At 52.7% G+C, this 69,462-nt stretch overlaps 8 long non-coding RNA genes across 8 annotated transcripts; 4 read left to right on the top strand and 4 right to left on the bottom strand.

Annotated features, from left to right (window-relative positions):
* Positions 1-16,621: 16,621 nt before the first annotated feature.
* Positions 16,622-17,771, bottom strand: LOC137456207 (uncharacterized). The gene is made up of 2 exons (XR_010990985.1): positions 17,687-17,771; positions 16,622-17,356 (listed from the first exon to the last, which is right to left on the bottom strand). It is a non-coding gene; the product is annotated as an uncharacterized lncRNA (long non-coding RNA).
* Positions 17,772-19,078: 1,307 nt separating this feature from the next.
* Positions 19,079-20,261, top strand: LOC137456203 (uncharacterized). Its single transcript, XR_010990982.1, has 2 exons — positions 19,079-19,190; positions 19,527-20,261. It is a non-coding gene; the product is annotated as an uncharacterized lncRNA (long non-coding RNA).
* Positions 20,262-26,093: 5,832 nt separating this feature from the next.
* On the bottom strand, positions 26,094-27,190 carry LOC137456217 (uncharacterized). Its single transcript, XR_010990991.1, has 2 exons — positions 27,152-27,190; positions 26,094-26,827 (listed from the first exon to the last, which is right to left on the bottom strand). It is a non-coding gene; the product is annotated as an uncharacterized lncRNA (long non-coding RNA).
* Positions 27,191-30,626: 3,436 nt separating this feature from the next.
* On the top strand, positions 30,627-31,822 carry LOC137456206 (uncharacterized). Its single transcript, XR_010990984.1, has 2 exons — positions 30,627-30,757; positions 31,088-31,822. It is a non-coding gene; the product is annotated as an uncharacterized lncRNA (long non-coding RNA).
* A 5,813-nt stretch (positions 31,823-37,635) lies between these two features.
* LOC137456215 (uncharacterized) lies at positions 37,636-38,756 on the bottom strand. The gene is made up of 2 exons (XR_010990989.1): positions 38,695-38,756; positions 37,636-38,370 (listed from the first exon to the last, which is right to left on the bottom strand). It is a non-coding gene; the product is annotated as an uncharacterized lncRNA (long non-coding RNA).
* Positions 38,757-42,158: 3,402 nt separating this feature from the next.
* On the top strand, positions 42,159-43,356 carry LOC137456213 (uncharacterized). Its single transcript, XR_010990988.1, has 2 exons — positions 42,159-42,285; positions 42,622-43,356. It is a non-coding gene; the product is annotated as an uncharacterized lncRNA (long non-coding RNA).
* Positions 43,357-60,671: 17,315 nt separating this feature from the next.
* LOC137456211 (uncharacterized) lies at positions 60,672-61,788 on the bottom strand. Its single transcript, XR_010990987.1, has 2 exons — positions 61,732-61,788; positions 60,672-61,407 (listed from the first exon to the last, which is right to left on the bottom strand). It is a non-coding gene; the product is annotated as an uncharacterized lncRNA (long non-coding RNA).
* A 3,416-nt stretch (positions 61,789-65,204) lies between these two features.
* On the top strand, positions 65,205-66,412 carry LOC137456202 (uncharacterized). Its single transcript, XR_010990981.1, has 2 exons — positions 65,205-65,335; positions 65,678-66,412. It is a non-coding gene; the product is annotated as an uncharacterized lncRNA (long non-coding RNA).
* The last annotated feature ends 3,050 nt before the right edge of the window (positions 66,413-69,462 follow it).

Below are 69,462 nucleotides of genomic sequence, written 5' to 3'. Positions count from 1 at the left end.
GGGACATGGACCCATTGACAGCCACTCTTTGGGTGCGGCCATCAAGCCAGTTCCTTATCCATCTAGTGGTCCACCCATCAAACCCATGTGTCACCAGTTTGGAGACCAGGATGTGGTGTGGGACAGTGTCAAAGGCTTTGCTCAGGTCCAGGTAGACGACATCAGTTGCTCGCCCCTCATCTATTAATTTTGTCACCTGCTCCCATCCCATTGGACTCCACCCATCTGTCCAGTCAGCCGAGGTTGCTCTGCAGAGTCCTTCCACCCTCTAACTGACTAACATCTGCTCCTAACTTGGTGTCATCTGCAAATTTTCTGGCACTGAGGTCAGGCTGACTGGCCTGTAGTGTCCACGTTCCTCCATCTGACCCTTCTTGTGGATGGGGACCACACTGGCCAGCTTCCAGTCATCTGGGACCTCACTGGTGAGCCAGGACTGGAGGAAAATGATGGAGAGAGACTTGGCCAGCTCATCTACCAGCACTCTCAGCACCCCAGGATGGATCCAAGTGGCTTAGCAGGTCCCGGACTAATTCCTCATGGATTTCCGGGGCATTACACTGCTCCCTGACCATGTCACCCAGCTCAGGAGGCCACTCATCCTGAATTCCTCCCTTGCTGTTAAAAATTGAGGCAAAGAAGGTGTTCAGGACCTCAGCCTTTTCCTCATCTTCAGTTACAGTGTTCCCCTCCAGGTCCAATAAGGAGTGCAGGCTCTTCTTGCCTTCTTTTTAGTGCTAATGTGTTTGCAAAAATGCTTTTTATTATCTTTCACAGAGGTGACCATCTTAAGTTCCAACTGGGCCTATGTCTCTCTATTTTTTTTCCTACATAATCTAACAGCTTCCTTGAACATACCTCAAGAAGCCTTCCCCTCCTTCCAAAGGTGATACAGCCACTTTTTTCCCCTTAAATCCTCCAGCAGCTGCTTGCTCATCCAGGCCAGTCGCCTTTCCCCGCTGGTGCGTCTTTCGGCACATGGAAACTGTCAGTTCGTGTGCCTTCGAGAGCTCCTCTTTGAAGTAGGTCCAACTCTCCTGGACCCCTTGGTTCTTGAGGGCTGGTACCCAGGGAATTTTACAACTAAGTTTCTTAAACAAGCTGAAGTTCACCCTCCTGCAGACCAAGGTGAAGGTTCTGTTGGTGCTTCTCCCTACCTCCCTGCATATTGAAAACTTCACTATCTCATGGTCACTGCACCCTAGGCAGCCTCCCATCATCACATCTCCCACCAGCCCTTCTCTACTGGAGAACAGCAGGTCAAGCAGAGCCTGTCCCCTGGTAGGCTCACTTAACAGCTGCAGCAGGAAGCAGTCCTCCATGCACTCCAGGAATCTTCTGGACTGCCTCCTCCCTGCTGAATGAAGTTCCCAGCAGATATCTGGGAGGTTGAAGTCACCAACAAGGACAAGATCTGATGATCTTGAGACGGCCTCCAGCTGCTTGTAGAATAATTCATCAGCCTCCTCATCCTGGTTGGGTGGTCTGTAACAGATTCCAACCAGGATGTCAGACTAGTTAGGCTGTCCTCTGATTTTGACCCACAGGCTCTCAACTACCTCATCTTCCACCTCAAGTTGTGTGGCAGAGAGTGACTCCTTGATATACAGAGCCACCCCTCTTCCTCTTCTCCCTCACCTGTCTCTCCTAAAGAGCCTGTAACCCCCCAGTGCAGCACTCCAATCGTGCGTGTTGTCCCGCCATGTTTCTGAGATGGCGACTACATCATAGTCATCCCAGTGAACCAGGACATCGACCTCCTCTTCCTTATTGCCCATGCTGCGTGCATTGGTGTATATGCACTTCAGCTGGGCTCCCGACTTCTCAGTTGCCCCTAATTTGTGCCCTACTCTTTCCTCTGCAGAGGGACCGATTTCCTCACCTACCCCCTTCAGACCTAGTTTAAAGCTCTCTTAATGAGCCCTGCCAACTCTAGTGCTAGGACTCTCTTACCCTTTCTAGATAAATGCACCCCATCAGGACCCAGCAGGTTGGGTGCAGTAAAAGTTGCCCCGTGATAAAAGAAACCAAAGTTTTGCTGCTGGCACCATCCCCTGAGCCAATTGTTGATGGTGTGGGTTCTCCCATTCCTCTCAATGTACACCCCTGCCACTGAGGGAACTGAGCAGAACACCACTTGAGCTCCTACCCCATCAATCAATTGTCCAAGGACCTTGAATTCTCCTTCAGGTCAGCCACTTCATCCTTCAGCTCTGCCACCAGACTGAGGAGAAAGTTCACCTGGTCACACCTGACACAGGTGTTCTCTCCTTCCCCCTCTATTCCAAATGCCAGGCTGAAGCACTCTCTGCAGCTGGCAGCCTGGACTCCAGCATGCTGATGAAGCAACTCTGTCTGGGTAGATGCTGTTTCTCTACCCTTGACCATTCTTGGAGTGGAGAAATTTTTCCTAATATCCGACCTACAGCTCACCTGGTGCAGCTTGAGGCAGAAGAGACCAGCCTCCACCTGACTCAGATCTCTGTTCAGGGAGTTGTAGAGAGCAATGAGGTGTCCCTTCAGCCTCCTCTTCTCCTGACTAATCAATCCCAGTTCCCTCAGCGACTCCTCATAAGGCTCCTCATATGCTTCCCTGCTTAGCGTCTCCTTCCTCACACATCACGTACCTTGGATCTCTCATTCTGGGCTGACAGGAAGCTTCTCATCCAATTCCATGCTCTAGTTTCCCCTGCTCTACTTCTCATTGTGGCAGTTTTAGGCCGTGCCTGTCGGAAAACATGCATGGACTCCCCTGTTGGTGAAGCAGGAATCGTTTATTATTACAGAACAAGCAGCTTATATAGGAAAAATCAAGCAGAGTAAGCAATTCCCTGACATTCTTGCACCAGTGCTGCTATATGAGTTTTCTCCTTTGATATGCAGCTGTCCATTGTTATCTTCATCCCATATTAGGTTGATCTTCTCCAGCATGGAGGCAATCATCCTCCTATCTTGCACTTCAGGTTGTTTACCACCTTCAGCTCTTCTTTATCCTCAAGCTATCCTTCCAATATCAGTGGCCTGTTGTTCTTTCTTGTCCTGAAACCTTCCATAGATACTTTCTGCTTTCCTACACGTGCCTAAGAAACTTTTCCACAGATTGAGAAGAAAAGTGGCAGAATGTAAATAAATTACCATTGTATGGAAAAGGGAAAATAATAATAAGGTCTAAACAATTCCATTGGTCCATTACCTTCTGACAATGCATCAAGGAATCTTCAACATTACAGTTTAAATGAGAAACACAACCTCAAAACATACAAAACTGGTACTGCCAGGTTTCACACACACACAGCGTTTTTTGCCTTTTTTTTTATATTTTTTTCTTTCTGTCCTTAATGATTTCACCTGGGTCCTTTTACAATTTTTTGGTGAGCTGCTGGATCACGCTTCACCCCCCCCCGGCTCACCACTTAGGGGAGAAGCCCTTAGCTGCTCTGGGAGGCACACCACTCCCCTCACCTAATGGTCCTACCAAGAGGGGAGCGGTGGGTTCAGCCCTCTCCTTGGGCTCAGGCCAGCAACTCACAATCACTTCTAATTGCCTTGTGGATAGTCCATCTATCGCTTCTGTTGGAATAACTTTCTTCTGACCCATCAGGAGACAAAGGGGGGGTTTCAAAATGATGTTTTGTTCCTGTTAAGATATCATATGACAGAGACTGATACATGGGAGCAGTCCCACCTCATGGTCTGTTTTCCACCGCTACTGGCATCGCATGCATTGGTAACATTTCTGTATTTATAAAACCCTTATCATCTTTATCCATCAAAACATCAGAAATTGAAATCTGCAATCGTGTAGCTACACTTGGAACATGTTCATTAATCAACAATCCATTAGACATTTTAACACCATCCTGCACATTGCCTCCTTGATAAAACATCTCGTTATCCCTCACCCCCATATTATTCACAGTAATACTCACAGCAGGAGGTACAGAAACTCCTCCATAAGGTGGTGGTGGGGTAGACAAAGCCTCCACCTGCTGGGGTATAGCAACCGAATGAGGCTCAGGGTAAAATCCTGCTGGAAAAGGAAAGGGATAGGGAACAGAGTTAACAACTTCAGTAGTGGTATTTAAAGGAAGAGAGGAAGATAAACTTGGTGCTGTGGGTTGGAAAAGTGGCTGGGTTGATTTGTCGAGCAATTCTTGAGTAACGGAGCTGTCAGAATCAAAAGAAATTAGTTTTTCATCAGTAACTTGAGTTGGTGGTTTTAACTTTGCATCTGGTTTTCTCTGTTTCTTCTGCTCCGCTTGAGGATTTGCTCCTTCTGTAGCTGCTATGGCTGCCTTAAGCGGAGGTACCTGTGGATATAAACCTGGCTCCTTTTCTGTATCAGTGGAGCCCTGATCCAAAGGATCATCTGGCTCTGGCTCTCTCAGAGCTGCGGTCCTTGTATTTTGCATTTGCATCAGGCAATGTCTTAGACTTCTTAAGGGGCAAGTCGAACTAGGAGCTTTTGTGACTGTGCTCTCATTAGTGGGTCATCAGTGTCTATTCTTTCCTCCCCCCGTGTGCCCTGTGGCCACACCGCTTGTTTCTGCCTGTGTTGTGTTGTTTGTAGGAAGCTCATCCTGCTTCTGAGGGCCCGCATGGGTAATGGGAGTGTTTAGGGTGCCCGAGGGTGAAGTGCTGTTGGATTTACTCATTAGCGTGGTCAGCGCTAGCCATAGTATGCGGCACGTTATTAAAATGTCCGGTGAAAAATCATCCCCAGATCTTTGTGCTTCTGAGAGGGTCTCTCCAACCCTGTTCCACTCTGTTAATTTGTATGTCCCTGATTCAGGATACCAGGGGCAATTGCGATTTATCCACAGCAAAAGAAGGGTAAGTTTTGGAGAACTCAGTCTGTACCCTTGCTCCTTGATAATTCGCATAAGCACATCATGGTGCAATTGCTCTGATCTCGTGGCTCCCGGGCCCATATTCTTCCCTGGCTGCAGTCCCCATACCTGACCTGCAAGTGTAGGGAATGGACACGTCGTTTGTTCACTTCTCCCTTTCGGCTCACTAGGGGTGAAATCTGAGGGTGAGTCCGGAGAGAGATCTCACTGAAGTTCCTGATACGGGTGCCATTTTGCCGGAAAACATGTATGGACTCCCTTGTTGGTGAAGCAGGAATCGTTTGTTATTACAGAACAGGTAGCTTATATACAAAAAAATCTAGCAGGGTAAGCAATTCCCTGACATTCTTGCACCAGTGCTGCTAAATGAGTTTTCTCCTTTGATATGCAGCTGTCCATCGTTATCTTCATCCCATATCAGGTTGATCTTCTCCAGCATGGAGGCAATCATCCTCCTGTCTTGCACTTCAGGTGGTTTACCACGGTCAGCTCTTCTTTATCATCAAGCCATCCTTCCAGTATCAGTGACGTGTTGTTCTTTCTTGTCCTGAAACCTTCCATAGATACTTTCAGCTTTCCTACACATGCCTATGAAACTTTTCCACAGATTGAGAAGAAAAGTGGCAGAATGTAAATAAATTACCATTGCATGAAAAAGGGAAAATAATAAAAAGGTCTAAACAATTCCATTGGTCTCATATCTAACATGAAGTCAGCTGTGTAAAGTACCTCTTCTTCTTTTCAGCTCATTCGCTCTAGCAGATACCAGCTGCTGCTCTTGCTTGGCTGTTGCTGACCTTGGCTGTGTTCTTCTAGTAGCTAAGTACTAATAAGCTACTCTCTGTTCTGCTCTCTCTCTCTTTTACATAGTATAGGGTGGGGGAAGGGAGCAAGAAGGGGGAAGCTGTGACTAACCACTTGGTTTTGTCCAGGGGGGTTCTTGTGTTGTTTCTAAATTGTAAATACATGTAAATCTTGTCTATTTGGGCCCATATTCTTCCCTGGCTGCAGTCCCCGTACCTGATCTGCAAGTGTAGGGAATGGACACGTTGTTTGCTCACTTCTCCCGTTCGGCTCACTAGGGGTGAAATCTGAGGGTTAGTCTGGAGAGAGATCTCACTGAAGTTCCTGATACGGGTGCCATTTTGCCGTAAAACATGCATGGACTCCCTTGTTGGTGAAGCAGGAATCGTTTGTTATTACAGAACAGGTAGCTTATATACAAAAAATCTAGCAGGGTTAGCAATTCCCTGACATTCTTGCACTAGTGCTGCTATATGGAATAGAATAGAATAGAATAGAATAGAATAGAATAGAATAGAATAGAATAGAATAGAATAGAATAGAATAGAATAGAATAAACCAGGTTGGAAGAGACCTTCAAGATCATCATGTCCAACCTATCACCCAACACCACCCAATCAACTAACCCATGTAACCAAGCACCCTGTCAAGTCTCCTCCTGAACACCTCCAGTGACGGCGACTCCACCACCTCCCCAGGCAGCCCATTCCAATGGGCAATCACTCTCTCCGTGTAAAACTTCCTCCTGACCTCCAGCCTGAACTTCCCCTGGTGCAGCCTCAGACTGTGTCCTCTTGTTCTGGTACTGGCTGCCTGGGAGAAGAGACCAACCTCTGCCTGTCTACAACCCCCCTTCAGGTAGTTGTAGAGAGCAATAAGGTCACCCCTGAGTCTCCTCCTCTCCAGGCTAAGCAGCCCCAGCTCCATCAGTCTCTCCTCATAGGGCTTGTATTCCAAGCCCCTCACTAACTTCGTTGCCCTTCTCTGGACTCGTTCCAGCAAGTCAACATCCTTCCTAAACTGAGGGGCCCAGAACTGGACACAGTACTCGAGGTGTGGCCTAACCAGTGCAGTGTACAGGGGCAGAATGACCTCCCTGCTCCTGCTAGCCACACTGTTCTTGATGCAGGCCAGGATGCCATTGGCCCTCTTGGCTTCCTGGGCACACTGCAGGCTCATGTTCATCCTACCATCAACCAGCACCCCCAGGTCCCTCTCTGCCTGGCTGCTCTCCAGCCACTCTGACCCCAGCCTGTAACACTGCATGGGGTTGTTGTGGCCAATGTGCAGAACCCGGCACTTGGATGCGTTAAATCTCATGCCGTTGGACTCTGCCCATCTGTCCAGCCTGTCGAGGTCTCTCTGCAAAGCCTCTCTACCCTCTAGCAGATCAACTCCTGTCCCCAGCTTGGTGTCATCAGCAAATTCACTGATGATGGACTCAATGCCCTCATCCAGATCATCAATAAAGATGTTAAAGAGGATGGGGCCCAGCACTGATCCCTGGGGGACTCCACTACTGACTGGCCGCCAGCTGGGTGTGACACCATTCACCACCACTCTCTGGGTTCGGCCCTCCAGCCAGTTCCTAACCCAGCTCAGAGTGCTGCTGTCCAAGCCATGGGCTGACAGCTTGGCCAGGAATTTGCTATGGGGGACGGTGTCAAAGGCCTTGCTGAGGTCCAGGTAAACTACATCCACAGGCCTCCCCACATCCACCAGGCGGGTCACCTGATCATAGAAGGAGATCAAGTTGGTCAGGCAGGACCTGCCCTTCCTAAATCCATGTTGGCTGGGCCTGATCCCTTGGCCATCCTCTAAGTGCTGTGTTAATGCACTCAGGATGACCTGTTCCATGATCTTGCCTGGCACTGAGGTCAGGCTGACAGGCCTGTAATTCCCTGGCTCATCCAACCGGCCCTTCTTATGGATGGGCACCACGTTGGCCAGCTTCCAGTCCTCTGGGACCTCGCCAGTGAGCCAGGACTGCTGAAAAATGATGGAGAGTGGCTTGGCCAGCTCCTCTGACAGCTGCCTCAGCACCCTAGGATGGATCCCATCTGGTCCCATGGACTTGTGGGGATCCAGGCGGCTGAGCAGATCACCAACTGCCCCATTTTGGAACAGTGGAAAACTATGCTGCTCCCTGGCTCCTTCTGCCAGCTCTGGAGGCCAGCTGTCTGGAAGACATTCTGTCCTGCTAGTAAAAATTGAGGCAAAGAAGGTGTTAAGTATCTCTGCCTTTTCCTCATCCCTTATCACAACGTTCCCCTCCGTGTCCACCAAGGAGTGGAGGTTGTCTCTGCCCTTCCTCTTGCTATTAATGTATTTATAGAAGGACTTTTTGTTGTCCTTCACAGCAGAGGCCAGACTAAGCTCCAAATGCGCTTTTGCCTCCCTAATTTTCTTCCTGCAATACCTAGCAACATCCTTAAATTTTTCACGGGTTGCCTCACCTTTCTTCCAAAGATGGTGCACCCTCTTTTTTTCCCTTAGTTCCATTAAAAGTTCTTCAACCATCCAGGCTGGCCGTCTTCCCCGTCGGCTCATCTTCCGGCACATTGGCACAGCCTGTCCCTGAGCCTTCAACAGTTCTTCCTTGAAGTAGGACCAGCTCTCCTGGACCCCTTTGTTTTTAAGGGCTTTATCCCAAGGAACCCTCTGAATTACTTCCTTGAGTAGCCTGAAGTCCGCCCTCCGGAAATCCAGAGTGGAGGTCTTCTTGCTACCCCTCTTAGCTTGACCAAATAATGAGAATTCAATTATCTCGTGGTCACTGGCCCCTAAGCACCCTCCGACCACCACATCACCCACCAGCCCTTCCCTATTGGTGAAGAGGAGGTCAAGCATAGCCTTGCCCCTGGTAGGCTCTCGCAGCACCTGGGATAAGAAGCTGTCCTCCATGCATTCTAAGAACCTCCTAGATTGCCACTTCTCCGCTATGTTAAGATCCCAGCAGATATCAGGCAAGTTGAAGTCACCCATGAGAACAAGGTCAGGCGATCTTGAGACAGCCTTAAGCTGCCTATAGAATGACTCATCAACATCCTCCTCCTGGTTGGGTGGTCTATAACAGGCTCCAACCAGGATGTCAGCCCTGTTGGCCTTCCCTCTAATTCTTATCCACAGGCACTCAACCCGATCATCCCTAATCTCCGTCTCAATGGCATCTAGTGCCTCCCTGACGTACAGGGCCACCCCTCCACCCCTTCTTCCTTGCCTGTCTCTCCTGAAGAGCCTGTAGCCATCAATTTGCAGCACTCCAGTCATGTGAGTCATCCCACCACGTCTCTGTGATGGCAACTACATCATAACTTTCCTGCTGCAGCAAGGCTTCCAGCTCCTCTTGTTTGTTGCCCATGCTTCGTGCATTAGTGTACATGCACTTCAGCCGGGCTGCTGGTTTCACCTCTGGCTCTGGCTTATCACCCCCAGACCCCAGCCTGGGGGGACTGGTTTCAACCCCTTCCCCCTTCGAAACTAGTTTAAAGCCCTATCTATGAGACCTGCCAATTCCCTCCCCAGAATCTTTTTCCCTTTGAGGGATAGGCCATTCTCGTACACTCTGATCTTACCCCTCCTCTGGGACAGATGTGCTCCATCTGTTGCCAGCTGGCCTGGTGCAGCAGAAAGTTTTTCAAGATCAAAAAACCCAAAATTCTTTTGCCTGCTCCAGCCTCTAAGCCACTTGTTGACTTCAGCTGCTGACCTGTTCCTTATGGTATTCCCACCTGCAACTAAGGGTATAGACGAAAAAATTATTTGTGCCCCTGATCCCTCAACCAGATCTCCCAGGGCCCTGAAGTCATCTTTGATAGCCCTGGGAGTTCTGGTTGCAACATCATCATTCCCTAACTGCATAACTATCAAGGGATAATAGTCAGAGGGCTGCACCATACCAGGCAGTCTTCTGGTAACATCTCCAACCATGGCTCCTGGAAGGGAACAAACCTCCCTGCGAGTAGGGTCTGGCTGACATATGGGGCCCTCTGTTACCCTCAGGAGGGAATCGCCAATAACAATTACCCTCCTCTTTTTTTTAAGGGAGCAAGTCCTGATGCCGGCGGAAGGCTGTTTAAACTTAGGCTGTTTCACCTTAGGTCGTTTCACCTTAGGCTGTTTTGCCACAGGGAAAACCCCAGATGGTGTGCCCTCCGATAACAGAATCACCTCACCCTCAACCTCCAATGCCCCGTACTTGTTTTCCAAGGGCAGTGGGGGGGGTGAGGGGGGGCAAGGAGGTTTAACCTTGCATCTTTTGATATGAACCTGCATCCATTCCCCTCTTCTTTTTTGGATAACTGGCCTCTGCTGGGGGGGCCTGCAGAGCCTGGTTACTCAGGTTCGTCACCCTTCTGCAATTGCATACATCTCTAAATCTAGCAACCTTATCCTTCAGTCCAGCCACCAGGCTAAGCAGACAGTCAATCTGCTCACACCTAAAGCAGGAGCCGTCCCCTCTACCCTGCATCTCAAGTGCCAGGTTCCAGCACTGTCTGCAGCTAGATGCCTGGACACCTACCTCTTGCTTATGACACCTACCTATCTGCTTATATTCCCCCTCAGTCTGAGTCGAGACTGACTTTTTAAAGGAGTTATTGCAGCGAGTTACCACCATGGCTAGCCCTGCCCACCGGACCTACTGGAGAATGTTTTTTTTTAAAAAAGTGTGGCGGCGCGCGTCCGAGCGAGAAGACGGGCTGAAACGGAACCGCCCGCGAGCTGCCGTGGGCTTTGAAACTGCCGCGGCATGCAGGGAACCGAACGATCCCGAACACGTGGAGAATCGGTGAAAGCCGATTCCTGCCGAGCGCAGAGGCTGTGTGCGGGTCCTTCAGGTCAAAAACAGCAGCAGTCCGTGCTCTTCCGAGGCTTCTGGTCTCGATGTGTGGAGTTTTCTCCTTTGATATGCAGCTGTCCATATCAGGTTGATCTTCTCCTGCATGAAGGCAATCATCCTCCTGTCTTGCACTTCAGGTTGTATACCACGGTCAGCTCTTCTTTATCATCAAGCCATCCTTCCAGTATCAGTGGCGTGTTGTTCTTTCTTGTCCCGAAACCTTCCATAGATACTTTCTGCTTTCCTACACGTGCCTATGAAACTTTTCCACAGATTGAGAAGAAAAGTGGCAGAATGTAAATAAATTACCATTGCATGAAAAAGGGAAAATAATAAAAAGGTCTAAACAATTCCATTGGTCTGATATCTAACATGAAGTCAGCTGTGTAAAGTACCTCTTCTTCTTTTCAGCTCATTCGCTCTAGCAGATACCAGCTGCTGCTCTTGCTTGGCTGTTGCTGACCTTGGCTGTGTTCTTCTAGTAGCTAAGTACTAATAAGCTACTCTCTGTTCTGCTCTCTCTCTCTTTTAAATCGTATAGGGTAGGGAAAGGGAGCAAGAAGGGGGAAGCTGTGAATAACCTCTTGGTTTTGTCCAGGGGGGATCTTGTGTTGTTTCTAAATTGTAAATACATGTAAATCTTGTCTATTTGGGACATATTCAATGCATTCCATATTTCTAGATCATAGTTTTGCTTGTAAATACATCTCCATTTGCTTCCACCTGAGCTAGTCTGGCAAGCTTATTTTGGGGGTAATTTCAACCCACCACAGCCATGTACAACTCTGGCCCAGAAACATGTTCTGCTATGACCACAGCCTGAGGTCACTGCCATGCTGACTCCTCTGGCCAACAGTTGCAATGAGCCCTGTGTCAAGCAGTGACATCTCCCTCACAGTCAAGCACAGTCAGCCCACAACCTTCCTTTGTGCCTGCGAGAGTCCCCAGAGAAACAGTTTCCACCATGACCACTGGGAACAGTGAATGGAAAGAGAAGGAGCACACAAAGGCCCAGATGGCAATGCAGTAGAACTTTAATAACTTGAAAGAGAGGAAGAAGGTCTGCAGAGTAAGAACGATGGTCCAGGCAGCACCAGGCATAGTCGGAAGTCTGGGTCCCGTGACCAGGAAGAAGTTACCACTGAGCATTTGCTTCCCAAGACCTAAATCAGAGCAGCAATCTCCATGAATGGGGCTTAGCAGGTGCTGCCAGCCCAGGGGAGGGGACGACAAGAGGGAGAAGGGAGGGAGAAGCAGGTAAGTTTGACATGAGCCACGTTTTCAGAGAGCCCAGGGGAGCCTCTCACTGCTGCCTTTGCAGGTGGAGCCACAGATACTGAGTTCCTCTGAAAGCAATGCCCAGGATCTCCATGTTCAGTCCATGACCATCTGCTGGGTTGCAGGGAGTCCTCCTGTGGGGCTGCCTGTGGCAGCTCTAGCAGGGCAGGCAGCTCCTGCCGCAATAGCCTCTGGTCAGGCAGGAGAGGTCAAAGCCCCCGGAGCTGATGGGCACTCCCTGAGAGCTGAGGATGCTGCCAACAGCAGCAGAGGTAGAGGAGCCCACGGCGGTGTTCTGTGGGAAGGAGCTGAGGATGGGGCCGGGCAGGGTCACCACCACAGCAGAGGGCTGGATGGCGACAACGGAGTCCTGGCACCTCACACAGCAGGGCTCATTGCAGCTGTTGGCCAGCGGGGTTGGGCCGCAGGGCTGGCAGGGGCTACAGCAAGACATGTCTTGGGGCTGGAGCTGAATCTGGAGGAGAGGACAGGGAGGAGCATGGAGGTGAGGAGGGAGCAGCCTGTGCACCCCCCAGCAGACAGCCAAGGCACGTGCTGGCTGCAGAACTGCAGTCTATGAAGGGAGGCCCAGTTGCCTCTGAGCCTGTCCTGCTGGGGAAGGAGCAGAGGGAGCCAGGCCCAGGACAGCTATCTCCTAGTCAAGAGCCCTACAGGACTCTCAGCCCAGCCCCAGCCTCAGCCCCAGCCCCTACCCCTCTCCAAAACAAGCCTTCTGCACACTTGCCCTCCCAGGACAGGCAGCCCCAAGCCCCACTCGAGGGAAGAGCTTCCAACTCACTTGCTTGCGAAGGAGCAGACAGGGAGTGAAGCGGATGGGAGTCTGAAGAGCTGGGATGGCTTTTATACTGCTCCTGCACTGCCCCAGGCCCCCAGCAAGCCTCTGTGCAGGTCATCATCTTCCGAGAAGCTCATCTGAAATGCAAAACATCCCAGGTAATGACACAGGCTGTGCTTTGGTTTCCTGGATAGCCACCTTTTCATTTTCTCCTTTGGCCATAACCTCCTTCCTGAAGACTCCTTTCCAGTGCTTGGGTGGAAGGTCCAGGGATTCCTGTGACAGCTCTGAATCACTGCCAACAGATGATGCGTGCCACCTTATTGGTTAATTACCGGGTTTTGCCATTGGCCAAGCATTGCTTTCAGCAGATGCTAAGCTGGGGCTGTGTTGCTAAGCAAGGCCTCGCTTCCTCCACGCTCCACGTAGAAAAGAAAGCCTTCTTTGCCCGCGATTTGCAATCCACTTGTCTAGAGATTCAATCCGGGGAGTGGAGAACTTCTCTGCAGACCACAAAGCGGTCGCTGGCCCGAGTGCACTGCCGTGCCGCCGGCAGCCACAAGCCCAGGTGCCGCACGCCATTGCCCCGCTATGAGCACTGCTCTTACCGAGTTGCAGCCTCCACAGACCACCTTTGGTGAATCACAAACTGAGCCCAGCCGTTGCAGCAGCTTGACGGCAGCAAGGGAGCCGTGCTAGCCCCATGTGTACCACTCACTCCAGACTGCCACAGCTCCATCATTTTCCATCAGTCCTGCCTCACTGGAGAGGTCCCAGAAGACTGGAATCTGGCCAACATGGTGCCCATCCACAAGAAGGGTCAGTTGGTTGAGCCAGGGAATTATAGTCCTGTCAGCCTGACCTCAGTGCCAGGCAAGATTATGGAACAGGTCATCTTGAGTGCAATCACACAGCACTTGCAGGTTGGCCAAGGGATCAGGCCCAGCCAGCATAGATTTAGGAAGGGCAGGTCCTGCCTGATCAACCTGATCTCCTTCTATGATCAGGCGACCCACCTGGTGGATGTGGGGAGGCCTGTGGATGTACTCTACTTGGACCTCAGCAAGGCCTTTGACACCGTCCCCCATAGCAAACTCCTGGCCAAGCTGTCAGCCCATGGCTTGGACGGGAGCACACTGCATTGGGCTAGGAACTGGCCAGAGGGCCGAGCCCAGAGAGTGGTGGTGAGTGGTGCCACATCCAGCTGGCAGCCAGTCACTAGTGGTGTGCCCCAAGGATCAGTGCTGGCCCCCATGCTCTTTAACATCTTCATTGATGATCTGGATGAGAGCATTGAGTCCATCATCAGTAAATTTGCTGACGACACCAAGCTGGGGGCAGGAGTTGATCTGCTGGAGGATAGAGAGGCTCTGCAGAGGGACCTGGACAGGCTGGACAGATGGGCAGAATCCAACGGCATGAGATGGAACACATCCAAGTGCCAGGTTCTGCACATTGGCCACAACAATCCCATGCAGAGCTACAGGCTGGGGTCAGAGTGGCTGGAGAGTGGCCAGGCAGAGAGGGACCTGGGGGTACTGGTCGATGGTAGGATGAACATGAGCCTGCAGTGTGCCCAGGCAACCAAGAGGGCCAATGGCATCCTGGCCTGCATCAAGAACAGTGTGGCTAGCAGGAGCAGGGAGGTCATTCTGCCCCTGTACACTGCACTGGTTAGGCCTCACCTTGAGTACTGTGTCCAGTTCTGGGCTCCTCAGTTTAGGAAGGAGGTTGACATGCTGGAACAAGTTCAGAGAAGGGCAACGAAGTTGCTGAGGGGCTTGGAACACAAGCCCTATGAGGAGAGGCTGAGGGAGCTGGGATTGCTTAGCCTGAAGAGGAGGAGCCTCAGGGGTGACCTTGTTGCTCTCTACAACTACCTGAAGGGAGGTTTAGACAGGCGGATGATGGTCTCTTCTCCCAGGCAGCCAGTACCAGAACAAGAGGACACAGTCTCAGGCTGCGCTTGGGGAGGTTTAGGTTGGATGTTAGGAAGAAGTTCTCTACAGAGAGAGTGATTGCCCATTGGAATGGGCTGCCCAGGGAGGTGGTGGAGTCACCATCATTAGAGGTGTTCAGGAGGAGACTTGATGGTGTGCTTGGTGCCATGGGTTAGGTGTTTAGGATTGTTGGATTGGTTGATGGTTTGGACACAATGATCTTGCAAGTCTCCTCCAAACGGGTCTATTCTATTCTATTCTATTCTATTCTATTCTATTCTATTCTATTCTATTCTATTCTATTCTATTCCATTCCATTCCAATCCATTCCATTCCATTCCATTCCATTCCCTTCCCCTTCTCTGAGGAACCGTCTGGCTGTGCCCTGGAAGCCCTCGGTGGCCAAGTGGGGCGCCCTTTCTCTGGCACTGTGCCCCACGAGCCAAACTACAAATGTCTCTGAAGAGTTTTCCCCAGAAGGCACCAGGAACTTTTACTCCGGCAAAGAGAGCGACCGTGCTGCACAGTGCTCCACTTGGTCCTCACCATTTTGGTTTGTTTCTTACAGCACATCCATCCTGCAATTTCTGCATTATAAAGAAAGAAAGAAAGATTCCAGAAAATCCTAAATTTGAGAGTAAGCCAAATGTTTTCTAATAAAAGCTCCTGCAAAGGTTCATGCCGGCCACCTTGCTCTGCAGAGCAGCCACCTCCCAGTCCTCTCTTCCCCAGCTAAGTGCTGTTCCTGAATGTGCTGAGTTGTCTAAGCTGTATCAATGCCTTGGCCCTTTTCTGAGTGACAACGGTCTGCCCCGTGGCACCTGGAAGAAAGTGAAAGATGGCAACAGTGTGAGGAAGGACTCCAGGAAGCAAAACTACATTTGCAATGCTAGTGCTGGTGGAAGAAGCCTTCCTGTCCCTTGCTCTTCAGCAAGAACACAGGAGCTGGGGCCTGAAAGCTTCCTGACTCAGTGTAGTCCTACAGCATAATTATGACCACCGCCTCATGCTAGGATGCCCCAAGAGGACAACTGTATTGCCCCACTCTCAGATTCCTGCTCTCCTGTTGCTCAAAATCCCCAGGAGACCGTCTGTTGTGTCTGGACCTCCTGCTGGGACATTCTGAACAGCTGGGAAAGTTGCATCCTGCTTCAAATGTCCTGTCAGCCAGGATGGCTTCTGGGTGCCAGTATCCACAAATAAAAGCCAGAATGCAGGAGACAGGGGACCTCAGCAGAGCTGTACAAGTGACCACAGCTCACTTCCTTGTGCATGTCAGCTGAAGAGAGCCGGTCCGCCTGCTAGTGGAGGATGAGAGCAGTAGCACCTCTGAGATATTCACTGGATTTGCGCTGCCAGGGCACAAATTTGCAACAGTAGTAGAGGAGAGAAGTCCCTCAGGGACACAGCTGTGGAATAGGAGCACAAGTAGGTCAGAGGAGACAGAGAATACTTAATGGAGGGAGAGCAAGTGAGCAAGGAAGAGAAGGATGAGTGAAAGTCAGTCTGCCATGATCTAGGCCCCACAGCCAAATCCCAGGCAGTGTTTCTTCTTCTTCCCTCCTCAGTCAGGAGGGCCCAAAGAGAGTGAGGCAGAGTCAGGTCACAGAGACGTTGACACGAAGCAGGGTGCCAGTCCTGCACAACAGAGCAATGGGGCACGTTGGGGCATTGCAGGAATCAGCAACCTCATGCCCCGGCAGAGCAATCTTGCACCCCTTGGACCTCTGGTGAATTCCCTGATACGGCCTGTTGTCCACCACCGGTGCCAAGGTGAGGGCACCTCTCTTGCAGGAGCTGGTCTCTTTTCAGTGGTGCTCAGTGATAGGACAGTGAACACAAACTGGAACAAAGGAAGTCCCACCTCAACACAAGGTGACTCTTCTTAGGTGTGAGGGTGCTGGAGCCCTGCAGCAGGCTGCCCAGAGAGGTTGTGGAGTCTCGTTCGCTAGAAACTTTCAAAAGAAAAAGCTTCCCTGTGCAGTGTGCCCCAAACCCACCTTCCTCTCACAATGGGGAAGTGTCATCTGATGTCATCTTGCTTTGACCAGAACAATGCTTTTGTCCCTGGGTGGCTTGTGAAAACGTCCTGAGAGGGAAAGACCACAGAGGCTGCATTGCAGAAGAACTTTAATTATTTAAAAGAGGGAAAGGAGGTGAAGCAGTTGGGGTTTGGATGTAGGAAGCAACAGTTTCTCCAAAAGCCAAGCCCTGAGGCCAGGGTGGAGTTTGGAAAAAGTCCCTAACTGCCTCCACAGCAAAGGGAGGGAGGCAGCAAATTTCTTCAGGGCTGACTTCAGAAAAGCCATGGCCCTGGGGAGCAGAAAGCAACAGAGAAAAGAGAGAAAAAGGAATGAGAAGCAGGTAAGGTTCACATGGGTCATGTTCTCAGAGTGCAGGCATGACTCTTGTTGCCTTCCTCTGTAGGGGGAGCCATGGATGGCCAGACCCTCTGAAAGTGACAACCCAATGTTCTTTACTCAGATCCAAATCTTCTAGCTTCCTGGGGATCCTTCTGCCTTGATTGTCACCAGTTCATTTAGCAGGGTCTGCAGCAGTAGCGGTTGGTGATGCAAGAGAGGTCAAAGCCCCCGGAGCTGATGGGCACTCCCTGAGAGCTGAGGATGCTGCCAACAGCAGCAGAGGTGGAGGAGCCCACGGCGGTGTTCTGTGGGAAGGAGCTGAGGATGGGGCCGGGCAGGGTCACCACCACAGCAGAGGGCTGGATGGCAACAACGGAGTCCTGGCACCTCACACAGCAGGGCTCATTGCAGCTGTTGGCCAGCGGGGTTGGGCCGCAGGGCTGGCAGGGGTTGCAGCAGGACATGTCTTGGGGCTGGAGCTGAATCTGGAGGAGAGGACAGGGAGGAGCATGGAGGTGAGGAGGGAGCAGCCTGTGCACCCCCCAGCAGACAGCCAAGGCACGTGCTGGCTGCAGAACTGCTGTCTATGAAGGGAGGCCCACTTGCCTCTGAGCCTGTCCTGCTGGGGAAGGAGCAGAGGGAGCCAGGCCCAAGACAGCTGTCTCCTAGTCAAGAGCCCTACAGGACTCTCAGCCCAGACCCAGCCCCAGCCCCAGCCCCAGCCCCTACCCCTCTCCAAAACAAGCCTTCTGCACACTTGCCCTCCCAGGACAGGCAGCCCCAAGCCCCACTCGAGGGCAGAGCTTCCAACTCACTTGCTTGCGAAGGAGCAGACAGGGAGTGAAGCGGATGGCAGAGTGAAGAGGTGGGATGGCTTTTATACTGCTCCTGCACTGCCCCAGGCCCCCAGCAAGCCTCTGTGCAGGTCATCATCTTCCGAGAAGCTCATCTGAAATGCAAAACATCCCAGCTAATGACACAGGCTGTGCTTTGGTTTCCTGGATAGCCACCTTTTCATTTTCTCCTTTGGCCATAACCTCCTTCCTGAAGACTCCTTTCCAGTGCTTGGGTGGAAGGTCCAGGGATTCCTGTGACAGCTCTGAATCACTGCCAACAGATGATGCGTGCCAGCTGCCTCAGGGGACACGTGCCAGCTGGAGCAATTGGCCTATGGCGAAAGTGTGCTGGTTTGCAGGAAGGGCTCTGCCACTCCTAGCACTGCCATCCTCCCCTGCATGCAAAGAGTTGCTGAGTGGGACAATTGGCCAAGTGCCTTTCCTCCCACCCTCCAAGGCCTCTCTTATCATCCCTGTCTGTTGCCTCTGCAGGTGGTAGTTGAGTGCTGCTGCTTTGGCATTCTTCCTCCTAATGCTGCTGTAGGGAGGCTGTGGTGTCCCGTTGGACCTTCTCACTTCCTGGGCTCTCTGAAGGTCTCTCCACCAACAGCATCACTGTGTCTGGGGCCTTCTGCCCCAGGGTGCTCCAACCCTGCCCTGCCAAGGGGCTTCCCCATGTCTCCAGTCCACAGCTGCTCACATGCAGCAGGGGTGCTAGCAAGCACCTGGCCCATGTGTGCTTGCAGGAGCAGTGTGGTGGTGGCTGAGCTCAAGCAGTGTTTCTCAGTCATCTTCTGCAATCTCCACCTACACAGACTTTCAGAACCACACAGGACAGCATCAAGCTGCTCTGTTCAATGCTTCTTTCAGCAGGAGGCTTGGACCTGATCATCTCCAGAGGCACCTTCCAAAGCGAGCTATTCTGATTCTCACCATGAGACTGCAATGTGTTCTGTGACCGCCAAGGCCAGCAATCTCCTAGAAGAAGAATGTGGCCAGCAGCTAGAGGGAAGTTTTCCTCACCCTCTACTGTACCCTGAATTGCTGGGTCTAGTTCTGCCTCCCCAGCAAGTATGGCAGTGCTTGGAGTGGCAGAGCCCTTTCTGCAAACCAACTCACTTTAGCCATAGGCCAATTGCTCCAGCTGGCACGTGTCCCCTGAGGCAGCTGGCATGCATCATCTGTTGGCAGTGATTCAGAGCTGTCACAGGAATCCCTGGACCTTCCACCCAAGCACTGGAAAGGAGTCTTCAGGAAGGAGGTTATGGCCAAAGGAGAAAATGAAAAGGTGGCTATCCAGGAAACCAAAGCACAGCCTGTGTCATTAACTGGGATGTTTTGCATTTCAGATGAGCTTCTCCGAAGGTGATGACCTGCACAGAGGCTTGCTGGGGGCCTGGGGCAGTGCAGGAGCAGTATAAAAGCCATCCCAGCTCTTCACTCTGCCATCCGCTTCACTCCCTGTCTGCTCCTTCGCAAGCAAGTGAGTTGGAAGCTCTTCCCTCGAGTGGGGCTTGGGGCTGCCTGTCCTGGGAGGGGAAGTGTGCAGAAGGCTTGTTTTGGAGAGGGGTAGGGGCTGGGGTTGGGGCTGGGGCTGGGGCTGGGTCTGGGCTGAGAGTCCTGTAGGGCTCTTGACTAGGAGACAGCTGTCCTGGGCCTGGCTCCCTCTGCTCCTTCCCCAGCAGGACAGGCTCAGAGGCAAGTGGGCCTCCCTTCATAGACAGCAGTTCTGCAGCCAGCACGTGCCTTGGCTGTCTGCTGGGGGGTGCACAGGCTGCTCCCTCCTCACCTCCATGCTCCTCCCTGTCCTCTCCTCCAGATTCAGCTCCAGCCCCAAGACATGTCCTGCTGCAACCCCTGCCAGCCCTGCGGCCCAACCCCGCTGGCCAACAGCTGCAATGAGCCCTGCTGTGTGAGGTGCCAGGACTCCGTTGTCGCCATCCAGCCCTCTGCTGTGGTGGTGACCCTGCCCGGCCCCATCCTCAGCTCCTTCCCACAGAACACCGCCGTGGGCTCCTCCACCTCTGCTGCTGTTGGCAGCATCCTCAGCTCTCAGGGAGTGCCCATCAGCTCCGGGGGCTTTGACCTCTCTTGCATCACCAACCGCTACTGCTGCAGACCCTGCTAAATGCACTGGTGACAATCAAGGCAGAAGGAACCCCAGGAAGCTAGAAGATATGGATCTGAGTAAAGAACATTGGGTTGTCACTTTCAGAGGGTCTGGCCATCCATGGCTCCCCCTACAGAGGAAGGCAACAAGAGTCATGCCTGCACTCTGAGAACATGACCCATGTGAACCTTACCTGCTTCTCATTCCTTTTTCTCTCTTTTCTCTGTTGCTTTCTGCTCCCCAGGGCTATGGTTTTTCTGAAGTCAGCCCTGAAGAAATTTGCTGCCTCCCTCCCTTTGCTGTGGAGGCAGTTAGGGACTTTTTCCAAACTCCACCCTGGCCTCAGGGCTTGGCTTTTGGAGGAACTGTTGCTTCCTACATCCAAACCCCCACTGCTTCACCTCCTTTCCCTCTTTTAAATAATTAAAGTTCTTCTGCAATGCAGCCTCTGTGGTCTTTCCCTCTCAGGACGTTTTCACAAGCCACCCAGGGACAAAAGCATTGTTCTGGTCAAAGCAAGATGACATCAGATGACACTTCCCCATTGTGAGAGGAAGGTGGGTTTGGGGCACACTGCACAGGGAAGCTTTTTCTTTTGAAAGTTTCTAGTTAACGAGACTCCACAACTTCTCTGGGCAGCCTGCTGCAGGGCTCCAGCACCCTCACACCTAAGAAGAGTCACCTTGTGTTGAGGTGGGACTTCCTTTGTTCCAGTTTGTGTTCACTGTCCTATCACTGAGCACCACTGAAAAGAGACCAGCTCCTGCAAGAGAGGTGCCCTCACCTTGGCACCGGTGGTGGACAACAGGCCGTATCAGGGAATTCACCAGAGGTCCAAGGGGTGCAAGATTGCTCTGCCGGGGCATGAGGTTGCTGGTTCCTGCAATGCCCCAACGTGCCCCATTGCTCTGTTGTGCAGGACTGGCACCCTGCTTCGTGTCAACGTCTCTGTGACCTGACTCTGCCTCACTCTCTTTGGGCCCTCCTGACTGAGGAGGGAAGAAGAAGAAACACTGCCTGGGATTTGGCTGTGGGGCCTAGATCATGGCAGACTGACTTTCACTCATCCTCCTCTTCCTTGCTCACTTGCTCTCCCTCCATTAAGTATTCTCTGTCTCCTCTGACCTACTTGTGCTCCTATTCCACATCTATGTCCCTGAGGGACTTCTTTCCTCTACTGCTGTTGCAAATTTGTGCCCTGGCAGCGCAAATCCAGTGAATATCTCAGAGGTGCTACTGCTCTCATCCTCCACTAGCAGGCGGACCGGCTCTCTTCAGCTGACATGCACAAGGAAGTGAGCTGTGGTCACTTGTACAGCTCTGCTGAGGTCCCCTGTCTCCTGCATTCTGGCTTTTATTTGTGGATACTGGCACCCAGAAGCCATCCTGGCTGACAGGACATTTGAAGCAAGATGCAACTTTCCCAGCTGTTCAGAATGTCCCAGCAGGAGGTCCAGACACAACAGACCGTCTCCTGGGGATTTTGAGCAACAGGAGAGCAGGAATCTGAGAGTGGGGCAATACAGTTGTCCTCTTGGGGCATCCTAGCATGAGGCAGTGGTCATAATTATGCTGTAGGACTACACTGAGTCAGGAAGCTTTCTGGCCCCAGCTCCTGTGTTCTTGCTGAAGAGCAAGGGACAGGAAGGCTTCTTCCACCAGCACTAGCATTGCAAATGTAGTTTTGCTTCCTGGAGTCCTTCCTCACACTGTTGCCGTCTTTCACTTCCTTCCAGGTGCCATGGGGCAGACTGTTGTCACTCGGAAAAGGGCCAAGGCATTGATACAGCTTAGACAACTCAGCACATTCAGGAACAGCACTTAGCTGGGGAAGAGAGGACTGGGAGGTGGCTGCTCTGCAGAGCAAGGTGGCCGGCATGAACCTTTGCAGGAGCTTTTATTAGAAAACATTTGGCTTACTCTCAAATTTAGGATTTTCTGGAATCTTTCTTTCTTTCTTTATAATGCAGAAATTGCAGGATGGATGTGCTGTAAGAAACAAACCAAAATGGTGAGGACCAAGTGGAGCACTGTGCAGCACGGTCGCTCTCTTTGCCGGAGTAAAAGTTCCTGGTGCCTTCTGGGGAAAACTCTTCAGAGACATTTGCAGTTTGGCTCGTGGGGCACAGTGCCAGAGAAAGGGCGCCCCACTTGGCCACTGAGGGCTTCCAGGGCACAGCCAGACGGTTCCTCAGAGAAGGGGAAGGGAATGGAATGGAATGGAATGGAATGGAATGGAATGGAATGGAATGGAATGGAATGGAATAGAATAGAATAGAATAGAATAGAATAGAATAGAATAGAATAGACCCGTTTGGAGGAGACTTGCAAGATCATTGTGTCCAAACCATCAACCAATCCAACAATCCTAAACACCTAACCCATGGCACCAAGCACACCATCAAGTCTCCTCCTGAACACCTCTAACGATGGTGACTCCACCACCTCCCTTGGCAGCCCATTCCAATGGGCAATCACTCTCTCTGTAGAGAACTTCTTCCTAACATCCAACCGAAACCTCCCCAAGCGCAGCCTGAGACTGTGTCCTCTTATTCTGGTACTGGCTGCCTGGGAGAAGAGACCATCATCCGCCTGTCTAAACCTCCCTTCAGGTAGTTGTAGAGAGCAACAAGGTCACCCCTGAGGCTCCTCCTCTTCAGGCTAAGCAATCCCAGCTCCCTCAGCCTCTCCTCATAGGGCTTGTGTTCCAAGCCCCTCAGCAACTTCGTTGCCCTTCTCTGAACTTGTTCCAGCATGTCAACCTCCTTCCTAAACTGAGGAGCCCAGAACTGGACACAGTACTCAAGGTGAGGCCTAACCAGTGCAGTGTACAGGGGCTGAATGACCTCCCTGCTCCTGCTAGCCACACTGTTCTTGATGCAGGCCAGGATGCCATTGGCCCTCTTGGTTGCCTGGGCACACTGCAGGCTCATGTTCATCCTACCATCGACCAGTACCCCCAGGTCCCTCTCTGCCTGGCCACTCTCCAGCCACTCTGACCCCAGCCTGTAGCTCTGCATGGGATTGTTGTGGCCAATGTGCAGAACCTGGCACTTGGATGTGTTCCATCTCATGCCGTTGGATTCTGCCCATCTGTCCAGCCTGTCCAGGTCCCTCTGCAGAGCCTCTCTATCCTCCAGCAGATCAACTCCTGCCCCCAGCTTGGTGTCGTCAGCAAATTTACTGATGATGGACTCAATGCTCTCATCCAGATCATCAATGAAGATGTTAAAGAGCATGGGGGCCAGCACTGATCCTTGGGGCACACCACTAGTGACTGGCTGCCAGCTGGATGTGGCACCACTCACCACCACTCTCTGGGCTCGGCCCTCTGGCCAGTTCCTAGCCCAATGCAGTGTGCTCCCGTCCAAGCCATGGGCTGACAGCTTGGCCAGGAGTTTGCTATGGGGGACGGTGTCAAAGGCCTTGCTGAGGTCCAGGTAGACTACATCCACAGGCCTCCCCACATCCACCAGGTGGGTCGCCTGATCATTGAAGGAGATCAGGTTGATCAGGCAGGACCTGCCCTTCCTAAATCTATGCTGGCTGGGCCTGATCCCTTGGCCAACCTGCAAGTGCTGTGTGATTGCACTCAAGATGACCTGTTCCATAATCTTGCCTGGCACTGAGGTCAGGCTGACAGGACTATAATTCCCTGGCTCAACCAACTGACCCTTCTTGTGGATGGGCACCATGTTGGCCAGATTCCAGTCTTCTGGGACCTCTCCAGTGAGGCAGGACTGATGGAAAATGATGGAGCTGTGGCAGTCTGGAGTGAGTGGTACACATGGGGCTAGCACGGCTCCCTTGCTGCCGTCAAGCTGCTGCAACAGCTGGGCTCAGTTTGTGATTCACCAAAGGTGGTCTGTGGAGGCTGCAACTCGGTAAGAGCAGTGCTCATAGCGGGGCAATGGCGTGCGGCACCTGGGCTTGTGGCTGCCGGCGGCACGGCAGTGCACTCGGGCCAGCGACCACTTTGTGGTCTGCAGAGAAGTTCTCCGCTCCCCGGATTGAATCTCTAGACAAGTGGATTGCGAATCGCGGGCAAAGAAGGCTTTCTTTTCTACGTGGAGCGTGGAGGAAGTGAGGCCTTGCTTAGCAACACAGCCCCAGCTTAGCATCTGCTGAAAGCAATGCTTGGCCAATGGCAAAACCCGGTAATTAACCAATAAGGTGGCACTTTGCCAAGTACAGTCTATGCAGGCGCCATGCATAAGCACCACACAAGCATTTTGTGAGCCAGGCCTGTGAAAGTTGTTTGCCGCAAGGTATGAGACAGGCTGGGCAGGCTGTTTACTTAGCCCTGCTGACACCAGGTGCATTTCATGCCAAAACCCTCCCCCACTGCAGAAGGGAGGGGGAAAAGGGGTTTTGAGCAAAACACATAAAAGACATGTTTATTTTGGTCATATTTTGCCCTTCCACCAAAATGTCATCCAATGATTTGGCAGCAAAGGAAGGGAGAGCAAGTTCCTCCCAGTTGTTAGCATATCAAGCAGCAACCAGCTCCAAGGAGAGCAGCCCATTCACCGCATTGCCAGGCACCACAGTGACATTCAGCCTCCTTTGCTAGACCAAGTCAAGGTCTTCTCCTACCTCTGTCTTATGCATCACATTCTGCTGTGGGAGCTTCCTTAGCTGTGCAAAAATCTGAGGGAGAAAGTGTCTCTGGAAGGCTGAGCTCCAAGGAAGTGGCTCTCAGATCTCCCCTGGTTGTGTTATTTCCATATTCACCCACAGATCTTCAGTTACACGTCCTTTCTCTCATGCAGAATAGAGGAGAACTGAGGAGTCTCCTTGAATAAATCAAAGGATCTGACCAGATAGGTCATGCCTGAAGAATCAAAGGGATGCTGCTTCTGTGGAAACCAAAGCCCTGAAATCAAGAAGGAGATTCTCTGCCTGTTTGCTTAAGTCTGCGACGATCTGCATAGGTTTGCCCCAGCTCTGTAGGAGCTGAACACAGAAGGGCGTTTAAGTGAAAAGTAGCATCACAGAATTGTCTTAGTTGGAAAAGATCATTGAGTCCAACCATGCAGCAGTTTTTCTTCCTCACAGTGTTGTAGGACAGCACCAGGACTGAAGCATGATCCACACTCTCCCTCTACAGATCTTGCTATGACTCAGACTAAGGTTGGAATGCAGCCTTCCTCTGGCAGCCTATTGTGGTGCAACCTTGCAGCCACTCACTCACTCACTCCTTCCCTGCTGGTGGGATAGAGGAGAAAATCAGAAGCACGAGAGAGAGAAGCGATGGGTTGAGGTAGAGGCAGTTTAACACATGTAGAACAAATGCTGCACAGACTAACAAAGCAAAGCAAAGAATTCATTCACCACTTCCCATCGGCAGGGAGGTGTTCAGCATCTCCAGGGAAACTGAGCTCCACCACATGAGTTACTGGGGAAGACAAGTCCCTGTCCCTGGAGACACTCAAGATCAGACTTGATGTGGTCCTGGCCAGCCTGATCTAATTGAAGCTGACCCTGCTCACTGCAGGGGGGCTTGGACAAGATGACCTTTGAGGGTCCTTTCAAACCCAGTTCAATCTGTGCATCTGTGACAAACACCATCATTCCCAATGTCCCTCCCTTCATTCTCCTTCCCCTGGTTTTTATTGCTGATCAGCACATCCTGTGGACTGCAACATTGCTTTGGTCAGCTGTCCCTGCTGTGTCCCCTCCCAACCTCTCATGCACCTCCAGCCTGCTCACAATGAGGCAGTGTGAGGAAGCAGAGAAGTCCTTGAAGCTGTGCAAGCCCTGCTCAGCAGCAACTAAGGCACCCTTGTGTTAGCAACACCACTTCCAGCATTTCTACTCTAGGTGCCTATGAGAGCTGCTCCTGCTTGGGGGGCTGTTCCTGAGGCTCTTCACCCAATCCCATTCCTGCTGTCCTTCAGCAAGAGGAATTTTCTTCCCTATGAGTTGTGTAGCTGCTGAACTACCCAATGACGTTCTGCAAGCCCCCAGCTCCCCACCCGAGATCAGGAGATGACAGACTTCTGATCTGCACTATGTAATCTGTGCCTGAGGAGGCATTTCTGGGCAGAGAAGCAGCAAGACCATCCCTGCTGGCTGCTGACACTTGAACAGCTGCCCACATTTTCCTCAGAACCATGGCACACTGCACAAAGCTTCCCTGTGCAGTGTGCCCCAACTCCACCTTCCTCTCACAATGGGGAAGTGTCATCTGATGTCATCTTGATTTGACCAGAGCAATGCTTTTGTCCCTGGGTGGCTTGTGAGAACGTCCTGAGAGGGAAAGATCACAGAGGCTGCATTGCAGAAGAATTTTAATGATTTAAAAGAGGGAAAGGAGGTGAAGCAGTGGGGGTTTGGATGTAGGAAGCAACAGTTCCTCCAAAAGCCAAGCCCTGAGGCCAAGGTGGAGTTTGGAAAAACTCCCTAACTGCCTACATAGCAAAGGGAGGGAGGCAGCAAATTTCTTCAGGACTGACTTCAGAAAAGCCATGGCCCTGGGGAGCAGAAAGCAACAGAGAAAAGAGAGAAAAAGGAATGAGAAGCAGGTAAGGTTCACATGGGTCATGTTCTCAGAGTGCAGGCATGACTCTTGTTGCCTTCCTCTGTAGGGGGAGCCATGGATGGCCAGACCCTCTGAAAGTGACAACCCAATGTTCTTTACTCAGATCAACATCTTCTAGCTTCCTGGAGGTCCTTCTGCCTTGATTGTCACCAGTGCATTTAACAGGGTCTGCAGCAGTAGCGGTTGGTGATGCAAGAGAGGTCAAAGCCCCCGGAGCTGATGGGCACTCCCTGAGAGCTGAGGATGCTGCCAACAGCAGCAGAGGTGGAGGAGCCCACGGCGGTGTTCTGTGGGAAGGAGCTGAGGATGGGGCCGGGCAGGGTCACTACCACAGCAGAGGGCTGGATGGCGACAACGGAGTCCTGGCACCTCACACAGCAGGGCTCATTGCAGCTACTGGCCAGTGGGGTTGGGCCGCAGGGCTGGCAGGGGCTACAGCAGGACATGTCTTGGGGAGGAGCTGAACCTGGAGGAGAGGACAGGGAGGAGCATGGAGGTGAGGAAGGAGCAGCCTGTGCACCCCCCAGCAGACAGCCAAGGCACGTGCTGGCTGCAGAACTGCAGTCTATGAAGGGAGGCCCAGTCGCCTCTGAGCCTGTCCTGCTGGGCAAGGAGCAGAGGGAGCCAGGCCCAGGACAGCTGTCTCCTAGTCAAGAGCCCTACAGGACTCTCAGCCCAGCCCCAGCCCCAACCCCAGCCCCTGCGCCTCTCCAAAACAAGGCTTCTGCACACCTCCCCTCCCAGGACAGGCAGCCCCAAGCCCTACTCGAGGGCAGAGCTTCCAACTCACTTGCTTGCGAAGGAGCAGACAGGGAGTGAAGCGGATGGCAGAGTGAAGAGCTGGGATGGCTTTTATACTGCTCCTGCACTGCCCCAGGCCCCTAGCAAGCCTCTGTGCAGGTCATCACCTTCGGAGAAGCTCACCTGAAATGCAAAACATCCCAGCTAATGACTCAGGCTGTGCTTTGGTTTCCTGGATTGCTGCCTTTTCATTTTCTCTTTTGGCCATAACCTCCTTCCTGTAGACTCCTTTCCAGTGCTTGGGTGGAAGGTCCAGGGATTCCTGTGACAGCTGTGAATCGCTGCCAACAGAAGATGCGTGCCAGCTGCTGCAGGGACTCGTGCCTGCAGAGCTATCCCCACACTCTGTGCTGAAATACAAACTGAAAGAGCAGGCTGCAAGGAGGTGACCCTGGCCACATTTGAGCCAAGATGACCCTGATCTGGGCAGCCAGCATCTCTTTATTGAGAGGTTCATACACGGCATTATTCCCTTTCCCACAGCCTACTCCCTTTAAGCTCACTGTTTTATGTTTACTTTACCAGGTGTTTTTTTCCCCTTTGCCTTTCCCAGCAGCTTCAAAGAAACAGCTTTTTATTATCTTCAGTCCCATCCTTTCACACACGATTCTAAGTACAACATCTCTTGTCACACGCCAGGCTGCCACTCAGACGTGAAGAACATCTGAGCATCTCATTACTACTCCATTGGGTTCCCACATGTGCTGTCTGGAGCCGTTGGCCTATGGCCAAATTTGGCTTGTTTGCCACCACACAGGGTAGAAAGGCCCTGCTGCTTCCAGTCCTGCCACACTCTCCTGGATGCCAAAGGGCTCCTGAATAGGATCATATCTTGCATCCCCTTATCCCACCCACCATGTTCTCTCTGATGGTCCTTTGCTATTGCTTCTTGGCAGGTGGTTTGCTCTGCACATTTTGCCACTCTTTCTCATAAGGCTGCTGTGGAGAGAACTTGCTGCCCTGTTTGCCTGCTCTGATCTTTGGACTCTTTCTTCTTGTCCGCTGCAAACACCATCAGTGGGTCTGGGTCCTTGTCCCACCACAGCATGCTTCAGTCGTGCACTGTCAAGGGGTTTCCCAACAATGATTCTGATTTCTAATTGTTCATTATCAACCATTCTCATCCTGTGCTGTACTGAACCCATGGATGTATAGCTTGTAGAAGGAGAAGATGAGGGAAGGAATGGGAAGCTTCACACACTATATTTTAGCCAAGGTAATTGAAGAGGGTAGAAGCACTGGGAATGCTCTGGGCTCTACCACTCCAAGCACTGCCATCCTTGCCTGGATGCCAAAAAGCTCACACACAGGATCATGTCCTGTGACCCCTTTATTGCACCCTCAAAATTTTCTCTGACGGCTCCTGGCCGTTGCCTCTGCAGGTGGTTGAGTGCTGCTGACTCTGACACTCTTCTGTGGAGAAGCTCTAGTTTGATGCCCCAGCCCTCTGTCATGGGACAGACCTTCTTGTGTGACCCTGGGGGTCCTCAGGGTTGGTACGTGGCCAGAGATCGGGTTTAGGTAGCATCTGTGAGCAGGAAATTCTCAGTACGAGCATGGTGGTGGTGCAGGAAGAGGTGCTGGTCCACAGAGCTGACAAGGGACCTTCTGCACAGATCACACAATCATATGGTAGGAATGGTAGGAGCTGGAAGAAACCCCTGGAGATCTAGTTCAAAACCTCTGGTAATGCAGGTTCACCTCAGCCAGGGCACACAGGAATGCATCCAGGTGGGTTTTGCAAGCTTCTAGTGAAGGAGACTCCACACATTGCAGGCTGATGGTGAACTTGGTGTCCTGCAGCACTTTCAGGGCCTTCTCTGCATAGCTGCTTTCTAGCAGGTCATCCCTCATGTGCTTTGGTGCAGGGGATTGTTTTTCCCCAGGTACAGGACTTTACACTGTAATGGGTTGGGGCAGACCCCCTCCCCACCACGTGCAGAAATAACGACTCAGACAAATGGATTGCAAAAGTGATGGAAAGTTTAAATAGAACGATGAGTGCGTGCAGAGAACTAGAAATACAGTGACAAGAGAGAGACCCCAAAATAGACCCAGAGAAATCCCATCCCCACCTGAGGGTGCACCCAAACCCCCAGGGCTCCTCCTTCCCCCCCCCCCCCCACTGCTAGGCTAGTCTCAGCTGCCAGATCTGAGACTGCCCATCCCCCCGTGGCCTTGGGCCTAACCAGGCCCATGGCTGTGCGATCTCTCCTCCAGTTACCAGGCGGCGGAGAGGAAGGAAAGAGGAAGTGCCAGACCCCGCCATGAAACTTATAGTGGTGCAAGGGATCATGGTAGGAAATAACCTAATTTCCTGTGTCCACCCACTGGGCTGGACTTCTGGACACAGGAAACACCCCTGTAGCAGAGGACACCCAGCCCAAACTAGGACATACACTTGCCCTTGTTGAACTTCGTGAGATTCTCTTTGCCCAATTGCTGAGGGTCCACCTTGTTCTTCCATGAAGGTCATTGGGGAAGATGTTGAACAAGACTAGCTGCAACACTAACCCTGTGGAACACCAGGAGCCACAGGCTCCAGCTAAATCCATTGATCACAAACTTCAGTGCTCTGTCCTTCAGTTGCTCAAGCCCCACAGCATAAGCATCAGGGCAATGAGTGCCGGATCACCGAGGCCAGAGACTCAGAACAGCTCACTTTGGAAGGTGCCTCTGGAGATGATCAGGTCCAAGCCTCCTGCTGAAAGAAGCATTGAACAGAGCAGCTTGATGCTGTCCTGTGTGGTTCTGAAAGTCTGTGTGGGTGGAGATTGCAGAAGATGACTGAGAAACACTGCTTGAGCTCAGCCACCACCACACTGCTCCTGCAAGCACACATGGGCCAGGTGCTTGCTAGCACCCCTGCTGCATGTGAGCAGCTGTGGACTGGAGACATGGGGAAGCCCCTTGGCAGGGCAGGGTTGGAGCACCCTGGGGCAGAAGGCCCCAGACACAGTGATGCTGTTGGTGGAGAGACCTTCAGAGAGCCCAGGAAGTGAGAAGGTCCAACGGGACACCACAGCCTCCCTACAGCAGCATTAGGAGGAAGAATGCCAAAGCAGCAGCACTCAACTACCACCTGCAGAGGCAACAGACAGGGATGATAAGAGAGGCCTTGGAGGGTGGGAGGAAAGGCACTTGGCCAATTGTCCCACTCAGCAACTCTTTGCATGCAGGGGAGGATGGCAGTGCTAGGAGTGGCAGAGCCCTTCCTGCAAACCAGCACACTTTCGCCATAGGCCAAGTGCTCCAGCTGGCACGTGTCCCCTGAGGCAGATGGCATGCATCATCTGTTGGCAGTGATTCAGAGCTGTCACAGGAATCCCTGGACCTTCCACCCAAGCACTGGAAAGGAGTCTTCAGGAAGGAGGTTATGGCCAAAGGAGAAAATGAAAAGGTGGCTATCCAGGAAACCAAAGCACAGCCTGTGTCATTAACTGGGATGTTTTGCATTTCAGATGAGCTTCTCGGAAGATGATGACCTGCACAGAGGCTTGCTGGGGGCCTGGGGCAGTGCAGGAGCAGTATAAAAGCCATCCCAGCTCTTCACTCTGCCATCCGCTTCACTCCCTGTCTGCTCCTTCGCAAGCAAGTGAGTTGGAAGCTCTTCCCTCGAGTGGGGCTTGGGGCTGCCTGTCCTGGGAGGGCAAGTGTGCAGAAGGCTTGTTTTGGAGAGGGGTAGGGGCTAGGGCTGGGGCTGGGGCTGGGGCTGGGCTGAGAGTCCTGTAGGGCTCTTGACTAGGAGACAGCTGTCCTGGGCCTGGCTCCCTCTGCTCCTTGCCCAGCGGGACAGGCACAGAGGCGACTGGGCCTCCCTGCACAGACTTCAGCTTCGCAGCCAGCACGTGCCTTGGCTGTCTGCTGGGGGGTGCACAGGCTGCTCCCTCCTCACCTCCATGCTCCTCCCTGTCCTCTCCTCCAGATTCAGCTCCAGCCCCAAGACATGTCCTGCTGCAACCCCTGCCAGCCCTGCGGCCCAACCCCGCTGGCCAACAGCTGCAATGAGCCCTGCTGTGTGAGGTGCCAGGACTCCGTTGTCGCCATCCAGCCCTCTGCTGTGGTGGTGACCCTGCCCGGCCCCATCCTCAGCTCCTTCCCACAGAACACCGCCGTGGGCTCCTCCACCTCTGCTGCTGTTGGCAGCATCCTCAGCTCTCAGGGAGTGCCCATCAGCTCCGGGGGCTTTGACCTCTCTTGCATCACCAACCGCTACTGCTGCAGACCCTGCTAAATGCACTGGTGGCAATCAAGGCAGAAGGACCCCCAGGAAGCTAGAAGATGTTGATCTGAGTAAAGAACATTGGGTTGTCACTTTCAGTGGGTCTGGCCATCCATGGCTCCCCCTGCAGAGGAAGGCAACAAGAGTCATGCCTGCACTCTGAGAACATGACCCATGTGAACCTTACCTGCTTCTCATTCCTCTTTCTCTCTTTTCTCTGTTGCTTTCTGCTCCCCAGGGCTATGGTTTTTCTGAAGTCAGCCCTGAAGAAATTTGCTGCCTCCCTCCCTTTGCTGTGGAGGCAGTTAGGGACTTTTTCCAAACTCCACCCTGGCCTCAGGGCTTGGCTTTTGGAGGAACTGTTGCTTCCTACATCCAAACCCCCACTGCTTCACCTCCTTTCCCTCTTTTAAATAATTAAAGTTCTTCTGCAATGCAGCCTCTGTGGTCTTTCCCTCTCAGGACGTTTTCACAAGCCACCCAGGGACAAAAGCATTGTTCTGGTCAAAGCAAGATGACATCAGATGACACTTCCCCATTGTGAGAGGAAGGTGGGTTTGGGGCACACTGCACAGGGAAGCTTTTTCTTTTGAAAGTTTCTAGTGAACGAGACTCCACAACCTCTCTGGGCAGCCTGCTGCAGGGCTCCAGCACCCTCACACCTAAGAAGAGTCACCTTGTGTTGAGGTGGGACTTCCTTTGTTCCAGTTTGTGTTCACTGTCCTATCACTGAGCACCACTGAAAAGAGACCAGCTCCTGCAAGAGAGGTGCCCTCACCTTGGCACCGGTGGTGGACAACAGGCCGTATCAGGGAATTCACCAGAGGTCCAAGGGGTGCAAGATTGCTCTGCCGGGGCATGAGGTTGCTGGTTCCTGCAATGCCCCAACGTGCCCCATTGCTCTGTTGTGCAGGACTGGCACCCTGCTTCGTGTCAACGTCTCTGTGACCTGACTCTGCCTCACTCTCTTTGGGCCCTCCTGACTGAGGAGGGAAGAAGAAGAAACACTGCCTGGGATTTGGCTGTGGGGCCTAGATCATGGCAGACTGACTTTCACTCATCCTCCTCTTCCTTGCTCACTTGCTCTCCCTCCATTAAGTATTCTCTGTCTCCTCTGACCTACTTGTGCTCCTATTCCACATCTATGTCCCTGAGGGACTTCTTTCCTCTACTGCTGTTGCAAATTTGTGCCCTGGCAGCGCAAATCCAGTGAATATCTCAGAGGTGCTACTGCTCTCATCCTCCACTAGCAGGCGGACCGGCTCTCTTCAGCTGACATGCACAAGGAAGTGAGCTGTGGTCACTTGTACAGCTCTGCTGAGGTCCCCTGTCTCCTGCATTCTGGCTTTTATTTGTGGATACTGGCACCCAGAAGCCATCCTGGCTGACAGGACATTTGAAGCAGGATGCAACTTTCCCAGCTGTTCAGAATGTCCCAGCAGGAGGTCCAGACACAACAGACCGTCTCCTGGGGATTTTGAGCAACAGGAGAGCAGGAATCTGAGAGTGGGGCAATACAGTTGTCCTCTTGGGGCATCCTAGCATGAGGCGGTGGTCATAATTATGCTGTAGGACTACACTGAGTCAGGAAGCTTTCTGGCCCCAGCTCCTGTGTTCTTGCTGAAGAGCAAGGGACAGGAAGGCTTCTTCCACCAGCACTAGCATTGCAAATGTAGTTTTGCTTCCTGGAGTCCTTCCTCACACTGTTGCCGTCTTTCACTTTCTTCCAGGTGCCATGGGGCAGACCGTTGTCACTCAGAAAAGGGCCAAGGCATTGATACAGCTTAGACAACTCAGCACACTTAGGAACAGCACTTAGCTGGGGAAGAGAGGACTGGGAGGTGGCTGCTCTGCAGAGCAAGGTGGCCGGCATGAACCTTTGCAGGAGCTTTTATTAGAAAACATTTGGCTTACTCTCAAATTTAGGATTTTCTGGAATCTTTCTTTCTTTCTTTATAATGCAGAAATTGCAGGATGGATGTGCTGTAAGAAACAAACCAAAATGGTGAGGACCAAGTGGAGCACTGTGCAGCACGGTCGCTGACTTTGCCGGAGTAAAAGTTCCTGGTGCCTTCTGGGGAAAACTCTTCAGAGACATTTGCAGTTTGGCTCGTGGGGCACAGTGCCAGAGAAAGGGCGCCCCACTTGGCCACCGAGGGCTTCCAGGGCACAGCCAGATGGCTCCTCAGAGAAGGGGAAGGGACTGGAATGGAATGGAATGGAATGGAATGGAATGGAATGGAATGGAATGGAATGGAATGGAATGGAATGGAATAGAATGGAATAGACCCGTTTGGAGGAGACTTGCAAGATCATTGTGTCCAAACCATCAACCAATCCAACAATGCTAAACACCTAACCCATGGCACCAAGCACACCATCAAGTCTCCTCCTGAACACCTCTAATGATGGTGACTCCACCACCTCCCTGGGCAGCCCATTCCAATGGGCAATCACTCTCTCTGTAGAGAACTTCTTCCTAACATCCAACCTAAACCTCCCCAAGCGCAGCCTGAGACTGTGTCCTCTTATTCTGGTACTGGCTGCCTGGGAGAAGAGACCATCATCCGCCTGTCTAAACCTCCCTTCAGGTAGTTGTAGAGAGCAACAAGGTCACCCCTGAGGCTCCTCCTCTTCAGGCTAAGCAATCCCAGCTCCCTCAACCTCTCCTCATAGGGCTTGTGTTCCAAACCCCTCACCAACTTCGTTGCCCTTCTCTGGACTTGTTCCAGCAAGTCAACCTCCTTCCTAAACTGAGGAGCCCAGAATTGGACACAGTACTCAAGGTGAGGCCTAACCAGTGCAGTGTACAGGGGCAGAATGACCTCCCTGCTCCTGCTAGCCACACTGTTCTTGATGCAGGCCAGGATGCCATTGGCCCTCATGGTTGCCTGGGCACACTGCAGGCTCATGTTCATCCTACCATCGACCAGTACCCCCACGTCCCTCTCTGCCTGGCCACTCTCCAGCCACTCTGACCCCAGCCTGTAGCTCTGCATGGGATTGTTGTGGCCAGTGTGCAGAACCCGGCACTTGGATGTGTTCCATCTCATGCCGTTGGATTCTGCCCATCTGTCCAGCCTGTCCAGGTCCCTCTGCAGAGCCTCTCTATCCTCCAGCAGATCAACTCCTGCCCCCAGCTTGGTGTCGTCAGCAAATTTACTGATGATGGACTCAATGCCCTCATCCAGATCATCAATGAAGATGTTAAAGAGCATGGGGGCCAGCACTGATCCTTGGGGCACACCACTAGTGACTGGCTGCCAGCTGGATGCGGCACCACTCACCACCACTCTCTGGGCTCGGCCCTCCAGCCAGTTCCTAGCCCAATGCAGTGTGCTCCCGTCCAAGCCATGGGCTGACAGCTTGGCCAGGAGTTTGCTATGGGGGACGGTGTCAAAGGCCTTGCTGAGGTCCAGGTAGACTACATCCACAGGCCTCCCCACATCCACCAGGTGGGTCGCCTGATCATAGAAGGAGATCAGGTTGATCAGGCAGGACCTGCCCTTCCTAAATCTATGCTGGCTGGGCCTGATCCCTTGGCCAACCTGCAAGTGCTGTGTGATTGCACTCAAGATGACCTGTTCCATAATCTTGCCTGGCACTGAGGTCAGGCTGACAGGACTATAATTCCCTGGCTCAACCAACTGACCCTTCTTGTGGATGGGCACCATGTTGGCCAGATTCCAGTCTTCTGGGACCTCTCCAGTGAGGCAGGACTGATGGAAAATGATGGAGCTGTGGCAGTCTGGAGTGAGTGGTACACATGGGGCTAGCACGGCTCCCTTGCTGCCGTCAAGCTGCTGCAACAGCTGGGCTCAGTTTGTGATTCACCAAAGGTGGTCTGTGGAGGCTGCAACTCGGTAAGAGCAGTGCTCATAGCGGGGCAATGGCGTGCGGCACCTGGGCTTGTGGCTGCCGGCGGCACGGCAGTGCACTCGGGCCAGCGACCGCTTTGTGGTCTGCAGAGAAGTTCTCCGCTCTCCGGATTGAATCTCTAGACAAGTGGATTGCGAATCACGGGCAAAGAAGGCTTTCTTTTCTACGTGGAGCGTGGAGGAAGCGAGGCCTTGCTTAGCAACACAGCCCCAGCTTAGCATCTGCTGAAAGCGATGCTTGGCCAATGGCAAAACCCGGTAATTAACCAATAAGGTGGCACTTTGCCAAGTACAGTCTATGCAGGCGCCATGCATAAGCACCACACAAGCATTTTGTGAGCCAGGCCTGTGAAAGTTGTTTGCTGCAAGGTATGAGACAGGCTGGGCAGGCTGTTTACTTAGCCCTGCTGACACCAGGTGCATTTCATGCCAAAACCCTCCCCCATTGCAGAAGGGAGAGGGAAAAGGGGTTTTGAGCAAAACACATAAAAGACATGTTTATTTTGGTCATATTTTGCCCTTCCACCAAAATGTCATCCAATGATTTGGTAGCAAAGGAAGAGAGGGCAAGTTCCTCCCAGTTGTTAGCATATCAAGCAGCAACCAGCTCCAAGGAGAGCAGCCCATTCACCGCATTGCCAGGCACCACAGTGACATTCAGCCTCCTTTGCTAGACCAAGTCAAGGTCTTCTCCTACCTCTGTCTTATGCATCACATTCTGCTGTGGGAGCTTCCTTAGCTGTGCAAAAATCTGAGGGAGAAAGTGTCTCTGGAAGGCTGAGCTCCAAGGAAGTGGCTCTCAGATCTCCCCTGGTTGTGTTATTTCCATATTCACCCAGAGATCTCCAGTTACACATCCTTTCTCTCATGCAGAATAGAGGAGAACTGAGGAGTCTCCTTGAATAAATCAAAGGATCTGCCCAGATAGGTCATGCCTGAAGAATCTAAGGCATGCTGCTTCTGTGGAAACCAAAGCCCTGAAATCAAGAAGGAGATTCTCTGTCTGTTTGCTTAAGTCTGCGACGATCTGCATAGGTTTGCCCCAGCTCTGTAGGAGCTGAACACAGAAGGGCGTTTAAGTGAAAAGTAGCATCACAGAATTGTCTTAGTTGGAAAAGATCATTGAGTCCAACCATGCAGCAGTTTTTCTTCCTCACAGTGTTGTAGGACAGCACCAGGACTGAAGCATGATCCACACTCTCCCTCTACAGATCTTGCTATGACTCAGACTAAGGTTGGAATGCAGCCTTCCTCTGGCAGCCTATTGTGGTGCAACCTTGCAGCCACTCACTCACTCCTTCTCTGCTGGTGGGATAGAGGAGAAAATCAGAAGCACGAGAGAGAAAAGCGATGGGTTGAGGTAGAGGCAGTTTAACACATGTAGAACAAATGCTGCACAGACTAACAAAGCAAAGCAAAGAATTCATTCACCACTTCCCATCGGCAGGGAGGTGTTCAGCATCTCCAGGGAAACTGAGCTCCACCACATGACAGTTACTGGGGAAGACAAGTCCCTGTCCCTGGAGACACTCAAGATCAGACTTGATGTGGTCCTGGCCAGCCTGATCTAATTGAAGCTGACCCTGCTCACTGCAGGGGGGCTTGGACAAGATGACCTTTGAGGGTCCTTTCAAACCCAGGTCACTCTGTGCATCTGTGACAAACACCATCATTCCCAATGTCCCTCCCTTCATTCTCCTTCCCCTGGTTTTTATTGCTGATCAGCACATCCTGTGGTCTGCAACATTGCTTTGGTCAGCTGTCCCTGCTGTGTCCCCTCCCAACCTCTCATGCACCTCCAGCCTGCTCACAATGAGGCAGTGTGAGGAAGCAGAGAAGTCCTTGAAGCTGTGCAAGCCCTGCTCAGCAGCAACTAAGGCACCCTTGTGTTAGCAACACCACTTCCAGCATTTCTACTCTAGGTGCCTATGAGAGCTGCTCCTGCTTGGGGGCTGTTCCTGAGGCTCTTCACCCAATCCCGTTCCTACTGTCCTTCAGCAAGAGGAATTTTCTTCCCTATGAGTTGTGTAGCTGCTGAACTACTCAATGACGTTCTGCAAGCCCCCAGCTCCCCACCCGAGATCAGCAGATGACAGACTTCTGATCTGCACTATGTAATCTGTGCCTGAGGAGGCATTTCTGGGCAGAGAAGCAGCAAGACCATCCCTGCTGGCTGCTGACACTTGAACAGCTGCCCACATTTTCCTCAGAACCATGGCACACTGCACAAAGCTTCCCTGTGCAGTGTGCCCCAACTCCACCTTCCTCTCACAATGGGGAAGTGTCATCTGATGTCATCTTGCTTTGACCAGAATAATGCTTTTGTCCCTGGGTGGCTTGTGAGAACTTCCTGAGAGGGAAAGACCACACAGGTTGTATTGCAGAAGAATTTTAATGATTTAAAAGAGAGAAAGGAGGTGAAGCAGTGGGGGTTCGAATGCAGGAAGCAACAGTTCCTCCAAAAGCCAAGCCCTGAGGCCAGGGTGGAGTTTGGAAAAAGTCCCTAACTGCCTCCACAGCAAAGGGAGGGAGGCAGCAAATTTCTTCAGGGCTGACGTCAGAAAAACCATAGCCCTGGGGAGCAGAAAGCAACAGAGAAAAGAGAGAAAAAGGAATGAGAAGCAGGTAAGGTTCACATGGGTCATGTTCTCAGAGTGCAGGCATGACTCTTGTTGCCTTCCCCTGCAGGGGGAGCCATGGATGGCCAGACTCTCTGAAAGTGACAACCCAATGTTCTTTACTCAGATCAACATCTTCTAGCTTCCTGGGGGTCCTTCTGCCTTGATTGTCACCAGTGCATTTAGCAGGGTCTGCAGCAGTAGCGGTTGGTGATGCAAGAGAGGTCAAAGCCCCCGGAGCTGATGGGCACTCCCTGAGAGCTGAGGATGCTGCCAACAGCAGCAGAGGTGGAGGAGCCCACGGCGGTGTTCTGTGGGAAGGAGCTGAGGATGGGGCCGGGCAGGGTCACCACCACAGCAGAGGGCTGGATGGCGACAACGGAGTCCTGGCACCTCACACAGCAGGGCTCATTGCAGCTACTGGCCAGCGGGGTTGGGCCGCAGGGCTGGCAGGGATTGCAGCAGGACATGTCTTGGGGAGGAGCTGAACCTGGAGGAGAGGACAGGGAGGAGCATGGAGGTGAGGAGAGAGCAGCCTGTGCACCCCCCAGCAGACAGCCAAGGCACGTGCTGGCTGCAGAACTGCAGTCTATGAAGGGAGGCCCAGTCGCCTCTGAGCCTGTCCTGCTGGGCAAGGAGCAGAGGGAGCCAGGCCCAGGACAGCTGTCTCCTAGTCAAGAGCCCTACAGGACTCTCAGCCCAGCCCCAGCCCCAGCTCCAACCCCAGCACCTCTCCAAAACAAGCCTTCTGCACACCTCCCTTCCCAGGACAGGCAGCCCCAAGCCCCACTCGAGGGCAGAGCTTCCAACTCACTTGCTTGCGAAGGAGCAGACAGGGAGTGAAGCGGATGGCAGAGTGAAGAGCTGGGATGGCTTTTATACTGCTCCTGCACTGCCCCAGGCCCCTAGCAAGCCTCTGTGCAGGTCATCACCTTCGGAGAAGCTCACCTGAAATGCAAAACATCCCAGCTAATGACTCAGGCTGTGCTTTGGTTTCCTGGATTGCTGCCTTTTCATTTTCTCTTTTGGCCATAACCTCCTTCCTGTAGACTCCTTTCCAGTGCTTGGGTGGAAGGTCCAGGGATTCCTGTGACAGCTGTGAATCGCTGCCAACAGAAGATGCGTGCCAGCTGCTGCAGGGACTCGTGCCTGCAGAGCTATCCCCGCACTCTGTGCTAAATACAAACTGAAAGAGCAGGCTGCAAGGAGGTGGCCCTGGCCACATTTGAGCCAAGATGACCCTGATCTGTGCAGCCAGCATCTCTTTATTGAGAGGTTCATACACGGCATTATTCCCTTTCCCACAGCCTACTCCCCTTAAGCTCACTGTTTTGTGTTTACTTTACCAGGTGTTTTTTTCCCCTTTGCCTTTCCCAGCAGCTTCAAAGAAACAGCTTTTTATTATCTTCAGTCCCATCCTTTCACACACGATTCTAAGTACAACATCTCTTGTCACACGCCAGGCTGCCACTCAGACGTGAAGAACATCTGAGCATCTCATTACTACTCCATTGGGTTCCCACATGTGCTGTCTGGAGCCGTTGGCCTATGGCCAAATTTGGCTTGTTTGCCACCACACAGGGTAGAAAGGCCCTGCTGCTTCCAGTCCTGCCACACTCTCCTGGATGCCTAAGGGCTCCAGAATAGGATCATATCTTGCATCCCCTTATTCCACCCACCATGTTCTCTCTGATGGTCCTTTGCTATTGCTTCTTGGCAGGTGGTTTGCTCTGCACATTCGGCCACTCTTCCTCATAAGGCTGCTGTGGAGAGAACTTGCTGCCCTGTTTTCCTGCTCTGATCTTTGGACTCTTTCTTCTTGTCCACTGCAAACACCATCAGTGGGTCTGGGTCCTTGTCCCACCACAGCATGCTTCAGTCGGGCATTGTCAAGGGGTTTCCCAACAATGATTCTGATTTCTAATTGTTCATTATCAACCATTCTCATCCTGTGCTGTTCTGAACCCATGGATGTATAGATTGTAGAAGGAGAAGATGAGGGAAGGAATGGGAAGCTTCACACACTATATTTTAGCCAAGGTAATTGAAGAGGGTAGAAGCACTGGGAATGCTCTGGGCTCTACCACTCCAAGCACTGCCATCCTTGCCTGGATGCCAAAAAGCTCACACACAGGATCATGTCCTGTGACCCCTTTATTGCACCCTCAAAATTTTCTCTGACGGCTCCTGGCCGTTGCCTCTGCAGGTGGTTGAGTGCTGCTGACTGACACTCTTCTGTGGAGAAGCTCTAGTTTGGTGCCCCAGCCCTCTGGCATGGGACAGACCTTCTTGTGTGACCCTGGGGGTCCTCAGGGTTGGTATGTGGCCAGAGATCGGTTTTAGGCAGCATCTGTGAGCAGGAAATTCTCAGTACGAGCATGGTGGTGGTGCAGGAAGAGGTGCTGGTCCACAGAGCTGACAAGGGACCTTCTGCACAGATCACACAATCATATGGTAGGAATGGAAGGAGCTGGAAGAAACCCCTGGAGATCTAGTTCAAAACCTCTGGTAATGCAGGTTCACCTCAGCCAGGGCACACAGGAATGCATCCAGGTGGGTTTTGAAAGCTTCTAGTGAAGGAGACTCCACACATTGCAGGCTGATGGTGAACTTCTTGTCCTGCAGCACTTTCAGGGCCTTCTCTGCATAGCTGCTTTCTAGCAGGTCATCCCTCATGTGCTTTGGTGCAGGGGATTGTTTTTCCCCAGGTACAGGACTCTACACTGTAATGGGTTGGGGCAGACCCCCTCCCCACCACGTGCAGAAATAACGACTCAGACAAATGGATTGCAAAAGTGTTGGAAAGTTTAAATAGAACGATGAGTGCGTGCAGAGAACTAGAAATACAGTGACAAGAGAGAGACCCCAAAATAGACCCAGAGAAATCCCATCCCCACCTGAGGGTGCACCCAAACCCCCAGGGCTCCTCCTTCCCCCCGCCCACTGCTAGGCTAGTCTCAGCTGCCAGATCTGAGACTGCCCACCCCCCGTGGCCTTGGGCCTAACCAGGCCCATGGCCGTGCGATCTCTCCTCCAGTTACCAGGCGGCGGAGAGGAAGGAAAGAGGAAGTGCCAGACCCCGCCGTGAAACTTATAGTGGTGCAAGGGATCATGGTAGGAAATAACCTAATTTCCTGTGTCCACCCACTGGGCTGGACTTCTGGACACAGGAAACACCCCTGTAGCAGAGGACACCCAGCCCAAACTAGGACATACACTTGCCCTTGAAAACTTCATGAGATTCTCTTTGCCCAATTGCTGAGGGTCCACCTTGTTCTTCCATGAAGGTCATTGGGGAAGATGTTGAACAAGACTGGCTGCAACACTAACCCTGTGGAACACCAGGAGCCACAGGCTCCAGCTAAATCCATTGATCACAAACTTCTGTGCTCTGTCCTTCAGTTGCTCAAGCCCCACAGCATAAGCATCAGGGCAATGAGTGCCGGATCACCGAGGCCAGAGACTCAGAACAGCTCACTTTGGAAGGTGCCTCTGGAGATGATCAGGTCCAAGCCTCCTGCTGAAAGAAGCATTGAACAGAGCAGCTTGATGCTGTCCTGTGTGGTTCTGAAAGTCTGTGTGGGTGGAGATTGCAGAAGATGACTGAGAAACACTGCTTGAGCTCAGCCACCACCACACTGCTCCTGCAAGCACACATGGGCCAGGTGCTTGCTAGCACCCCTGCTGCATGTGAGCAGCTGTGGACTGGAGACATGGGGAAGCCCCTTGGCAGGGCAGGGTTGGAGCACCCTGGGGCAGAAGGCCCCAGACACAGTGATGCTGTTGGTAGAGAGCTTCAGAGAGCCCAGGAAGTGAGAAGGTCCAACGGGACACCACAGCCTCCCTACAGCAGCATTAGGAGGAAGAATGCCAAAGCAGCAGCACTCAACTACCACCTGCAGAGGCAACAGACAGGGATGATAAGAGAGGCCTTGGAGGGTGGGAGGAGAGGAACTTGGCCAATTGTCCCACTCAGCAACTCTTTGCATGCAGGGGAGGATGGCAGTGCTAGGAGTGGCAGAGCCCTTCCTGCAAACCAGCACACTTTAGCCATAACCCAATTGCTCCAGCTGGCACGTGTCCCCTGAGGCAGCTGGCACGCATCATCTGTTGGCAGTGATTCAGAGCTGTCACAGGAATCCTTGGACCTTCCACCCAAGCACTGGAAAGGAGTCTTCAGGAAGGAGGTTATGGCCAAAAGAGAAAATGAAAAGGTGGCTATCCAGGAAACCAAAGCACAGCCTGTGTCATTAGCTGGGATGTTTTGCATTTCAGATGAGCTTCTCGGAAGATGATGACCTGCACAGAGGCTTGCTGGGGGCCTGGGGCAGTGCAGGAGCAGTATAAAAGCCATCCCAGCTCTTCACTCTGCCATCCGCTTCACTCCCTGTCTGCTCCTTCGCAAGTGAGTTGGAAGCTCTTCCCTCGAGTGGGGCTTGGGGCTGCCTGTCCTGGGAGGGCAAGTGTGCAGAAGGCTTGATTTGGAGAGGGGTAGGGGCTAGGGCTGGGGCTGGGGCTGAGGCTGGGGCTGGGCTGAGAGTCCTGTAGGGCTCTTGACTAGGAGACAGCTGTCCTGGGCCTGGCTCCCTCTGCTCCTTGCCCAGCGGGACAGGCACAGAGGCGACTGGGCCTCCCTGCACAGACTTCAGCTTCGCAGCCAGCACGTGCCTTGGCTGTCTGCTGAGGGGTGCACAGGCTGCTCCCTCCTCACCTCCATGCTCCTCCCTGTCCTCTCCTCCAGATTTAGCTCCAGCCCCAAGACATGTCCTGCTGCAACCCCTGCCAGCCCTGCGGCCCAACCCCGCTGGCCAACAGCTGCAATGAGCCCTGCTGTGTGAGGTGCCAGGACTCCGTTGTCGCCATCCAGCCCTCTGCTGTGGTGGTGACCCTGCCCGGCCCCATCCTCAGCTCCTTCCCACAGAACACCGCCGTGGGCTCCTCCACCTCTGCTGCTGTTGGCAGCATCCTCAGCTCTCAGGGAGTGCCCATCAGCTCCGGGGGCTTTGACCTCTCTTGCATCACCAACCGCTACTGCTGCAGACCCTGCTAAATGCACTGGTGACAATCAAGGCAGAAGGAACCCCAGGAAGCTAGAAGATATGGATCTGAGTAAAGAACATTGGGTTGTCACTTTCAGAGGGTCTGGCCATCCATGGCTCCCCCTGCAGAGGAAGGCAACAAGAGTCATGCCTGCACTCTGAGAACATGACCCATGTGAACCTTACCTGCTTCTCATTCCTCTTTCTCTCTTTTCTCTGTTGCTTTCTGCTCCCCAGGGCTATGGTTTTTCTGAAGTCAGCCCTGAAGAAATTTGCTGCCTCCCTCCCTTTGCTGTGGAGGCAGTTAGGGACTTTTTCCAAACTCCACCCTGGCCTCAGGGCTTGGCTTTTGGAGGAACTGTTGCTTCCTACATCCAAACCCCCACTGCTTCACCTCCTTTCCCTCTTTTAAATAATTAAAGTTCTTCTGCAATGCAGCCTCTGTGGTCTTTCCCTCTCAGGACGTTTTCACAAGCCACCCAGGGACAAAAGCATTGTTCTGGTCAAAGCAAGATGACATCAGATGACACTTCCCCATTGTGAGAGGAAGGTGGGTTTGGGGCACACTGCACAGGGAAGCTTTTTCTTTTGAAAGTTTCTAGTGAACGAGACTCCACAACTTCTCTGGGCAGCCTGCTGCAGGGCTCCAGCACCCTCACACCTAAGAAGAGTCACCTTGTGTTGAGGTGGGACTTCCTTTGTTCCAGTTTGTGTTCACTGTCCTATCACTGAGCACCACTGAAAAGAGACCAGCTCCTGCAAGAGAGGTGCCCTCACCTTGGCACCGGTGGTGGACAACAGGCCGTATCAGGGAATTCACCAGAGGTCCAAGGGGTGCAAGATTGCTCTGCCGGGGCATGAGGTTGCTGGTTCCTGCAATGCCCCAACGTGCCCCATTGCTCTGTTGTGCAGGACTGGCACCCTGCTTCGTGTCAACGTCTCTGTGACCTGACTCTGCCTCACTCTCTTTGGGCCCTCCTGACTGAGGAGGGAAGAAGAAGAAACACTGCCTGGGATTTGGCTGTGGGGCCTAGATCATGGCAGACTGACTTTCACTCATCCTCCTCTTCCTTGCTCACTTGCTCTCCCTCCATTAAGTGTTCTCTGTCTCCTCTGACCTACTTGTGCTCCTATTCCACAGCTGTGTCCCTGAGGGACTTCTCTCCTCTACTGCTGTTGCAAATTTGTGCCCTGGCAGCGCAAATCCAGTGAATATCTCAGAGGTGCTACTGCTCTCATCCTCCACTAGCAGGCGGACCGGCTCTCTTCAGCTGACATGCACAAGGAAGTGAGCTGTGGTCACTTGTACAGCTCTGCTGAGGTCCCCTGTCTCCTGCATTCTGGCTTTTATTTGTGGATACTGGCACCCAGAAGCCATCCTGGCTGACAGGACATTTGAAGCAAGATGCAACTTTCCCAGCTGTTCAGAATGTCCCAGCAGGAGGTCCAGACACAACAGACCGTCTCCTGGGGATTTTGAGCAACAGGAGAGCAGGAATCTGAGAGTGGGGCAATACAGTTGTCCTCTTGGGGCATCCTAGCATGAGGTGGTGGTCATAATTATGCTGTAGGACTACACTGAGTCAGGAAGCTTTCTCTCCCCAGCTCCTGTGTTCTTGCTGAAGAGCAAGGGACAGGAAGGCTTCTTCCACCAGCACTAGCATTGCAAATGTAGTTTTGCTTCCTGGAGTCCTTCCTCACACTGTTGCCGTCTTTCACTTTCTTCCAGGTGCCATGGGGCAGACCGTTGTCACTCAGAAAAGGGCCAAGGCATTGATACAGCTTAGACAACTCAGCACACTTAGGAACAGCACTTAGCTGGGGAAGAGAGGACTGGGAGGTGGCTGCTCTGCAGAGCAAGGTGGCCGGCATGAACCTTTGCAAGAGCTTTTATTAGAAAACATTTGGCTTACTCTCAAATTTAGGATTTTCTGGAATCTTTCTTTCTTTCTTTATAATGCAGAAATTGCAGGATGGATGTGCTGTAAGAAACAAACCAAAATGGTGAGGACCAAGTGGAGCACTGTGCAGCACGGTCGCTGTCTTTGCTGGAGTAAAAGTTCCTGGTGCCTTCTGGGGAAAACTCTTCAGAGACATTTGCAGTTTGGCTCATGGGGCACAGTGTCAGAGAAAGGGCACCCCACTTGGCCACCGAGGGCTTCCAGGGCACAGCCAGACGGCTCCTCAGAGAAGGGGAAGGGCCTGGAATGGAAGGTAATGGAATGGAATGGAATGGAATGGAATGGAATGGAATGGAATAGAATAGAATAGACCCGTTTGGAGGAGACAAGCAAGGTCATTGTGTCCAAACCATCAACCAATCCAATAATCCTACACACCTAATCCATGGCACCAAGCGCACCATCAAGTCTCCTCCTGAACACCTCTAATGATGGTGACTCCACCACCTCCCTGGGCAGCCCATTCCAATGGGCAATCACTCTCTCTGTAGAGAACTTCTTCCTAACATCCAACCTAAACCTCCCCAAGCGCAGCCTGAGACTGTGTCCTCTTATTCTGGTACTGGCTGTCTGGGAGAGGAGACCATCATCCGCCTGTCTAAACCTCCCTTCAGGTAGTTGTAGAGAGCAACAAGGTCACCCCTGAGGCTCCTCCTCTTCAGGCTAAGCAATCCCAGCTCCCTCAGCCTCGCCTCATAGGGCTTGTGTTCCAAATCCCTCACCAACTTCGTTGCCCTTCTCTGAACTTGTTCCAGCATGTCAACCTCCTTCCTAAACTGAGGAGCCCAGAACTGGATACAGTGCTCAAGGTGAGGCCTAACCAGTGCAGTGTACAGGGGCAGAATGACCTCCCTGCTCCTGCTAGCCACACTGTTCTTGATGCAGGCCAGGATGCCATTGGCCCTCATGGTTGCCTGGGCACACTGCAGGCTCATGTTCATCCTACCATCGACCAGTACCCCCACGTCCCTCTCTGCCTGGCCACTCTCCAGCCACTCTGACCCCAGCCTGTAGCTCTGCATGGGATTGTTGTGGCCAGTGTGCAGAACCCGGCACTTGGATGTGTTCCATCTCATGCCGTTGGATTCTGCCCATCTGTCCAGCCTGTCCAGGTCCCTCTGCAGAGCCTCTCTATCCTCCAGCAGATCAACTCCTGCCCCCAGCTTGGTGTCGTCAGCAAATTTACTGATGATGGACTCAATGCCCTCATCCAGATCATCAATGAAGATGTTAAAGAGCATGGGGGCCAGCACTGATCCTTGGGGCACACCACTAGTGACTGGCTGCCAGCTGGATGTGGCACCACTCACCACCACTCTCTGGGCTCGGCCCTCCAGCCAGTTCCTAGCCCAATGCAGTGTGCTCCCGTCCAAGCCATGGGCTGACAGCTTGGCCAGGAGTTTGCTATGGGGGACGGTGTCAAAGGCCTTGCTGAGGTCCAGGTAGACTACATCCACAGGCCTCCCCACATCCACCAGGTGGGTCGCCTGATCATTGAAGGAGATCAGGTTGATCAGGCAGGACCTGCCCTTCCTAAATCTATGCTGGCTGGGCCTGATCCCTTGGCCAACCTGCAAGTGCTGTGTGATTGCACTCAAGATGACCTGTTCCATAATCTTGCCTGGCACTGAGGTCAGGCTGACAGGACTATAATTCCCTGGCTCAACCAACTGACCCTTCTTGTGGATGGGCACCATGTTGGCCAGATTCCAGTCTTCTGGGACCTCTCCAGTGAGGCAGGACTGATGGAAAATGATGGAGCTGTGGCAGTCTGGAGTGAGTGGTACACATGGGGCTAGCACGGCTCCCTTGCTGCCGTCAAGCTGCTGCAACGGCTGGGCTCAGTTTGTGATTCACCAAAGGTGGTCTGTGGAGGCTGCAACTCGGTAAGAGCAGTGCTCATAGCGGGGCAATGGCGTGCGGCACCTGGGCTTGTGGCTGCCGGCGGCACGGCAGTGCACTCGGGCCAGCGACCGCTTTGTGGTCTGCAGAGAAGTTCTCCGCTCTCCGGATTGAATCTCTAGACAAGTGGATTGCGAATCACGGGCAAAGAAGGCTTTCTTTTCTACGTGGAGCGTGGAGGAAGCGAGGCCTTGCTTAGCAACACAGCCCCAGCTTAGCATCTGCTGAAAGCGATGCTTGGCCAATGGCAAAACCCGGTAATTAACCAATAAGGTGGCACTTTGCCAAGTACAGTCTATGCAGGCGCCATGCATAAGCACCACACAAGCATTTTGTGAGCCAGGCCTGTGAAAGTTGTTTGCCGCAAGGTATGAGACAGGCTGGGCAGGCTGTTTACTTAGCCCTGCTGACACCAGGTGCATTTCATGCCAAAACCCTCCCCCATTGCAGAAGGGAGAGGGAAAAGGGGTTTTGAGCAAAACACATAAAAGACATGTTTATTTTGGTCATATTTTGCCCTTCCACCAAAATGTCATCCAATGATTTGGTAGCAAAGGAAGGGAGGGCAAGTTCCTCCCAGTTGTTAGCATATCAAGCAGCAACCAGCTCCAAGGAGAGCAGCCCATTCACCGCATTGCCAGGCACCACAGTGACATTCAGCCTCCTTTGCTAGACCAAGTCAAGGTCTTCTCCTACCTCTGTCTTATGCATCACATTCTGCTGTGGGAGCTTCCTTAGCTGTGCAAAAATCTGAGGGAGAAAGTGTCTCTGGAAGGCTGAGCTCCAAGGAAGTGGCTCGCTGAGCTCCAAGGAAGTGGCTCTCAGATCTCCCCTGGTTGTGTTATTTCCATATTCACCCAGAGATCTTCAGTTACACGTCCTTTCTCTCATGCAGAATAGAGGAGAACTGAGGAGTCTCCTTGAATAAATCACAGGATCTGACCAGATAGGTCATGCCTGAAGAATCAAAGGGATGCTGCTTCTGTGGAAACCAAAGCCCTGAAATCAAGAAGGAGATTCTCTGCCTGTTTGCTTAAGTCTGCGACGATCTGCATAGGTTTGCCCCAGCTCTGTAGGAGCTGAACACAGAAGGGCGTTTAAGTGAAAAGTAGCATCACAGAATTGTCTTAGTTGGAAAAGATCATTGAGTCCAACCATGCAGCAATTTTTCTTCCTCACAGTGTTGTAGGACAGCACCAGGACTGAAGCATGATCCACACTCTCCCTCTACAGATCTTGCTATGACTCAGACTAAGGTTGGAATGCAGCCTTCCTCTGGCAGCCTATTGTGGTGCAACCTTGCAGCCACTCACTCACTCACTCCTTCCCTGCTGGTGGGATAGAGGAGAAAATCAGAAGCACGAGAGAGAAAAGCGATGGGTTGAGGTAGAGGCAGTTTAACACATGTAGAACAAATGCTGCACAGACTAAGAAAGCAAAGCAAAGAATTCATTCACCACTTCCCATCAGCAGGGAGGTGTTCAGCATCTCCAGGGAAACTGAGCTCCACCACATGACAGTTACTGGGGAAGACAAGTCCCTGTCCCTGGAGACACTCAAGATCAGACTTGATGTGGTCCTGGCCAGCCTGATCTAATTGAAGCTGACCCTGCTCACTGCAGGGGGGCTTGGACAAGATGACCTTTGAGGGTCCTTTCAAACCCAGTTCAATCTGTGCATCTGTGACAAACACCATCATTCCCAATGTCCCTCCCTTCATTCTCCTTCCCCTGGTTTTTATTGCTGATCAGCACATCCTGTGGACTGCAACATTGCTTTGGTCAGCTGTCCCTGCTGTGTCCCCTCCCAACCTCTCATGCACCTCCAGCCTGCTCACAATGAGGCAGTGTGAGGAAGCAGAGAAGTCCTTGAAGCTGTGCAAGCCCTGCTCAGCAGCAACTAAGGCACCCTTGTGTTAGCAACACCACTTCCAGCATTTCTACTCTAGGTGCCTATGAGAGCTGCTCCTGCTTGGGGGGCTGTTCCTGAGGCTCTTCACCCAATCCCATTCCTGCTGTCCTTCAGCAAGAGGAATTTTCTTCCCTATGAGTTGTGTAGCTGCTGAACTACTCAATGACGTTCTGCAAGCCCCCAGCTCCCCACCCGAGATCAGCAGATGACAGACTTCTGATCTGCACTATGTAATCTGTGCCTGAGAAGGCATTTCTGGGCAGAGAAGCAGCAAGACCATCCCTGCTGGCTGCTGGCACTTGAACAGCTGCCCACATTTTCCTCAGAACCATGGCACACTGCACAAAGCTTCCCTGTGCAGTGTGCCCCAACTCCACCTTCCTCTCACAATGGGGAAGTGTGATCTGATGTCATCTTTCTTTGACCAGAACAATGCTTTTGTCCCTGGGTGGCTTGTGAGAACGTCCTGAGAGGGAAAGACCACAGAGGCTGCATTGCAGAAGAACTTTAATTATTTAAAAGAGGGAAAGGAGGTGAAGCAGTGGGGGTTTGGATGTAGGAAGCAACAGTTCCTCCAAAAGCCAAGCCCTGAGGCCAAGGTGGAGTTTGGAAAAAGTCCCTAACTGCCTCCACAGCAAAGGGAGGGAGGCAGCAAATTTCTTCAGGGCTGACTTCAGAGAATCCATGGCCCCGGGGAGCAGAAAGCAACAGAGAAAAGAGAGAAAAAGGAATGAGAAGCAGGTAAGGTTCACATGGGTCATGTTCTCAGAGTGCAGGCATGACTCTTGTTGCCTTCCTCTGTAGGGGGAGCCGTGGATGGCCAGACCCTCTGAAAGTGACAACCCAATGTTCTTTACTCAGATCCATATCTTCTAGCTTCCTGGGGGTCCTTCTGCCTTGATTGTCACCAGTGCATTTAGCAGGGTCTGCAGCAGTAGCGGTTGGTGATGCAAGAGAGGTCAAAGCCTCCGGAGCTGATGGGCACTCCCTGAGAGCTGAGGATGCTGCCAACAGCAGCAGAGGTGGAGAAGCCCACGGCGGTGTTCTGTGGGAAGGAGCTGAGGATGGGGCCGGGCAGGGTCACCACCACAGCAGAGGGCTGGATGGCAACAATGGAGTCCTGGCACCTCACACAGCAGGGCTCATTGCAGCTACTGGCCAGCGGGGTTGGGCCGCAGGGCTGGCAGGGGCTACAGCAGGACATGTCTTGGGGCTGGAGCTGAACCTGGAGGAGAGGACAGGGAGGAGCATGGAGGTGAGGAGGGAGCAGCCTGTGCACCCCCCAGCAGACAGCCAAGGCACGTGCTGGCTGCAGAACTGCAGTCTATGAAGGGAGGCCCAGTCACCTCTGAGCCTGTCCTGCTGGGCAAGGAGCAGAGGGAGCCAGGCCCAGGACAGCTGTCTCCTAGTCAAGAGCCCTACAGGACTCTCAGCCCAGCCCCAGTCCCAGCTCCAACCCCAGCACCTCTCCAAAACAAGGCTTCTGCACACCTCCCCTCCCAGGACAGGCAGCCCCAAGCCCTACTCGAGGGCAGAGCTTCCAACTCACTTGCTTGCGAAGGAGCAGACAGGGAGTGAAGCGGATGGCAGAGTGAAGAGCTGGGATGGCTTTTATACTGCTCCTGCACTGCCCCAGGCCCCCAGCAAGCCTCTGTGCAGGTCATCACCTTCGGAGAAGCTCACCTGAAATGCAAAACATCCCAGCTAATGACTCAGGCTGTGCTTTGGTTTCCTGGATTGCTGCCTTTTCATTTTCTCTTTTGGCCATAACCTCCTTCCTGTAGACTCCTTTCCAGTGCTTGGGTGGAAGGTCCAGGGATTCCTGTGACAGCTGTGAATCGCTGCCAACAGAAGATGCGTGCCAGCTGCTGTAGGGACTCGTGCCTGCAGATCTATCCCCGCACTCTGTGCTGAAATACAAACTGAAAGAGCAGGCTGCAAGGAGGTGACCCTGGCCACATTTGAGCCATGATGACCCTGATCTGTGCAGCCAGCATCTCTTTATTGAGAGGTTCATACACGGCATTATTCCCTTTCCCACAGTCTACTCCCCTTAAGCTCACTGTTTTATGTTTTATGTTTTTTTTACCAGGTGTTTTTTCCCCCTTTGCCTTTCCCAGCAGCTTCAAAGAAACAGCTTTTTATTATCTTCAGTCCCATCCTTTCACACACGATTCTAAGTACAACATCTCTTGTCACACGCCAGGCTGCCACTCAGATGTGAAGAACATCTGAGCATCTCATTACTACTCCATTGGGTTCCCACATGTGCTGTCTGGAGCCGTTGGCCTATAGCCAAATTTGGCTTGTTTGCCACCACACAGGGTAGAAAGGCCCTGCTGCTTCCAGTCCTGCCACACTCTCCTGGATGCCTAAGGGCTCCTGAATAGGATCATATCTTGCATCCCCTTATCCCACCCACCATGTTCTCTCTGATGGTCCTTTGCTATTGCTTCTTGGCAGGTGGTTTGCTCTGCACATTTTGCCACTCTTTCTCATAAGGCTGCTGTGGAGAGAACTTGCTGCCCTGTTTGCCTGCTCTGATCTTTGGACTCTTTCTTCTTGTCCGCTGCAAACACCATCAGTGGGTCTGGGTCCTTGTCCCACCACAGCATGCTTCAGTCGTGCACTGTCAAGGGGTTTCCCAACAATGATTCTGATTTCTAATTGTTCATTATCAACCATTCTCATCCTGTGCTGTACTGAACCCATGGATGTATAGCTTGTAGAAGGAGAAGATGAGGGAAGGAATGGGAAGCTTCACACACTATATTTTAGCCAAGGTAATTGAAGAGGGTAGAAGCACTGGGAATGCTCTGGGCTCTACCACTCCAAGCACTGCCATCCTTGCCTGGATGCCAAAAAGCTCACACACAGGATCATGTCCTGTGACCCTTTTATTGCACCCTCAAAATTTTCTCTGACGGCTCCTGGCCGTTGCCTCTGCAGGTGGTTGAGTGCTGCTGACTCTGACACTCTTCTGTGGAGAAGCTCTAGTTTGATGCCCCAGCCCTCTGGCATGGGACAGACCTTCTTGTGTGACCCTGGGGGTCCTCAGGTTTGGTATGTGGCCAGAGATCGGTTTTAGGCATCATCTGTGAGCAGGAAATTCTCAGTACGAGCATGGTGGTGGTGCAGGAAGAGGTGCTGGTCCACAGAGCTGACAAGGGACCTTCTGCACAGATCACACAATCATATGGTAGGAATGGTAGGAGCTGGAAGAAACCCCTGGAGATCTAGTTCAAAACCTCTGGTAATGCAGGTTCACCTCAGCCAGGGCACACAGGAATGCATCCAGGTGGGTTTTGAAAGCTTCTAGTGAAGGAGACTCCACACATTGCAGGCTGATGGTGAACTTGTTGTCCTGCAGCACTTTCAGGGCCTTCTCTGCATAGTTGCTTTCTAGCAGGTCATCCTTCATGTGCTTTGGTGCAGGGGATTGTTTTTCCCCAGGTACAGGACTCTACACTGTAATGGGTTGGGGCAGACCCCCTCCCCACCACGTGCAGAAATAACGACTCAGACAAATGGATTGCAAAAGTGATGGAAAGTTTAAATAGAACGATGAGTGCGTGCAGAGAACTAGAAATACAGTGACAAGAGAGAGACCCCAAAAGAGACCCAGAGAAATCCCATCCCCACCTGAGGGTGCACCCAAACCCCCAAGGCTCCTCCTTCCCCACCCCCCCACTGCTAGGCTAGTCTCAGCTGGCCAGATCTGAGACTGCCCATCCCCCCGTGGCCTTGGGCCTAACCAGGCCCATGGCCGTGCGATCTCTCCTCCAGTTACCAGGCGGCGGAGAGGAAGGAAAGAGGAAGTGCCAGACCCCGCCGTGAAACTTATAGTGGTGCAAGGGATCATGGTAGGAAATAACCTAATTTTCTGTGTCCACCCACTGGGCTGGACTTCTGGACACAGGAAACACCCCTGTAGCAGAGGTCACCCAGCCCAAACTAGGACATACACTTGCCCTTGTTGAACTTCGTGAAATTCTCTTTGCCCAATTGCTGAGGGTCCACCTTGTTCTTCCATGAAGGTCATTGAGGAAGATGTTGAACAAGACTGGCTGCAACACTAACCCTGTGGAACACCAGGAGCCACAGGCACCAGCTAAATCCATTGATCACAAACTTCTGTGCTCTGTCCTTCAGTTGCTCAAGCCCCACAGCATAAGCATCAGGGCAATGAGTGCCGGATCACCGAGGCCAGAGACTCAGAACAGCTCACTTTGGAAGGTGCCTCTGGAGATGATCAGGTCCAAGCCTCCTGCTGAAAGAAGCATGGAACAGAGCAGCTTGATGCTGTCCTGTGTGGTTCTGAAAGTCTGTGTGGGTGGAGATTGCAGAAGATGCCTGAGAAACACTGCTTGAGCTCAGCCACCACATCACTGCTCCTGCAAGCATGCATGGGCCAGGTGCTTGCTAGCACCCCTGCTGCATGTGAGCAGCTGTGGACTGGAGACATGGGGAAGCCCCTTGGCAGGGCAGGGTTGGAGCACCCTGGGGCAGAAGGCCCCAGACACAATGATGCTATTGCTGGGGAGAACTTCAGAGACCCCAGGAAACGAGAAGGTCAAAAATGACACCAAAGCCTCCCTACAGCAGCATTAGGAGGAAGAATGCCAAAGCAGCAGCACTCAACTACCACCTGCAGAGGCAACAGACAGGGATGATAAGAGAGGCCTTGGAGGGTGGGAGGAAAGGCACTTGGCCAATTGTCCCACTCAGCAACTCTTTGCATGCAGGGGAGGATGGCAGTGCTAGGAGTGGCAGAGCCCTTCCTGCAAACCAGCACACTTTAGCCATAGGCCAATTGCTCCAGCTGGCACGTGTCCCCTGAGGCAGCTGGCACGCATCATCTGTTGGCAGTGATTCAGAGCTGTCACAGGAATCTCTGGACCTTCCACCCAAGCACTGGAAAGGAGTCTTCAGGAAGGAGGTTATGGCCAAAGGAGAAAATGAAAAGGTGGCTATCCAGGAAACCAAAGCACAGCCTGTGTCATTACCTGGGATGTTTTGCATTTCAGATGAGCTTCTCCGAAGGTGATGACCTGCACAGAGGCTTGCTGGGGGCCTGGGGCAGTGCAGGAGCAGTATAAAAGCCATCCCAGCTCTTCACTCTGCCATCCGCTTCACTCCCTGTCTGCTCCTTCGCAAGCAAGTGAGTTGGAAGCTCTTCCCTCGAGTGGGGCTTGGGGCTGCCTGTCCTGGGAGGGCAAGTGTGCAGAAGGCTTGTTTTGGAGAGGGGTAGGGGCTAGGGCTGGGGCTGGGGCTGGGGCTGGGCTGAGAGTCCTGTAGGGCTCTTGACTAGGAGACAGCTGTCCTGGGCCTGGCTCCCTCTGCTCCTTGCCCAGCGGGACAGGCACAGAGGCGACTGGGCCTCCCTGCACAGACTTCAGCTTCGCAGCCAGCACGTGCCTTGGCTGTCTGCTGGGGGGTGCACAGGCTGCTCCCTCCTCACCTCCATGCTCCTCCCTGTCCTCTCCTCCAGATTCAGCTCCAGCCCCAAGACATGTCCTGCTGCAACCCCTGCCAGCCCTGCGGCCCAACCCCGCTGGCCAACAGCTGCAATGAGCCCTGCTGTGTGAGGTGCCAGGACTCCGTTGTCGCCATCCAGCCCTCTGCTGTGGTGGTGACCCTGCCCGGCCCCATCCTCAGCTCCTTCCCACAGAACACCGCCGTGGGCTCCTCCACCTCTGCTGCTGTTGGCAGCATCCTCAGCTCTCAGGGAGTGCCCATCAGCTCCGGGGGCTTTGACCTCTCTTGCATCACCAACCGCTACTGCTGCAGACCCTGCTAAATGCACTGGTGACAATCAAGGCAGAAGGAACCCCAGGAAGCTAGAAGATGTTGATCTGAGTAAAGAACATTAGGTTGTCACTTTCAGAGGGTCTGGCCATCCATGGCTCCCCCTGCAGAGGAAGGCAACAAGAGTCATGCCTGCACTCTGAGAACGTGACCCATGTGAACCTTACCTGCTTCTCATTCCTTTTCCTCTCTTTTCTCTGTTGCTTTCTGCTCCCCAGGGCTATGGTTTTTCTGAAGTCAGCCCTGAAGAAATTTGCTGCCTCCCTCCCTTTGCTGTGGAGGCAGTTAGGGACTTTTTCCAAACTCCACCCTGGCCTCAGGGCTTGGCTTTTGGAGGAACTGTTGCTTCCTACATCCAAACCCCCACTGCTTCACCTCCTTTCCCTCTTTTAAGGGAAGCATTGTTCTGGTCAAAGAAAGATGACATCAGATGACACTTCCCCATTGTGAGAGGAAGGTGGGTTTGGGGCACACTGCACAGGGAAGCTTTTTCTTTTGAAAGTTTCTAGTTAACGAGACTCCACAACTTCTCTGGGCAGCCTGCTGCAGGGCTCCAGCACCCTCACACCTAAGAAGAGTCACCTTGTGTTGAGGTGGGACTTCCTTTGTTCCAGTTTGTGTTCACTGTCCTATCACTGAGCACCACTGAAAAGAGACCAGCTCCTGCAAGAGAGGTGCCCTCACCTTGGCACCGGTGGTGGACAACAGGCCGTATCAGGGAATTCACCAGAGGTCCAAGGGGTGCAAGATTGCGCTGCTGGGGCATGAGGTTGCTGGTTCCTGCAATGCCCCAACGTGCCCCATTGCTCTGTTGTGCAGGACTGGCACCCTGCTTCGTGTCAACATCTCTGTGACCTGACTCTGCCTCACTCTCTTTGGGCCCTCCTGACTGAGGAGGGAAGAAGAAGAAACACTGCCTGGGATTTGGCTGTGGGGCCTAGATCATGGCAGACTGACTTTCACTCATCCTCCTCTTCCTTGCTCACTTGCTCTCCCTCCATTAAGTGTTCTCTGTCTCCTCTGACCTACTTGTGCTCCTATTCCACAGCTGTGTCCCTGAGGGACTTCTCTCCTCTACTGCTGTTGCAAATTTGTGCCCTGGCAGAGCAAATCCAGTGAATATCTCAGAGGTGCTACTGCTCTCATCCTCCACTAGCAGGCGGACCGGCTCTCTTCAGCTGACATGCACAAGGAAGTGAGCTGTGGTCACTTGTACAGCTCTGCTGAGGTCCCCTGTCTCCTGCATTCTGGCTTTTATTTGTGGATACTGGCACCCAGAAGCCATCCTGGCTGACAGGACATTTGAAGCAAGATGCAACTTTCCCAGCTGTTCAGAATGTCCCAGCAGGAGGTCCAGACACAACAGACCGTCTCCTGGGGATTTTGAGCAACAGGAGAGCAGGAATCTGAGAGTGGGGCAATACAGTTGTCCTCTTGGGGCATCCTAGCATGAGGCGGTGGTCATAATTATGCTGTAGGACTACACTGAGTCAGGAAGCTTTCTGGCCCCAGCTCCTGTGTTCTTGCTGAAGAGCAAGGGACAGGAAGGCTTCTTCCACCAGCACTAGCATTGCAAATGTAGTTTTGCTTCCTGGAGTCCTTCCTCACACTGTTGCCGTCTTTCACTTTCTTCCAGGTGCCATGGGGCAGACCGTTGTCACTCAGAAAAGGGCCAAGGCATTGATACAGCTTAGACAACTCAGCACACTTAGGAACAGCACTTAGCTGGGGAAGAGAGGACTGGGAGGTGGCTGCTCTGCAGAGCAAGGTGGCCGGCATGAACCTTTGCAGGAGCTTTTATTAGAAAACATTTGGCTTACTCTCAAATTTAAGATTTTCTGGAATCTTTCTTTCTTTCTTTATAATGCAGAAATTGCAGGATGGATGTGCTGTAAGAAACAAACCAAAATGGTGAGGACCAAGTGGAGCACTGTGCAGCACGGTCGCTCTCTTTGCCGGAGTAAAAGTTCCTGGTGCCTTTTGGGGAAAACTCTTCAGAGACATTTGTAGTTTGGCTCGTGGGGCACAGTGCCAGAGAAAGGGCACCCCACTTGGCCACCGAGGGCTTCCAGGGCACAGCCAGATGGCTCCTCAGAGAAGGGGAAGGGACTGGAATGGAATGGAATGGAATGGAATGGAATGGAATAGAATAGAATGGAATAGAATAGAATGGAATAGACCCGTTTGGAGGATACTTGCAAGATCATTGTGTCCAAACCATCAACCAATCCAACAATCCTAAACACCTAACCCATGGCACCAAGCACACCATCAAGTCTCCTCCTGAACACCTCTAATGATGGTGACTCCACCACCTCCCTGGGCATCCCATTCCAATGGGCAATCACTCTCTCTGTAGAGAACTTCTTCCTAACATCCAACCTAAACCTCCCCAAGCGCAGCCTGAGACTGTGTCCTCTTGTTCTGGTACTGGCTGCCTGGGAGAAGAGACCATCATCCGCCTGTCTAAACCTCCCTTCAGGTAGTTGTAGAGAGCAACAAGGTCACCCCTGAGGCTCCTCCTCTTCAGGCTAAGCAATCCCAGCTCCCTCAACCTCTCCTCATAGGGCTTGTGTTCCAAGCCCCTCACCAACTTCATTGCCCTTCTCTGAACTTGTTCCAGCAAGTCAACCTCCTTCCTAAACTGAGGAGCCCAGAACTGGACACAGTACTCAAGGTGAGGCCTAACCAGTGCAGTGTACAGGGGCAGAATGACCTCCCTGCTCCTGCTAGCCACACTGTTCTTGATGCAGGCCAGGATGCCATTGGCCCTCTTGGCTGCCTGGGCACACTGCAGGCTCATGTTCAGCCTTCCATCGACCAGTACCCCCAGGTCCCTCTCTGCCTGGCCACTCTCCAGCCACTCTGACCCCAGCCTGTAGCTCTGCATGGGATTGTTGTGGCCAGTGTGCAGAACCCGGCACTTGGATGTGTTCCATCTCATGCCGTTGGATTCTGCCCATCTGTCCAGCCTGTCCAGGTCCCTCTGCAGAGCCTCTCTATCCTCCAGCAGATCAACTCCTGCCCCCAGCTTGGTGTCGTCAGCAAATTTACTGATGATGGACTCAATGCCCTCATCCAGATCATCAATGAAGATGTTAAAGAGCATGGGGGCCAGCACTGATCCTTGGGGCACACCACTAGTGACTGGCTGCCAGCTGGATGCGGCACCACTCACCACCACTCTCTGGGCTCGGCCCTCCAGCCAGTTCCTAACCCAATGCAGTGTGCTCCCGTCCAAGCCATGGGCTGACAGCTTGGCCAGGAGTTTGCTATGGGGGACGGTGTCAAAGGCCTTGCTGAGGTCCAGGTAGACTACATCCACAGGCCTCCCCACATCCACCAGGTGGGTCGCCTGATCATAGAAGGAGATCAGGTTGATCAGGCAGGACCTGCCCTTCCTAAATCTATGCTGGCTAGGCCTGATCCCTTGGCCAACCTTCAAGTGCTGTGTGATTGCACTCAAGATGACCTGTTCCATAATCTTGCCTGGCACTGAGGTCAGGCTGACAGGACTATAATTCCCTGGCTCAACCAACTGACCCTTCTTGTGGATGGGCACCATGTTGGCCAGATTCCAGTCTTCTGGGACCTCTCCAGTGAGGCAGGACTGATGGAAAATGATGGAGCTGTGGCAGTCTGGAGTGAGTGGTACACATGGGGCTAGCACGGCTCCCTTGCTGCCGTCAAGCTGCTGCAACGGCTGGGCTCAGTTTGTGATTCACCAAAGGTGGTCTGTGGAGGCTGCAACTCGGTAAGAGCAGTGCTCATAGCGGGGCAATGGCGTGCGGCACCTGGGCTTGTGGCTGCCGGCGGCACGGCAGTGCACTCGGGCCAGCGACCGCTTTGTGGTCTGCAGAGAAGTTCTCCGCTCTCCGGATTGAATCTCTAGACAAGTGGATTGCGAATCACGGGCAAAGAAGGCTTTCTTTTCTACGTGGAGCGTGGAGGAAGCGAGGCCTTGCTTAGCAACACAGCCCCAGCTTAGCATCTGCTGAAAGCGATGCTTGGCCAATGGCAAAACCCGGTAATTAACCAATAAGGTGGCACTTTGCCAAGTACAGTCTATGCAGGCGCCATGCATAAGCACCACACAAGCATTTTGTGAGCCAGGCCTGTGAAAGTTGTTTGCCGCAAGGTATGAGACAGGCTGGGCAGGCTGTTTACTTAGCCCTGCTGACACCAGGTGCATTTCATGCCAAAACCCTCCCCCATTGCAGAAGGGAGAGGGAAAAGGGGTTTTGAGCAAAACACATAAAAGACATGTTTATTTTGGTCATATTTTGCCCTTCCACCAAAATGTCATCCAATGATTTGGTAGCAAAGGAAGGGAGGGCAAGTTCCTCCCAGTTGTTAGCATATCAAGCAGCAACCAGCTCCAAGGAGAGCAGCCCATTCACCGCATTGCCAGGCACCACAGTGACATTCAGCCTCCTTTGCTAGACCAAGTCAAGGTCTTCTCCTACCTCTGTCTTATGCATCACATTCTGCTGTGGGAGCTTCCTTAGCTGTGCAAAAATCTGAGGGAGAAAGTGTCTCTGGAAGGCTGAGCTCCAAGGAAGTGGCTCGCTGAGCTCCAAGGAAGTGGCTCTCAGATCTCCCCTGGTTGTGTTATTTCCATATTCACCCAGAGATCTCCAGTTACACATCCTTTCTCTCATGCAGAATAGAGGAGAACTGAGGAGTCTCCTTGAATAAATCAAAGGATCTGCCCAGATAGGTCATGCCTGAAGAATCTAAGGCATGCTGCTTCTGTGGAAACCAAAGCCCTGAAATCAAGAAGGAGATTCTCTGTCTGTTTGCTTAAGTCTGCAACGATCTGCATAGGTTTGCCCCAGCTCTGTAGGAGTTGAACACAGAAGGGCATTTAAGTGAAAAGTAGCATCACAGAATTGTCTTAGTTGGAAAAGATCATTGAGTCCAACCATGCAGCAGTTTTTCTTCCTCACAGTGTTGTAGGACAGCACCAGGACTGAAGCATGATCCACACTCTCCCTCTACAGATCTTGCTATGACTCAGACTAAGGTTGGAATGCAGCCTTCCTCTGGCAGCCTATTGTGGTGCAACCTTGCAGCCACTCACTCACTCACTCCTTCTCTGCTGGTGGGATAGAGGAGAAAATCAGAAGCACGAGAGAGAAAAGCGATGGGTTGAGGTAGAGGCAGTTTAACACATGTAGAACAAATGCTGCACAGACTAACAAAGCAAAGCAAAGAATTCATTCACCACTTCCCATCGGCAGGGAGGTGTTCAGCATCTCCAGGGAAACTGAGCTCCACCACATGACAGTTACTGGGGAAGACAAGTCCCTGTCCCTGGAGACACTCAAGATCAGACTTGATGTGGTCCTGGCCAGCCTGATCTAATTGAAGCTGACCCTGCTCACTGCAGGGGGGCTTGGACAAGATGACCTTTGAGGGTCCTTTCAAACCCAGGTCAATCTGTGCATCTGTGACAAACACCATCATTCCCAATGTCCCTCCCTTCATTCTCCTTCCCCTGGTTTTTATTGCTGATCAGCACATCCTGTGGTCTGCAACATTGCTTTGGTCAGCTGTCCCTGCTGTGTCCCCTCCCAACCTCTCATGCACCTCCAGCCTGCTCACAATGAGGCAGTGTGAGGAAGCAGAGAAGTCCTTGAAGCTGTGCAAGCCCTGCTCAGCAGCAACTAAGGCACCCTTGTGTTAGCAACACCACTTCCAGCATTTCTACTCTAGGTGCCTATGAGAGCTGCTCCTGCTTGGGGGGCTGTTCCTGAGGCTCTTCACCCAATCCCATTCCTGCTGTCCTTCAGCAAGAGGAATTTTCTTCCCTATGAGTTGTGTAGCTGCTGAACTACTCAATGACGTTCTGCAAGCCCCCAGCTCCCCACCCGAGATCAGCAGATGACAGACTTCTGATCTGCACTATGTAATCTGTGCCTGAGAAGGCATTTCTGGGCAGAGAAGCAGCAAGACCATCCCTGCTGGCTGCTGACACTTGAACAGCTGCCCACATTTTCCTCAGAACCATGGCACACTGCACAAAGCTTCCCTGTGCAGTGTGCCCCAACTCCACCTTCCTCTCACAATGGGGAAGTGTGATCTGATGTCATCTTGCATTGACCAGAACAATGCTTTTGTCCCTGGGTGGCTTGTGAGAATGTCCTGAGAGGGAAAGACCACACAGGTTGTATTGCCGAAGAATTTTAATGATTTAAAAGAGAGAAAGGAAGTGAAGCAGTGGGGGTTCGAATGCAGGAAGCAACAGTTCCTCCAAAAGCCAAGCCCTGAGGCCAAGGTGGAGTTTGGAAAAAGTCCCTAACTGCCTCCACAGCAAAGGGAGGGAGGCAGCAAATTTCTTCAGGGCTGACTTCAGAAAAACCATGGCCCTGGGGAGCAGAAAGCAACAGAGAAAAGAGAGAAAAAGGAATGAGAAGCAGGTAAGGTTCACATGGGTCATGTTCTCAGAGTGCAGGCATGACTCTTGTTGCCTTCCTCTGCAGTGGGAGCCAAGGATGGCCAGACCCTCTGAAAGTGACAACCCAATGTTCTTTACTCAGATCAACATCTTCTAGCTTCCTGGGGGTCCTTCTGCCTTGATTGTCACCAGTGCATTTAGCAGGGTCTGCAGCAGTAGCGGTTGGTGATGCAAGAGAGGTCAAAGCCCCCGGAGCTGATGGGCACTCCCTGAGAGCTGAGGATGCTGCCAACAGCAGCAGAGGTGGAGGAGCCCACGGCGGTGTTCTGTGGGAAGGAGCTGAGGATGGGGCCGGGCAGGGTCACCACCACAGCAGAGGGCTGGATGGCGACAACGGAGTCCTGGCACCTCACACAGCAGGGCTCATTGCAGCTACTGGCCAGCGGGGTTGGGCCGCAGGGCTGGCAGGGGTTGCAGCAGGACATGTCTTGGGGCTGGAGCTGAATCTGGAGGAGAGGACAGGGAGGAGCATGGAGGTGAGGAGGGAGCAGCCTGTGCACCCCCCAGCAGACAGCCAAGGCACGTGCTGGCTGCAGAACTGCAGTCTATGAAGGGAGGCCCAGTCGCCTCTGAGCCTGTCCTGCTGGGCAAGGAGGAGAGGGAGCCAGGCCCAGGACAGCTGTCTCCTAGTCAAGAGCCCTACAGGACTCTCAGCCCAGCCCCAGCCCCAGCCCCAACCCCAGCACCTCTCCAAAACAAGGCTTCTGCACACCTCCCCTCCCAGGACAGGCAGCCCCAAGCCCTACTCGAGGGCAGAGCTTCCAACTCACTTGCTTGCGAAGGAGCAGACAGGGAGTGAAGCGGATGGCAGAGTGAAGAGCTGGGATGGCTTCTATACTGCTCCTGCACTGCCCCAGGCCCCTAGCAAGCCTCTGTGCAGGTCATCACCTTCGGAGAAGCTCACCTGAAATGCAAAACATCCCAGCTAATGACTCAGGCTGTGCTTTGGTTTCCTGGATTGCTGCCTTTTCATTTTCTCTTTTGGCCATAACCTCCTTCCTGTAGACTCCTTTCCAGTGCTTGGGTGGAAGGTCCAGGGATTCCTGTGACAGCTGTGAATCGCTGCCAACAGAAGATGCGTGCCAGCTGCTGCAGGGACTCGTGCCTGCAGAGCTATCCCCGCACTCTGTGCTGAAATACAAACTGAAAGAGCAGGCTGCAAGGAGGTGGCCCTGGCCACATTTGAGCCATGATGACCCTGATCTGTGCAGCCAGCATCTCTTTATTGAGAGGTTCATACACGGCATTATTCCCTTTCCCACAGTCTACTCCCCTTAAGCTCACTGTTTTATGTTTACTTTACCAGGTGTTTTTTTCCCCTTTGCCTTTCCCAGCAGCTTCAAAGAAACAGCTTTTTATTATCTTCAGTCCCATCCTTTCACACACGATTCTAAGTACAACATCTCTTGTCACACTCCAGGCTGCCACTCAGATGTGAAGAACATCTGAGCATCTCATTACTACTCCATTGGGTTCCCACATGTGCTGTCTGGAGCCGTTGGCCTATGGCCAAATTTGGCTTGTTTGCCACCACACAGGGTAGAAAGGCCCTGCTGCTTCCAGTCCTGCCACACTCTCCTGGATGCCTAAGGGCTCCAGAATAGGATCATATCTTGCATCCCCTTATCCCACCCACCATGTTCTCTCTGATGGTCCTTTGCTATTGCTTCTTGGCAGGTGGTTTGCTCTGCACATTCGGCCACTCTTCCTCATAAGGCTGCTGTGGAGAGAACTTGCTGCCCTGTTTGCTTGCTCTGATCTTTGGACTCTTTCTTCTTGTCCGCTGCAATCACCATCAGTGGGTCTGGGTCCTTGTCCCACCACAGCATGCTTCAGTCGTGCACTGTCAAGGGGTTTCCCAACAATGATTCTGATTTCTAATTGTTCATTATCAACCATTCTCATCCTGTGCTGTACTGAACCCATGGATGTATAGCTTGTAGAAGGAGAAGATGAGGGAAGGAATGGGAAGCTTCACACACTATATTTTAGCCAAGGTAATTGAAGAGGGTAGAAGCACTGGGAATGCTCTGGGCTCTACCACTCCAAGCACTGCCATCCTTGCCTGGATGCCAAAAAGCTCACACACAGGATCATGTCCTGTGACCCTTTTATTGCACCCTCAAAATTTTCTCTGACGGCTCCTGGCCGTTGCCTCTGCAGGTGGTTGAGTGCTGCTGACTCTGACACTCTTCTGTGGAGAAGCTCTAGTTTGATGCCCCAGCCCTCTGTCATGGGACAGACCTTCTTGTGTGACCCTGGGGGTCCTCAGGGTTGGTACGTGGCCAGAGATCGGTTTTAGGCATCATCTGTGAGCAGGAAATTCTCAGTACGAGCATGGTGGTGGTGCAGGAAGAGGTGCTGGTCCACAGAGCTGACAAGGGACCTTCTGCACAGATCACACAATCATATGGTAGGAATGGTAGGAGCTGGAAGAAACCCCTGGAGATCTAGTTCAAAACCTCTGGTAATGCAGGTTCACCTCAGCCAGGGCACACAGGAATGCATCCAGGTGGGTTTTGAAAGCTTCTAGTGAAGGAGACTCCACACATTGCAGGCTGATGGTGAACTTGTTGTCCTGCAGCACTTTCAGGGCCTTCTCTGCATAGCTGCTTTCTAGCAGGTCATCCCTCATGTGCTTTGGTGCAGGGGATTGTTTTTCCCCAGGTACAGGACTCTACACTGTAATGGGTTGGGGCAGACCCCCTCCCCACCACGTGCAGAAATAACGACTCAGACAAATGGATTGCAAAAGTGATGGAAAGTTTAAATAGAACGATGAGTGCGTGCAGAGAACTAGAAATACAGTGACAAGAGAGAGACCCCAAAATAGACCCAGAGAAATCCCATCCCCACCTGAGGGTGCACCCAAACCCCAGGGCTCCTCCTTCCCCCCCCCCCCACTGCTAGGCTAGTCTCAGCTGGCCAGATCTGAGACTGCCCATCCCCCCGTGGCCTTGGGCCTAACCAGGCCCATGGCCGTGCGATCTCTCCTCCAGTTACCAGGCGGTGGAGAGGAAGGAAAGAGGAAGTGCCAGACCCCGCCGTGAAACTTATAGTGGTGCAAGGGATCATGGTAGGAAATAACCTAATTTCCTGTGTCCACCCACTGGGCTGGACTTCTGGACACAGGAAACACCCCTGTAGCAGAGGACACCCAGCCCAAACTAGGACATACACTTGCCCTTGTTGAACTTCGTGAGATTCTCTTTGCCCAATTGCTGAGGATCCACCTTGTTCTTCCATGAAGGTCATTGGGGAAGATGTTGAACAAGACTGGCTGCAACACTAACCCTGTGGAACACCAGGAGCCACAGGCTCCAGCTAAATCCATTGATCACAAACTTCTGTGCTCTGTCCTTCAGTTGCTCAAGCCCCACAGCATAAGCATCAGGGCAATGAGTGCCGGATCACCGAGGCCAGAGACTCAGAACAGCTCACTTTGGAAGGTGCCTCTGGAGATGATCAGGTCCAAGCCTCCTGCTGAAAGAAGCATTGAACAAAGCAGCTTGATGCTGTCCTGTGTGGTTCTGAAAGTCTGTGTGGGTGGAGATTGCAGAAGATGCCTGAGAAACACTGCTTGAGCTCAGCCACCACCACACTGCTCCTGCAAGCACACATGGGCCAGGTGCTTGCTAGCACCCCTGCTGCATGTGAGCAGCTGTGGACTGGAGACATGGGGAAGCCCCTTGGCAGGGCAGGGTTGGAGCACCCTGGGGCAGAAGGCCCCAGACACAGTGATGCTGTAGGTGGAGAGACCTTCAGAGAGCCCAGGAAGTGAGAAGGTCCAACGGGACACCACAGCCTCCCTACAGCAGCATTAGGAGGAAGAATGCCAAAGCAGCAGCACTCAACTACCACCTGCAGAGGCAACAGACAGGGATGATAAGAGAGGCCTTGGAGGGTAGGAGGAAAGGCACTTGGCCAATTGTCCCACTCAGCAACTCTTTGCATGCAGGGGAGGATGGCAGTGCTAGGAGTGGCAGAGCCCTTCCTGCAAACCAGCACACTTTAGCCATAGGCCAATTGCTCCAGCTGGCACGTGTCCCCTGAGGCAGCTGGCATGCATCATCTGTTGGCAGTGATTCAGAGCTGTCACAGGAATCCCTGGACCTTCCACCCAAGCACTGGAAAGGAGTCTTCAGGAAGGAGGTTATGGCCAAAGGAGAAAATGAAAAGGTGGCTATCCAGGAAACCAAAGCACAGCCTGTGTCATTACCTGGGATGTTTTGCATTTCAGATGAGCTTCTCGGAAGATGATGACCTGCACAGAGGCTTGCTGGGGGCCTGGGGCAGTGCAGGAGCAGTATAAAAGCCATCCCAGCTCTTCACTCTGCCATCCGCTTCACTCCCTGTCTGCTCCTTCGCAAGCAAGTGAGTTGGAAGCTCTTCCCTCGAGTGGGGCTTGGGGCTGCCTGTCCTGGGAGGGCAAGTGTGCAGAAGGCTTGGTATGGAGAGGGGTAGGGGCTAGGGCTGGGGCTGGGGCTGGGGCTGGGGCTGGGGCTGGGCTGAGAGTCCTGTAGGGCTCTTGACTAGGAGACAGCTGTCCTGGGCCTGGCTCCCTCTGCTCCTTGCCTAGCGGGACAGGCACAGAGGTGACTGGGCCTCCCTGCACAGACTTCAGCTTCGCAGCCAGCATGTGCCTTGGCTGTCTGCTGGGGGGTGCACAGGCTGCTCCCTCCTCACCTCCATGCTCCTCCCTGTCCTCTCCTCCAGATTCAGCTCCAGCCCCAAGACATGTCCTGCTGCAACCCCTGCCAGCCCTGCGGCCCAACCCCGCTGGCCAGTAGCTGCAATGAGCCCTGCTGTGTGAGGTGCCAGGACTCCGTTGTCGCCATCCAGCCCTCTGCTGTGGTGGTGACCCTGCCCGGCCCCATCCTCAGCTCCTTCCCACAGAACACCGCCGTGGGCTCCTCCACCTCTGCTGCTGTTGGCAGCATCCTCAGCTCTCAGGGAGTGCCCATCAGCTCCGGGGGCTTTGACCTCTCTTGCATCACCAACCGCTACTGCTGCAGACCCTGCTAAATGCACTGGTGACAATCAAGGCAGAAGGACCCCCAGGAAGCTAGAAGATGTTGATCTGAGTAAAGAACACTGGGTTGTCACTTTCAGAGGGTCTGGCCATCCTTGGCTCCCCCTGCAGGGGAAGGCAACAAGAGTCATGCCTGCACTCTGAGAACATGACCCATGTGAACCTTACCTGCTTCTCATTCCTTTTTCTCTCTTTTCTCTGTTGCTTTCTGCTCCCCAGGGCCATGGTTTTTCTGAAGTCAGCCCTGAAGAAATTTGCTGCCTCCCTCCCTTTGCTGCGGAGGCAGTTAGGGACTTTTTCCAAACTCCACCTTGGCCTCAGGGCTTGGCTTTTGGAGGAACTGTTGCTTCCTTCATCCAAACCCCCACTGCTTCACCTCCTTTCCCTCTTTTAAATAATTAAAGTTCTTCTGCAATGCAGCCTGTGTGGTCTTTCCCTCTCAGGACGTTCTCACAAGCCACCCAGGGACAAAAGCATTGTTCTGGTCAAAGCAAGATGACATCAGACGACACTTCCCCATTGTGAGAGGAAGGTGGGTTTGGGGCACACTGCACAGGGAAGCTTTTTCTTTTGAAAGTTTCTGGTGAACGAGACTCCACAACCTCTCTGGGCAGCCTGCTGCAGGGCTCCAGCACTCTCACACCTAAGAAGAGTCACCTTGTGTTGAGGTGGGACTTCCTTTGTTCCAGTTTGTGTTCACTGTCCTATCACTGAGCACCACTGAAAAGAGACCAGCTCCTGCAAGAGAGGTGCCCTCACCTTGGCACCGGTGGTGGACAACAGGCCGTATCAGGGAATTCACCAGAGGTCCAAGGGGTGCAAGATTGCGCTGCCGGGGCATGAGGTTGCTGGTTCCTGCAATGCCCCAACGTGCCCCATTGCTCTGTTGTGCAGGACTGGCACCCTGCTTCGTGTCAACGTCTCTGTGACCTGACTCTGCCTCACTCTCTTTGGGCCCTCCTGACTGAGGAGGGAAGAAGAAGAAACACTGCCTGGGATTTGGCTGTGGGGCCTAGATCATGGCAGACTGACTTTCACTCATCCTCCTCTCCCTTGCTCACTTGCTCTCCCTCCATTAAGTATTCTCTGTCTCCTCTGACCTACTTGTGCTCCTATTCCACAGCTGTGTCCCTGAGGGACTTCTCTCCTCTACTGCTGTTGAAAATTTGTGCCCTGGCAGCGCAAATCCAGTGAATATCTCAGAGGTGCTACTGCTCTCATCCTCCACTAGCAGGCGGACCGGCTCTCTTCAGCTGACATGCACAAGGAAGTGAGCTGTGGTCACTTGTACAGCTCTGCTGAGGTCCCCTGTCTCCTGCATTCTGGCTTTTATTTGTGGATACTGGCACCCAGAAGCCATCCTGGCTGACAGGACATTTGAAGCAGGATGCAACTTTCCCAGCTGTTCAGAATGTCCCAGCAGGAGGTCCAGACACAACAGACCGTCTCCTGGGGATTTTGAGCAACAGGAGAGCAGGAATCTGAGAGTGGGGCAATACAGTTGTCCTCTTGGGGCATCCTAGCATGAGGCGGTGGTCATAATTATGCTGTAGGACTACACTGAGTCAGGAAGCTTTCTGGCCCCAGCTCCTGTGTTCTTGCTGAAGAGCAAGGGACAGGAAGGCTTCTTCCACCAGCACTAGCATTGCAAATGTAGTTTTGCTTCCTGGAGTCCTTCCTCACACTGTTGCCGTCTTTCACTTTCTTCCAGGTGCCATGGGGCAGACCGTTGTCACTCAGAAAAGGGCCAAGGCATTGATACAGCTTAGACAACTCAGCACATTCAGGAACAGCACTTAGCTGGGGAAGAGAGGACTGGGAGGTGGCTGCTCTGCAGAGCAAGGTGGCCGGCATGAACCTTTGCAGGAGCTTTTATTAGAAAACATTTGGCTTACTCTCAAATTTAAGATTTTCTGGAATCTTTCTTTCTTTCTTTATAATGCAGAAATTGCAGGATGGATGTGCTGTAAGAAACAAACCAAAATGGTGAGGACCAAGTGGAGCACTGTGCAGCACGGTCGCTGTCCTTGCCGGAGTAAAAGTTCCTGGTGCCTTCTGGGGAAAACTCTTCAGAGACATTTGTAGTTTGGCTCGTGGGGCACAGTGCCAGAGAAAGGGCGCCCCACTTGGCCACCGAGGGCTTCGAGGGCACAGCCAGACGACTCCTCAGAGAAGGGGAATGGAATGGAATGGAATGGAATGGAATGGAATGGAATGGAATGGAATGGAATGGAATGGAATAGAATAGAATAGAATAGAATAGAATAGAATAGAATAGAATAGAATGGAATAGAATAGAATAGACCCGTTTGGAGGAGACTTGCAAGATCATTGTGTCCAAACCATCAACCAATCCAACAATCCTAAACACCTAACCCATGGCACCAAGCACACCATCAAGTCTCCTCCTGAACACCTCTAATGATGGTGACTCCACCACCTCCCTGGGCATCCCATTCCAATGGGCAATCACTCTCTCTGTAGAGAACTTCTTCCTAACATCCAACCTAAACCTCCCCAAGCGCAGCCTGAGACTGTGTCCTCTTGTTCTGGTACTGGCTGCCTGGGAGAGGAGACCATCATCCGCCTGTCTAAACCTCCCTTCAGGTAGTTGTAGAGAGCAACAAGGTCACCCCTGAGGCTCCTCCTCTTCAGGCTAAGCAATCCCATCTCCCTCAGCCTCTCCTCATAGGGCTTGTGTTCCAAGCCCCTCAGCAACTTCGTTGCCCTTCTCTGGACTTGTTCCAGCATGTCAACCTCCTTCCTAAACTGAGGAGCCCAGAACTAGACACAGTACTCAAGGTGAGGCCTAACCAGTGCAGTGTACAGGGGCAGAATGACCTCCCTGCTCCTGCTAGCCACACTGTTCTTGATGCAGGCCAGGATGCCATTGGCCCTCTTGGCTGCCTGGGCACACTGCAGGCTCATGTTCAGCCTACCATCAACCAGTACCCCCCAGGTCCCTCTCTGCCTCGCCACTCTCCAGCCACTCTGACCACAGCCTGTAGCTCTGCATGGGATTGTTGTGGCCAATGTGCAGAACCCGGCACTTGGATGTGTTCCATCTCATGCCGTTGGATTCTGCCCATCTGTCCAGCCTGTCCAGGTCCCTCTGCAGAGCCTCTCTATCCTCCAGCAGATCAACTACTGCCCCCAGCTTGGTGTCATCAGCAAATTTACTGATGATGGACTCAATGCTCTCATCCAGATCATCAATGAAGATGTTAAAGAGCATGGGGGCCAGCACTGATCCTTGGGGCACACCACTAGTGACTGGCTGCCAGCTGGATGCGGCACCACTCACCACCACTCTCTGGGCTCGGCCCTCCGGCCAGTTCCTAGCCCAATGCAGTGTGCTCCCGTCCAAGCCATGGGCTGACAGCTTGGCCAGGAGTTTGCTATGGGGGACGGTGTCAAAGGCCTTGCTGAGGTCCAGGTAGACTACATCCACAGGCCTCCCCACATCCAC

The sequence above is a fragment of the Melanerpes formicivorus genome, unplaced genomic scaffold (assembly GCF_026170545.1).
Source record: "Melanerpes formicivorus ecotype bairdi unplaced genomic scaffold, bMelFor1.0.p_v2 SCAF_119, whole genome shotgun sequence".
NCBI classification, from domain to species: domain Eukaryota; kingdom Metazoa; phylum Chordata; class Aves; order Piciformes; family Picidae; genus Melanerpes; species Melanerpes formicivorus.
This window is presented reverse-complemented; position numbering and strand designations above follow the sequence as displayed.